We start from the raw sequence: 72,089 nt of genomic DNA on the forward strand, positions 1-72,089 counted from the left end.
TGAGATCTTTCTCCTTTGAAGCTGATGAGAGTTTTGTCACGGACTTCAATCAGGAAGAGATTTCACTCCCAGTAGGAAAGCTGTGATTCCATCACTGCTTCTATTCATAACCATTGTCTCTCAAGATCATGAGGGAACCATCACTTCCTCTCAAACTGCTGAGATAATGACCAGCCTAAACTATGAATGCTACCAACAAAGAGTGCTAAAAGACAGAAAGATGACAAACATTTATTTTGTCACTGTCATCAGTATTTATACAGACAGCATTCGCAATACTGCAGCATAACTGGAATGCATTTACTCCCTTTTGGAAAGATCAGTTTATCACAGAGATGTAGGAAGGACAACTAAACTAGATGTGTGAAACTTCTTTGGCTGACCTGGTCTTGAATCTGAGGCTGATTCAGATTACAGCTTCACTTCAGTAATCTATCTATATATTTTTTCTTGAAATGCAGTCAATTACATTCAATATGAAATATTTTTTGTCATTTTCAGAACTTTTTTCAGGACAAAAATCTACTTTCTATCCAGCTCCAGTTCTGAATATCTGATGGACAATGTTGTTAATGAACACGAGCTTTCAGTGCAACTTTGAAACTAATATACACTAAAAGAAGTTGTAAATGTGAATTGTATTTATTATGCCTTATTCTTTAAGAAGAATCTCATGCACCTACTTGCTTTCATAGCTTAATCCTAACAACTCCTATAAACCACCAGGGAGGTGACTCGCCACTCGTGCTCTCCTGCTTCATTACAAGCATATGGCTATAAATATCTCTCTATGAAAGCTGCTGCATGCCCAAGGGTTTTGAAGGCAGCTCCCAGACCTGAGTCCTTCCCATTGCTCTCCATCCTAAGGCATTCTGCATCTTCTTCAGCACAGACAGCTTTTTTTACTGGATCACGGAGCATCTGAAGGAAGGAAGGTGCAGGTCATTGGTTTCATGGCACTGCTGCTGCACTACCACTCTGAGATAATTACATGAGGTGAGAACCCTGACAATTTATCCATCATAAAAGTCAAAGTCTCTGTGAGTTTTGTTTGGAACAAGTGGAGAAAGACAGATAGACAAGTTGCAAACTCAAATTATATTCTCTATAACACCTATACATGAGCACATATGTGTGTCTAAACTTCAGTCATTCTCTTCAACCTGCTTTTCCAGCTCCCTTATAGGGATGTTCTGACCTTCTCCAAGTCTCTGGGCTTGGGAATTCAAACATGCAAATGACGTTTTTAAAACTGCTCCTGGATGCTCCATACCACCTTTTCCAGCATCATATTTGCACAAACACAGTAGGATTCAGTCATCTATACTCTCCCTGCTTTTTCAAGGTGCAGTATTGCTCTCATCCTCCCAGCTGGAAGCAAGCAAAGCCTATGCTGTAGTCAGCAAACACAGAGCAGAGGTTATACCTCCAGATACCAGTGATGCTGTGTTTTATATAGCACATGAAATAAGACTGGTACAGACCAAATTCTGTTCAACTCTGCACACACATACAGCTCCTCCTGATGTTAGTGGGATCCAAGAGAATGTTTCCAACAGCATAATCTCACTGTAAGTTATAACCAAACAGATGGACACATGTCCAAAAGCAAACCCTGCAAGATCTTGTCAGACAGGACCCTGTATTTCATGACTTGGCAACTCTGTAAGTTACTGTGAATGCCACTGCTTGCTCAGAAACACTGAATCTGAATTGTCATTGAAGCAGAACATTTTAAATGTATCAGAAGAAGTTGGAAATGATTACTGAGAACCAGTTAAGCCTGGGCCTGGTTATTCACTCCATCACAGAAGTGCACATTAAGTGACATTTATGGTTAAGTCATAGTCTACTGCTTGCTATCAGACAGAGGGTTAGGATGGACTGAGACAGCTCTTTAACATATTCCCTTCACAGAAGGTCAGCATGCTGCTGGCACAGCTCAGCAGCCAGTGGTAAGAAACAGCAAATCTGGCATAGCACAAGCAGCACCAAATTGGTGGGAGGGAAGGGGAGCTACACATAACTTCAGAGTTCCCATGATTTTCCCAACAAACTTGATACTCATGTCAACAACTGCTCGGTCAGAAAGGCTTTTAACTAGGTGCACTTCACACAGTTACTGTATTGCTAATTTGTAGCACATGTGCCACTGAGTCGGCAGAGTGAAGAAGGAGCCAATGATCTTTGTCAAAGTAAATGGCATAGAAGATGAACACAGACTAGAGAAGGAGGTTAGAGAGGACTGCCACAGAGAGCATGAACATGTAAGGAAGGAAGAGTTGCCCGGACAGTTGATTTCTGAACAGCTGGTCAAAAGAAGACTTTGGAATTAGCTTGAAGCTTTGCTTTCTACTCTTCATCCAGTTTGGCACGTGGGTGCTCATTCACATCACCCTTTATGATGTGCTGCCAATCAATGGTCAGCCCAGCCATAAGCCAGGTGATCTCCAAAACACTGGGTCTTGTTCTCCCATATAATGAGCACAGCAACAGCCTGAAGACCTTCATGATCAACAGTGGCTTTCAAGAAACAGGTAACAATGAGGCAAAACTAAACATGATTTGAGCTCTATTCCAATTGAACCCTAGAAACCAGCACCTGTGGGCAGGTGAACAGGGATCAGGTGCCCAAGGCACTGCAGCACCACAAGTTAGGCTGTCTGAAAGCTGGGCACAGATAGCAGGGTGGTGCCTTAAGTAACTTCAAGGAATCATGGAATGGCTTGGGTTGGAAGGGACCTCTAAGATCGTCTAGTTCCAAACTCCCCAGCCATGGACAGGGTTGCCAGCCACTACATCAGTTCTTTAATAATCAGTTAAGTTCTTTAAAAGTCTTACATTCTAATGGCATGGTAGCAGACTACTACACTACATAAACAGAACATAGAAGATATTACGCTGCCATAACTAAAGAACAAAGGCACGATCACTCATTATTACTCTCTAGATAGAAGTCAGAGTGGTTTCTAGGTGACCCACAACAGCATGCCAGGTTGGAAAGCTTAATGTATGATAAGAAAAGGCTACCCCAAGGTTTCTCTATCCATTTCAGTAGAGTCATCTCTCTACTTCAAAAGAAGAAAGATTTATACGTAGTGGTATAAAAGTGTGGACTATGTGTTTGATATGAAAGCCATATTGACTACAAGACATCTGAATTACAGCTGAACTTTTTCAGCAAGTTGGTGTTGGTAGATGGTGAAACAGTTCTGCTCATTTTTAGATGTAGAAGCTTAATGGGATTTTTCATTTCACATCTTAAGCTCTTGCTATTTAAACAGGAGTATTTTCACTCCATCAGTGTTACTGACTTGATTTCTTCGAGGTTTCACACTGCTATAAAAGAGGAGACAGAAAAAAGCTGAGGGAAATTAATACTTTTTTTTTCCTTAGCAAGGAGAAAAATCTTTCTGTTTTATGACAGCCTGTAAAAATTGATTGCCTGCCTTAGTGTAAACAGATGGTAATGGATCCAGGATGACTGACACCTCCTATGTCTGTGCACAGCTCCCAGAGGACTCTGCTTTCCATGTCTTCCTCTGTGTCTCCAGCAGTTTTAGGGATGCACTTCCCACTTTCACAGAACTAACATTTCTGATAGAAAGAAGCTGCCTGCATGACATGCGTGGCCAGTGTTATTTCCAAATGCAAAAGCATAAAAACCGTCTATCTGCAAAAGGTGGATCCTACCTATTCTCCATTTCCTTTTGGAAACCGTAGCTCTTCCCTTTCCTCTCTGATCATTTTAGATCCCATTCTGCTTTGTTCTCATTCTTCTCTTTTAGTCTCCTATTTGATAACGTGCTCTTTTAGTATCCATTTCTGCTAATGATGTATTTTCTCATCCATCTCGTCCCACTCTCAAGTAAGTCTTTACCTATTTCAGTTCCTCCTTACACTTCTTTTCCCTTTGCCAGCTTGTATTAAACACCTTTAGAAATAACAGAAAGCAGCTGGAAGCTTTAATAACAGCTGTCTATACAAAAGCTAAGGCTTTAGGGGAAAAAGACACACAAATAAAAAACCCTATCTTTCAAAAGACACTTCTGATTATGGATGTTTCCTATTGGGAACTGGCAAAAGAAAGTCATGAATATCTGGCTGAGTCCTCCTCGGAGTAAAAACGATAAAAGTAAAATATGTGTTTAGGAAAAGTTAATTTGCTTGTTTTGCTTTTCAATTCCTTGGCTTTGCTCCACTCACCTACATGGTTTTGTATATTAGTTATCATAAAAATTTGCACTGTTGTAAAAACTGTAATGCAGCTCAGAGTCCGGAGGGCATTGGCTGATGTGCTGCCAAGCCACTCTCAAGAAGGTTTGAAAAGTCACAGCAATTGGGTCAAGTTCCCGTTGGCTGAAAAAAGGTGATTTCACATCAATTTTTAAGGTTAGAAAGGACAACCCAGGGTACTACCAACCTGTCAGCCTCACCTCTGTGCTGGGGAAAATCATAGAGCTTCCTCCTCCTGGAAGCTATGCTGCAGCACATAGAAGAGAGGAAGGTGATATGGGATAACTAACATGGCTTCCCAAAGTCCTTCCTGAATGACTGACGTAGAGGCCTTCTACGATGTTGTTACTGTGCCAACGGACAAGGGAAGAGCCACTGATGTAATCTATCTGAACTTCAATAAGGCCTGTATGAAATCTCCCTCAACATCCTTCTCCCCAAACTGGAAAGATATGGATCTGACAGATGGGCTGGTTCCACGGACAAAAAACCTGTTGCCAGAGAGTAGCAGTCAGTGGCACACTGTCCAGATGGAGATCAGTGATGAATGATGTCTTTCAGGGATCAGCACTGGGACTGGCGCTCTTTAAATATCTTCAGTGACATTGACAGTGGGATTGAGTGAACCCTCAGCAAGTTTGTGGATGATACCAAGCTATGTGGGATAGCTGATACGCCTGAGGGACAGGATGCCATTCAGAGACCTAGACAGACTTGAGCAGTGGGTTTGTTTGTTTGTTTGTTTCCAATGAAAATGTCATGATAAAAGCCATCATTAATGAAAGTACAAGCATAGGCAAAGCTCTGAATCTAAAAACTATGAAGGTTACATTGAACACTGCTGCTTAGTGCTGCACTAAATCAAATAAATGCATAATATTTATTGATCCGGCAATTTAGAAGTAATTACATTTTTATACTTCCAGAGGACAGATCATTTCATCGAATCGTAGAATCATGGAATGGTTTGGGTTGCAAGGGACCTTTAAGATCATCAGCTTCCAACATCCCTGCTATAGGCAGGGACACCTCCCTCTAGACCAGGCTGCTCAAAGCCCCATCCAGTCCAGACTTGAAAACCTCCAGGGAACATCAACAACCTCACTGGGCAAACTGTTCCAGTGTCTCACCACCATCACGTTTCCATTAATGGTAAATCACTTTCAATACGGGAAAGGCAAATGGAACCAAAGGCTCTGCTGCTGGAGAATACCTGTCTAGCTCAGAGGAAGGAAGCACCTTAGCCATATTCCCATCATTGGGTTACATCGCCTGTCTGGCTACTGGCAATTTCTATAGCGGAGCAGTTCTGCTAGAAAAAGTATCTTTGATAGTTACTCTAGATAGGAGATCATATTCTAGCTGTCAGTCCCCACAGGACTGCTATGGACAGTGGCAAGGCTCAGACTACTGGGAAACTTAGCAAATAGCTTTGGGGAATAGAGAAGGAAGGGAAGCAGAGACACGGAAAGCATGAGGCAGTGAATGTGACAGTCAGAAGTGCAGTATGAATTAGATATGAACCTTATATCTGGGAAAAGAAACACACAACAGTAGCTGTGTAAGTGTAGGACTACTTTCTTATAATCCATAAATAACCTAAACAAGCAAACAGTACCAAACAACAGCTGGGCAATAGGTATTTTAGTTTGTCAGATGAATTTACTTTAAATTACAACATATTTTTCTTCAGTTAGTTAAGTTTGTTTGACATTAAAAGGTTAATGTGACTTAAAAACAGTATTTCAGACATACAGTAAAGATAAGTCACCAAAGGTCTGAATTAGGGTTCTGTCCAGCACCAAAAATCACAAATTTTAAATACCATTTTCTCTTTCAAGACTGAACAAGCAAGTGGTCTTCTAGTTACTTAGTTCTTCCTCTTAAATATTACTACACGTTCACTGCAAGACTACAGCGCTTTTTGAAGGCTTACCTTCAAAATAAGTTCTTTTAGTATTAAAACCAAACCTAGCAGCTATTGTACTTTCATAATTAGCAGTTCAGTGTACCATCAAAGTTCTTTTAGTCCAAGACAATGCAGAAACCCACTTACAATTTACTAAGAGTAAAGCTCAGTATAGTTTCTACATGCTTAAGTCAGTTCATTCAGCTTTCTGCTGCTTCATTCTGTTCATTTCCTTCCCGCAATACTATTGTGACACTTCCATTATCTATTTCTCTCTGTATCAAAAAGAGTGTGTGTACCAGATGGGTGATCCTGTTCCTTACCTTTAAAGTTTTCCCTTCCATCACTCCTTCAGCCTGGGCAGAAATAACTTCCATTCCCAAGAGTTGAACAAACCCAACTGAATCCATGCCGAGCCGGAATCTGCTGTTTTATTTCCCTGCTAGGTGCCTGCCAGTTGGGAAATGCTGACCATCAAGCATGGGTCTTAATTATCCAAATCCAGATGCTGCTGCCAACCTTTCCCCATGGAGAAGCATTTGCTTTCTGGTGCTCTTGATGAACAGATTATCATTCAGACATAATTCACTGCTGCTTTATAAGTAATTAAATGAAGAAACCTTTTAAACTCAAGGGAATTTTAATAGGTTACTTGCAAAACGTTATTGCAGGCAACAACTTGTACATGATTTTAGTTCCAAACCCTCCAAAAAAATCATACAAATCAGCATTGTAAAAGTGTCAAATTAATGCCTTACAGGCTTTGCTGGCAGAATTCAGTTCTAAATTCTAGATGTGGGGAAATGTTCACTCTTCTCATTTTTTTCCTTTTCCATGTTTTTTCTTAGAAAAATTTACAAGTGAAATATTACTACAAAACTTTTTATAAGGAATTTTTGCAAAACATTTACATTTTTTTTGTTTTGTTTTTGTTTTGTTTTTTAACCATCAACTATTTTTTCTGTTTCAAAATCATTATGTAGATTTAACACCCTATGCTGCACATCAATTCTTGCGGGATGACAATTCAGTGACATGCATTAAAAAAAAAACAAACAAAAAAACACCACAAGGCATTAAAATGAAGACTTAAATACAAATATTGTTGCAGTAAAACAGTTATAAAATTGAAAAATAGGACCTAAACATCATGCTTACCTAACTTTGACAAATTAACTTTTTCTCCTAGATTACACACTTTTATTACTGCTCTCATGAAAGAATGTGATAAATAATGACTTAACACCAATTTCTAATGTAATCGGCAACACATACACAAATCTAACCAAAGAAATCATATTGTAAGAAAAAAACTATTCTAACACTGGAGTTCTACCATGGTAAATACACTTTGCACTGATAATTACAACAAAGCAAAATTTTTAACGGTGGCAAAGGGAATGAACAGTGAAATGCCATTAAACAAGATACAACTGCACATCTGTGCCCTATTACTTACAACAGCTATATCCCACCGAGTCAAATAAGGGACACTGACATTTACGATCCTTTTAAGATAGATAGAAAAGTGGATTCAGAATGCTTTGCAGAACAGACCGTCAAAATGCTTCTAATTCCAGTGGTAAAATGTGCACCTGCTAACACAAGTTAACGTACTTTAGATACTCGGAAGCCAACTAGATTTAGATTTTGATACTTCTAGATTAGGGATTCATTGTCAATTCAAAAGGACTTCAATTTCCTATCAGCATACAGAAGTATGCGTGGAAAAATTATATGTGAAATGGTTGTGCAGAATGGTCGTAACTTCAGTTTACAAAAATCGTCAACCTCTAGGAAACATGGTAATAACATTAGGAAAGCTCTTCTTTGCATAAAGAAATGTATAGCACTGATTGTGAAGCGTAATGATAAAATATATATTTGACATTTCATTTCCTATATCATAAAATTAACAGTTAATACTACCTAATGTTCATCTGTATTAAATGTAACATCTAATTGAGTCTGATGTTTTGAGTCCAGATACATCAGTTAAGAGTACTTTAAATAAAATATACAAAAAAATGTACAAAACCCAACTAAAATTTAAAGACTGTTACAAGTCTACAAAAGCTTTAAGAAACTTGAAATTCATAACCACAGTGTAAAATTGTTTTTCTTTAATCTCAAAGCTTTTTTTTTTTTTTTTTTTTTTTTTTTAATGTAAACTGAAAGTATAAATACCCTCAGTTTAATATTTTGCTACAAAGGGCTGGCCTAAAGTGTACACAGTGTAAACAACGATTGGTACTCCTCTTGCTTCAAAAATACGCAAAACACCACAAGATTGATAAAGTATTCAGATGAGAAGTATAAGCTTTGTGAGAGAATGCAAAGGGTATCTGTTTTGTGTCTCAAACCAGCAGCTACCGAACACATTCTTTCTTCTTCAATTTGCAGGAAAAACAAAGAAAAATCTTTCTTACACTGTACTTCCTTTTGTTATGTTAAAATATTTTGGCATACTTTTTTCTGTTTTTCTTTCTTTCTTTTTTTTTTTTTTTTAAATACTGGTCATGAGTATTATCACCAAATGACTGTATGTGTAAAATGTTACATTTACGACTATGGGAAATAATTCAAAATCCTGAGTATGAAATATTTGGCCATCTTTCCTCCCTTTACATGCGGGGGTTTCCACATACAAATTGCAGATTTCTGTTGCTTTCCATTTCCTCTATATTCCTACCAATCTGATTCATCTGAAAATATGAAGGAACCTTTCACATCAAAAGCCATGTAATACAGTGATAACTGTATTCCCCTTTCTCCATTTTGTTTTATGTTTGGAGTCTCAACATAAGACGTGATAGGTAACAGGTATGTATTACCAGCCCAAGAAAGAAGAGAAAATAAAGACAGTAGCATTTAGGGAACTGGAGAGAAAATGTTTACTTGTGCCTTTTTTTTTGGTTAAAATGTGGTAATTAATTCTTCTCTTTGGCTATTAAGTCAAAGCGTAAAGAACTCAGCACATTAACCACAAGAAAATAGCTAGTATCGCAGAAAGGAGATACTGGAGAGTGATCCACAACACTCATGGAGACAATTCTCTGATTATTTCCATGAACTGTAACAAAATTAAAACATTTAAATATTGAGTTTTCATTATTTGTTACCTATGAGTTAGAAACAAGACCACTGATACTTCAAAATATGAAATACTCAAAAATTGACCCAAAAGTTGCCATATTCATTCTTCCTCCTACATAAAGACACAATTAGTTTTGTAAAATCTTATGTTAATCTCTTTCTATGGTTTCGTTTTTTCCTACTGTATACACTAATTCTACATAATCTTAGCTCTCCAAAGAAAGAGAGGAATTAGAACTCACTGATTGTCATTTATACGCACTACTACAATGTAGTGGTCAAAATAAATCTGAGGTCCACCTCAGATCCACTTTGCAGCACGTATCATCCAGCTGCTAGTTGAGTAATTCCAAAACTTGAGAAAAGACGGCCAAAATAAACTAACACATACTGTGGACTCAGCAAAAACCTAAGCTATTTCCCCTTCCGTTCAGTCTATATTCAGTTTTGCTGTGCTTTATGGGAAAAGGATGTTATGAAAATATTACAAATTCTTATTAAAAACAAAGTACCTTCATAAAATGATATTAATCCTAGTCACGGTCCACCCTGTTTTACATTGATATTATCTGATTTTACAAACACATCAACATACAATGCCAAAATAGAAGGGAAAAGTTCATTTAAAATCATTACATGATATACAGACATATAACTAAAAAAAGTACAGTATGGAAATAATATTTCCCCATCCGTTTATCCAGTACATCAATTTGCGCTGTTTGTATTTTTGAAATTTTGCCTTGTTTCACCAATGTACACTTTCCATGCTGACCCTCCAACCTGGAACACTTACAGAAGTCAAGACTGAAAACACAATTTCCTTCTCTGTAATCCACTTTACTAGCCCATTTCCATTTCCTGAAAGGCATGTAAACTTAAGTGCAGCACTAGGCGTCCATATAAATTATCCTTTCAGAATTCCTCCATGTTTGTTGAAACATTAGGGGTTGCTGGGTTTGAATCTTGAGAAATGGCAGCAACAGTGACAATTCTTGGAGAACCAAGCACCTCAGTAACTGAAGAGTCCAGTTCTCCTGAGGTAACAATAGCAAGGGCTGTTCCACCACCTTTCTTGTTCTGATGAGTTTTGACATGTTTCGATAGATGGTCACTTCGCATAAACCTTTTAGAGCATTCTGGGCACTCAAATCTCTTTTCACCTTTTTTAAAGAAGAACAAAACCAAAATGTTAGCGAAAGAGAGCACAGAATAATTTCTGTTTGACCATTTCAATCAGACCCTTCTCTATTGAACATCTGAAATATCTTTCAAAGGATACAACATCATCTTCTCTACTTACTTGATTCTCAGATCTATTCAGATTTTGGCAAGAGATTCTTCACTATTAAAACATTCTTGCTATGCTCTGATTATCTAGTGAGTAGTTTGAAATTCAGGTCACATGAGAATTTGCCTCACCTTCCATAAATCTGACAGACTAAGTAATGCTACTTGATAGCAGTAAAAAATATATATACATACTTCTATTTAGATTATAATGACATGAATGTAATTTGGACACAAATTTGAATCCCAGAGTTCCATGACTCTGCCTTATAAAAATGTATAAAATCAAACTTGAGAGAAAAATTCACCATACGAACAAGTGCTGACAGTGTTTGAATATCATCAGGTTTCCTCTGGGCGTGATTTTCTGCAGCTGCAAGTTTGAGTGGATTAAAAAAAAAACAAACCCACCAAAAGAACCTTTATTGAGGGCTTAAAAATATGAATGCTAATAACATCCTTAATTTCTAAAAGGTCTGCCTTTCTAATATGAACTGTTAGGAGAGCTTCCTTTACCATCATCTGAAATATCAAGGAAACTTCTCAAAAACATCAAATCTGATACATGAACTAGATTAACAAGTTTTTAAGGATTGATCTAATCCAAATGAAGAAAACAAGACGCAGGTCCATATCTAATGCAACACACTAAAGAAAATATATCAAATTTTAATTGGGTGCTAACCAACATATATCAGCTATCTGCACTGAAAAGATAATCTTTTTTTCTAGACTAGGTAGTTTCAGAAGATCATTTTACATATTTGATTTCTTGGTCAGTTTGCACTGGTGAAAACTGAAGCCTACCATTTTGAACTGCTTTATTTATATTTTAAAGTATTTTTCAGAGACCCTAATGAGGTCTTTGATATTGCTGTTTAACCACGGCCACTACGATCCAGACATAAGGTATTACGTACATAGAGAAGGCTGACCAACCTGTGTGGGTTCTTCTATGCCTTTGCAACTCATCACTCCTTGTAAATCGCTTGCCACAAAAAACCCAGTTGCATATAAATGGTCTTTCACCAGTATGCCAGCGCAGATGTGCCCGAAGGTGAGATGTCTTGCCATAAACTTTACCACATCCTTCAATATGGCAGATATGTTGTTTCTTTTTTCCTGGCTCATTGCTGCTTCTAAAAAGATAAAATATAAACAGGTAAGTAATTTTATTCCAAAACACAACTAACTATTGTAGAAAATTACTTCATGATGATAGTTATAATCCCTTGTCTAAAAAGGAATACATAAACATACTTCGCAGTAGATAGCACTAAAAAAGTATACGATATAAGCAAATTAAAAGCCAAAATGACTTAAAGTGTAACAAGATACATTAATAACATTTATACGTACCTTCCTTCGCCCTCTCTGCAATTAGGACACGAGCAGGCAACTCTTCTTGTTCTCTTGCCAGGTTGCGCTTCCTGGTCAGAAGCTTGTTGAGCTTGTTGCAGCTGCACTTGTGTTATCTGATCAGGACTAACAGCACCAATTCCTGCATTAGCAATGCCACCTACCGCTACAGTAACAGGTGCTATGGTAGCCTGCTGCACTTTCACTCCATCCTGTCCTTGCTGTTGACCTGTAAAATGAAAAAGATTCTGCATTTTCTCAGCCATTTCAGTAAGTGCACAAATTAACCTCATACATCTTACAGAAAAGAAAATCCACTTATAGCTAAGGGAAGCCACAAAACAAAAAAAAAAAAAAAAAAAAAGGCTGGATTTAATATAAGTACTACAGGAAGGTGTACCTGCTAGCTTAGACGGTCCTGTTTCACATAATTTGTTATAAGAACAGTACAAGGCTACAAAACACTGAATAATATTAAGAAATGTAAACAAGTTTAACAAGTACTCTTTTTCTCCCCTCAAAAGCTCAGATGAGAAAACAAAATCTTAGAAGCACTGTTAAATCCATTTGCCTCGGAAAACTCATATACATTCAGAAAACCAAAAGTAGCTCAATCCGAATGTAGCTTTATGACATATATAGAACTGTCTCTTCTCCTACAAACTGTAGGAGAATCACTACTGTGAAAGTTCCTATTTGGTTCAGAGAAAAAGAAATGTTATAGGACTAGACTTGAACAAGCTAACATAGCAGAGCTTATTTCATTTTGCAGAAGGAAGTACATTTTAAAGAAGCCTGCTGAATGAGCTTGAATGAATTAAATGAAGTTAAGACTGACTTGATGAATTAACAGTTCAGTTTCACTGCAGAAGCTTATTGATCTCATCAGCTTTCTCAGTCAAAGACATGCAGGTTGACTGTCTTGATCTACAAGCAAAATAAAGAAGACTCTAACATAGCCAAGAAATGAAGTTTCTCGAGCAGCAGGTTACTGTATATTTTCTTAAGAAGTTAGCGTGATAGGATCTAGGAAAATAATTTGACAAATAATCTGACACAGAGATACAACTTCCAGTTGCAGTACTACAACACCAAATGCCAGTTCTGCCAGTAAGAGGAATGGGACAAAAGCCCATTATTACACTGCTATTTTCAAAATTTCATTGTCTTCATACAAATGGGAAATAAGAAGAAACAATTTATTGATAGAGTGTAAAAAGCCAGAATTCTTAAAATAACAGCATTCCAAGACCTGAAAGTCTGCAGTGTTGAAGCACTAACTTAAAACTCTGAAATCCTTTAGAGGCAATGGGACTCAGTGAATTAATTTGGGTAACCCAACTTACTTCTCGAGAATCTGTAACAGAAGTCATCCATGAGGACAATACTGAGAAGAATTTTATAAATTGTCTACCTACCAAGTCAGTCCATATACAATGCAGAGCAGAATAACAGCTACTTAAGTCATGTAACTGCTAAGATAACAGCCATAAATTAAAGCTAAATAAACACCAACATACACATACAGACAAGTTAGGAAAAAAGACAATACACAGAGAAACTCCCAGATTGACTTCGCTGTCATTCAACAGCTTCATTTCACTATAAGAAACAATAAATCTGTGGGGTGATACCTTGTCATGCTGTTAAGTTGCTGCAGTGCTGACTAAGTGCTATGAACAGCTGAAATCAAAGAAAGCTGACTGTTTTTGTTGTATCTAAACACTTACCTTAATGTGTTCGTGTGATTGCTTGCGTTAGAAATCAGCTGTAGTTCTCAGTTAGTCAAAGGTAAATAAATTAAGAGAGTACTGGCTTCACTTGAAGTCTTTTGCAGAGCATGAACTGCTCTTGGTGTGCTGAAGAGACCCAAGTTGCAAACTTTAATCCACAGGGCCAACGCTACAGTAGATGTCAGTCTAGTGATGGTCACCACAAAAGCTGAAGATATGTATTGTGGCCTCTGTTACTGTTCTCACTAAGAGGTGTGCTTTCAAGCACATTAAGTTATTCTTTGTCATCAGATTCTGTTAAAGGGATGACTCCACCCACATCAAAAAGTCCTACTTGACAAAAGGAGGCCTGCAACCTAACCATTTTCTCTCAATTTTCTTTTTCCCTCTGAGTGTTTTAAATTGATACTGAAGTTTCAGTGCAACTTTTCCCAGGCTGCCAGGCTTTTTCAATACAAAATTTGAACCATGCACGGGGTTTCTTTAAAAAAAAAAAACTTTTTAGCTTCACGGCTAGTTCTTAAATGAAGAGAGTCTAACACACAATTTTTTCTGGATCTGAGAAACCTGCGTTTATGAGAAAGCCTGCCTGGTATTTCTAAAAATCTCATATGTTCTACTGATTTGCTATGAATCAACTTTCAGCCTAAACCAAAAGACAAGCATCCACACAAGGGTCTTCTGATATATCTTCATAACATTCAGCACAACAGCTGGCATACTTTCCTGATCTTGAATCTTTGTCGTTTACTCTCCAATGAATACTTGCGCGGTCCGTGGGAGGACTACCTTGAACAACTTTATATACCCTACAGCCTTAATCTATTCATTAAGCATGATTTAGAAATACATCTCAGAAGCAGCTGTTCACAATAACTGTAAAGGCAGCAGTAGAAACACAAAACAGAAAATGACAAAAATAAGGTTGCTTGGGCAAACAATTACATTCTCCATATGGTTTCAGTTAAAGAATAATTGAGTTCTCTTTAGATTGTCTTAATAAGGTTGCTATATTTTCTAATGTAGATGTTGATTTTCTTCTCTAGATTAAGCTCTTGGAGTTACCTTAAACTTCTGTCTCCTGAACTCCACTTACTAAGATCAGTATAGAAGTTTCTGAAACACTCAAAATACCACACAGTCATATTTGAAGAACCAGACCACAGTACTCAATGAACAAACCTCCACTTTATGAGACAAAAGAATAACTGGACAGAGCACAGTTACACAATAATTATATGGATCCCTGCAAAAAAAAAAAAACACACCAAGAAGTTCAATATTGTAATTCCTGGACTTTTATTTTTTTTAATTTTTATCTTTTTTGGAACTCCTGAAAAAGCACCCAAAAACTAGAAAAAAAATGCATCTGTTTTTCTTCTGTATTTCAAAATTCCAACAGTAAAATAAGTAGACTATTGGTGAACTGAAATGGTTTTCTCTTTTGAAGAAATATTAGAAATCTTCCCCCCCTCCAAGAAAAAAAACAACACCACCAAGAAAGCCCACCAAAAGCAATAAGAACATGCTCTTGTCTAGATCTCAAAGTGAAATCACTGTAGTCTTAAGAGGTAGAGGGTTTTGATTTTTCTAAACTACATTCCATGATCCACTAATGAACAATGAGTTCTGGAACTCCCGGAAACAAGAAATTTTCAAGAACTTAAACCAAAAGAACAGAAGACAAATATTAGCACTGCTTTGCTAGAGAAGAATAACAAAGTTTTTGCAGTAATGAGCTACAGTAAAAGCTACAGCAATCATTAAACATGGAGTAGGTTTACTAGGCCCCAACACTGCAATCTACTCTAGGGAATCTGCCATAACAGGGGGATTGGACTATACATATGCTCTCCAGAGGTCCCTCCCAATGCCCACAACTCTGTGATTCTGTATAAGCAAAGCTTCTACTGTCCCTCGAGACAGAACAGAACTTATACACACCACAGTACAAACTATGGAATGGTAACAGAGTTTATCAGTACAGGTAGCCAGATGAAGTGAACTAAAACTTGATTAATATACTGTCGCAATTTATCTTCTCATCCCAATGAAAAAAGGCTTTACAACTTGGAAAAGAATGGTAAATGTAGATGAGAAATTTGTTGTTTTTTTAAAAAGATCAAGCTTATTGAAAAAAACTGTTGATACAAATTGGTTACTAGCCTACAAAAATGAAATCGAGGCACCTTCCAGGGAAAAAAAAAAAATATATAAATATATATATACATATATATATATATATATATATATATATATATATGTAAGGAGCTTTGAATAGATGACTTGGTTATAAATTAGCTTTTTAAAAAGTAAATAAATAAAACCCTGCTCATTTTAAAAAACAGGTAGTTGAGATAATTATACACATGGGAACAGAAACAACGCAGTCATTCTATATGACTTGCTACTAGGCAGAAAAATATCACTTAAAACCTTTTAAAAATTCAGCTAAAATGTTGAAATCTCTTAACATTATTTCCTTCTGACTTACTCCAAACCACAAGGCTCAGTATCACTGTACTTCACCATTCATAATCAAGCCTTGCAGTAAAAAAGCTCTCGTGTTTCAACACAGACTTCAGAAAGAAGTCTAAACAAATTGTTACATAAAGGAACAAAGTCACACTTCACTTCATCTGTGTTATCACAGATGAGTTGTCAAAGTAGTCACTGCACATTTATACGCACTTGTAGAAGAACGTTTTTCATAAAATTCCTGTGACTTTTTTTAATGGTGATTTTTCTGAAACTGTGAAACGCTCCTGATCAACAAAATCACCAAACCTGTATAAGGTTGAATTTTATTGTACATGTTGTTAGGTCACAACTTGAGGTTGCTATAATATGCTACCATCCATTATAACACTGACATCAGTTGCTTCATTTTATTCTATTTCTTTTGGATAGTAATCACTGTATTCTGTCCTGTGGTCAAACAAAACAAGGCAACCTGATACAGTATTTATTTTGAAAATCAGGCGCAGTTGATATTCAAATTCTCATTAGAATTTTTCCCATTAGAACATTGCACATATGATTATGACTGAAAGTAATTAAGAACATTATAGACTTTTTTTTTTTTTTGACTTCACAAATAGAAAAACCTACATGATTTTAGTCACTAGCCTTGAACACTCATGCAGTTAATACCCAATATCTCAAAACACAGGGTCACATTTTCTTCAGCATCACTTCTTCAGCTTTCAAAGCTGACTTGCAAAACAAGAGCTCACATAACACAACTTGGGTGACAAGGAAATCTAATGCATTCTATCTAAGAAATGATTTCTAAAGGGTGATTTACAACTGAAGATCATTGTCACTAGGCTTGGTCATCCATCACAAGTCAAAAGAAATTTCCTTTTATTACACATTGCACACGCATTCCTATTACTGTTCTTGTTCACTTGTAGTAGTAAGTGCAAAAGCCTTTTCTTTGAGACAAGTAGGATAGAAGGGGAAAACTTCAACTTTGATGATCAGCAGAAACCTTAGAAAACAGATCTTGGAAGGAAGAGAAATTTAAGACTAAGGGGACTTCTAGTTTCTGGTACTCAGTTCCGCATAACAATTTGCATAGAGTTCCTGTTGCTGCTGTGCAGCCAGTTATTATTCTACATTTAAAGTGATGGCAGTATTAATGACAGCAGTGTGAACCTTACAGCACAGTCTGAGAGACACTTAGCAAAATGCAACAAGAGTCAGACTGATTACTGTTACAAAAGCAAACAACAACAACAAAAAAAGCCACAACTCAAAACACTGTTTAACTGCATAGCTTAGAAATGAAGAAGATAGCAAGTGATTTTTATAACTCAATGCATATTACTACAGAACAACTAAAATAAAGTTAATGACAGGCTGCTTTGGAGCTGACACATCAACTCATCCAGTAAAAAATTTGCCAAGACAAAGCACTAGGAGAAAGAGGGCTCATTTCCTCTTCTCCCCGGCACATCCCAACTGCAGTCTGTGCAATGTTTCACAGTTAATCTTTCCCCCCTCCCCCAACGTTGCCTACTAGAAAGGTTTTGAGTTGAAGAATGAAATGAAAATCAGTGACTTTCAGTATTGACACAGAAGACAATGTTATTTGGTATTACTAAAACAGTCTGCAGATAATGCTGCCTCATCTTTTGCCTTGAAGAACTGACTTATAAAGTTTTGATAAAGAAATGATGCACGATGGGTAATATTTCCCAGGTGAGAAACTGGACAAGTGTTGATGCAAAGGACCCACGTGATCTTCAGTGTAGAGCAATATGGAGAAAAAGGAATTGAATTCAACCAACTACTTTAAGAAATGTGGGCCATCACGGCACGATGTGTCAGATGTTACAGGAGCACGTGAAAATTCCAATACAAACTGAAGCACTGCACAGACATCTTTCTTTTCTGCTTCCCTACAGAGACAGTACAACAAGTTTCTATCTTTTGCCTGTTTTCAGGTCGGACAATATTCATACCAACTTGGCATCTTCTCTATACAACCTTTTCATCCTATATCAAATGGAATAGTGTACTCAAATTAATGATGAGCATCAGATTAAGTTTAGCTTCTATTAAAAATACCACTTAAAAGTATGAGGATTGAGACAGAAGATAGAAGTCTGTAAGTTTTCAGTACTTTAAAGAATATTAAGTGTTTTTCTTTTTGTACAAGAATCATATTCATAGAATCATAGAATCACCCAGGTTGGAAAAGACCTCCATGATCATCTGGCCTGACCATCCACCTACCACTGACATTTCCTCACAATACTGGCAACACAAAGACAACACAATGCTTAAGAAATTTCACCAAGGTACTTTAATAACTGAAAAAACTGTTAGGCTTCTCACAAGTGCATTAGCACAGCCTGAAGTCACCTCAGCATTCTCAAACAGAAGAAAAAGTTTCACTAGTATTACTTTTAATTTAACAGAAAACCTATTTCATCTTTATTACCCTTAAACAGCAAAGAGCTATGTCAAATACAACACAGAAAGACCTACACAGGAATCATGTAAGAAAATAAACATGGAGCTGCATTAGCACAAAACTTGGTATTGTACAACCAAGTAGAGTTTTCAGTAAAAGCAAGGTAAGAATTCTGGCTGTTCCGGATTGCTGCTGTGATTTTAATAGGCCTCAACTGGAAAGAAAACATGCTTTATTTACAATAAGGGAGCTGGAATCAGAAAAAAATATCTTCTTATCTTACTACTAAGGCTTGAGAAAAACTTATTTTCCTTTCTATTGAAAAAAGCACCAACAGTCAAATAAAAAAGCGTATTTAAAATAAGTGCTCAAAAACATTTCTCTGCAGATGGAAACTAGTAACCTCCAACTACCAACAGTGCTGCGCAATGTCAGGTGAGATGCATGGTAACTAATAATAGATACAAGAAACACAGCCCTTAAAGTTTACTTTTAGTGAAAATCTCTCTATTCCACCTCTGCATTCCAGTTCCCAGATTATCCTACAACTCATGGCCACAAAAGAACTTAGCTTAATCCTTTCTTGCATCTCTTCCCCCTTACTCTGAAATGAACAAACGGCAAGAGGACAAAAGAGAAGTTTGCTGTCAGTCTCCACAATCTGACTAAAAGAACTCAACAACTGACTAACTGTAACAATAAAGAAGCTACATACCCATCCTACACAGTTCTGCCATATGGAAATCAAAATACTGTTTTCTGGAATTTCTCAGAAGTCTGTTTTTAGCACCTTGATTCCACTTCTGCATATTACGATGCAAATAGCAACAGTCTAATCTTAAAAGGGCAGAAGGAGGCTGACGAGGAAAAAAACAAAAGCAAAACAAAAAAACAAGTTAAAGTTTTGGTATCCCGTCCTTTCTGTTTCTTTGTTGTTGCTTTTCTTTTAACCATAGTTAAGCTAGTTAACATTTTATGCTTTCATGTCCATGCCAGACTAGAAGATTCATAAATTTCCATGAAATAAACATTTTGGTCACATGTAATGCTATCTTTATATTGATCAAGATAAAAATATTTGTGCCTCTATGCACAACAGGCATTAGTAAACAGGTACATATGTAGAAAGTGGAAAATTCTTTCAACAGAAACGAAGTGAGCTGACTTTAAAGCTAGGGTAGCTCAGACAGTATTTGATAATCTGTTCAGAATAAAAAGAAACATTGGCATTGAAGACCAATTTGTTTTTTTATACTGTCACCTTACACCTCTATCAGGCAAGGACCAAGAGAGCTACATATTAAGAGCCACGTAAATCTCTATGACAGAGGCCTCTGAAAGTTCTGCCAGTACTTCTGTAACATTGTTACCCTGTAAAAGTGAATCATACTAGCTCGCTCTTTCTGATACAGAACAAATTGAAGTGCTTGATGTTATACACAGTTTCTTCCACCAATCACAAAAACAAGTCAACCAAGGCCCCATACCTTCCTGGGTTCAGTATTTTGTTCAAGGGAAAATTGGTCACATCAACACCTGAAAAAATTCAATTAATTAAAGAAAGTCAGACTAGTCCCTAACACGTATGCCAAGCTGTTTCCCACTAGAAGATATTAAGCAGTCATTTTCTTTTTTATAAGAGAATGACACTTAGTCTCCCAATCTATCAAGATGAACAATGTGTGCTGGGAATGGCTTACCAATGACCAGCTGATCAAGGTACGATGCTGCGAGCCACCATCAGCAGTAATAAACACACCTAACTCCAGTCTTAAGAAAAAAACATTAAATCATACTCCATACAGTCCTAAGCAGATGCTGCAATGCTGTTTCAGCAAAAGATTATGGATGTCCAGAGCTTCTGTTCTGGTGAAAGTTTCATCAGAAGAGCAAAACAACCCCAAAAATGACATTTCATATGTAGTTCCGACTACTGTGCTATAGTATATTAATAACTTTAACTAAATTAAAATTAGTGGCCATTGAAAAGTTTAGTTGTTTTTCCACAGTAAAACAGTTTATACTTGAAATTAACACTGCCTCGAAACATGCTGTCCCGTTACATAATCCAGTTAGATGTTAAGTAATCTTCACTAACATCCAACATTGTTAATATACTGAAATAATATGAACCAATTTCTCACATCTACCACAATGAGAATCTTGTGAAGCTACGTACTTCTCAACTTTGTAACAATGCACATTGCAGTGAGGAAGATATTAAAATCAGTTTTTGAATATATATATATTTTCTCCTCTCCTGTCTTCTTTCTCTGTCCTTTACATGGCTGTAACAGATGAACAAGTAGGTTGGCTTAGTATGGGTTCAAGAGTATCTTAAAACAAAATGGATTAAATACTAACGATCTGAACTTGTGAAGTACTCACATAATTGTGTACTTGCTTGATAGTCTTGAATAAGAAAATTCAGCTACTTATTTTCTTGCTGTATATATCCTTGTTTCTGACAACAGGGTACAAGAGAGGTAAGGCAAGAAATGATAACTAGTATTGTTGTAACATTTTTGTAGGAACATAAAATAGGGAAATAGTTTCAATAACTTTTCTTTGAAAAGCTTAAGAACCAGAACCTAATTCTAGAAGATGACCGCACAGAAATAGCTCTTTAGAAACTTATTTCACCCTGCAGTTATGAGCAAAGCAAGTATTTTAAATACCTCCCCTTCCTGCTTTCCCTGGAAGCAGCAATGAAGTTACACCTTGCTACTCACAGATAAGGCAAAAGCGTTCTTCTATAGAGGCATTTTTACTATACTATTCTCCATTTAGCTGAACAGGAAGATTGTGTACTCACGCATAAAGTTCACAACAGCATATCAATACTTTATTTTTAAAGTACCATTGCCTACTCGAACATTTGCTGTCACTAGCAAAGTTTATGGTAAAACTCCTTCTACCACTATTTTCAACTTCAGTTTAAGAAAATCCAACAAAGCAATTTAGTCATTAGAAGACTAAATGTTTCTAATTACCCTGAAGCATTTGAAAAGAACACCAGTACTAGAACATTTAGAACACTGTGGTTCCGCAACATTCTCAGCTGAAGGCAACCTGAGAACAGATGCAAGTGACCTTTCATGTCTTTGGAAGAAGTACAGTAAGTTTTGATACTCTTCCCAACTATATCCCCAGAGCCAAGAAACATTAAAAAATTGCAAAAGCTAAGCAGAACTCCTGCATTTCTTCTGCCTTTATAGAAAACGGATCAGTTCTTTTTGCTTATCTTTCTTACTGCAGATTCCATAGCTTTGCAGCCCGCTTTCAAGGTGATTGCGACAGTGAGCATCCAGAGAAACACTGGATGTTGTTCTAAAAAACCTCATGCAATCACCATCCATTAGCTCCTTTGATTTTCACACTGGGTAATTACATATGCCAGTTTGCTTCTATATAACATGGCTATTTTAAACCCTTTTCATGTTGTCACTGCCTATGGCTACCCCTCCTTGCTTAGCAACTCACTATGTTATGACTCTATACATACTCACTGTCACACTAATATGAGCAAGGAGATCCACTGATTACATTTTCATTAAATGAAAGTACATTTTCAGAACATAGATTTAATGCTCTAGGACTTTAGGCTAAACCGCTTCCCTTCCTTGGTAACTAACATAAATGAATGAGATACAGAAGACTGAGTAGTATAAAGGATCATTTAATTCCTTGTAATAGAAGAGTTTGAGAACACAAAATAAAAGGTGTTTTACACAGTAATTAAGTCAGCGTATTTATTGTAGAAAAGAAGTGAACGTGTAAAAAAAATTATATGGACTCAAAAAAAAAATTGTAAGTTTATGGAAGAAGAATAATACATCAAAGATCAAGTATAACAAGTAGCACTTTTGGCTCATGAAGATGTGAGAATAAAATCACTTGTGAGTGGGAAGGATATATGGAAAAAGTGATTACTTTTGTATGTAATCAACATCAGACATGATGAGAAACTAAATACTTAATTAGAAACACCTTTGACTCACAGTCATTAAGTTACATGCATTTACTCTTACATAGTTTCTTCCTATTTGAAACACTTTACTACACTCCTTAAACTCTCTTGCAAAGTCTGAACCAGAATGATGATAATATGTAAACAATCTCTTCTGTTTCTGAACAGCAAGTCAGAATTAGTGACTCACACAAGAAGAGTCAATAAAGAAGGGAAGTTAAGACAAAGCACAAGATGGATGCAGACAAATCTGAGAAATACAAGACAGGATGAGAACAGAGATGCTGGTAAATTGTGTAACTACTAAAGTTGGTCAAGAAGAAAGGAAAAGAAGCCTTAGAAATTCACATTATTAAACAGCGTGAAAGCAAAGGATGAGGCTCATGACATTTTTTTCCAGTGTCCTAATGAGAACACTTGGTATTGACCACACATTGTCATTAACAACTGCTTTACAACCCATGGCACATTCCCACAAAAGCCTCTTAAAACTGCCCAGTTGCAGTACTGCAAGGCAGCAAACCCTTCCACTGAACACAAGTCATTCCTCCATTATTTGTTCTGATGAATGAACTACCAATTCCCCATAATTCAGGCCACACCACCACTCATCTTAAAATGACTTGGGCTTAAGGTGCAAGGTGGTGGGATCCGGTGACTCTTCTTTAAAGCGACTAACTAAGCTGTAACTGTAATGTTTTTAAAACAAAAACAACTTAGTAAGGAAAGCTGAAATAATTTTGTTACATGATATTTAAGAAACGTAATTAAGATAAATGCAATTTTGATCTATTATTTTTTCTTCCCCTAAGAAACTTAGCTATTCTCTAAAGCTATTGTTTACACCAGTAAGAAAGGATCCATATATTCCTACTGCCAGCAAAAAAAATGAACAAGTTCAAAAGTAGCTTGAGACCTTTTCTGAAGGCCCTAGTATAAGAACAGGCAGAACATAAAATCCTTACAGACAAAACATGAATTGTCACCATTTCCTTACAGAAAAACTCGTCTTAATAAAACTGGATGTTTTATTTCACCCCGTATTAATCAGCATCCACAAATATAACACTCCATGTTATTGTTAGTATAAATATACTCCAAGATCAACGTGTTGAGGGATAAAGTAAATTAGCTCATCAAAAGGAAATGGCTTTATGAACTACTCTTCTTAGAACCATTTAGTACTAAAACAAATCAGTTTCATCAATGAACATATTTGACAAATAGAAGGAACTGAAAATGAGCTTTAAAAAGGCAAAGGCTACTTTATTTTACAAGGCGGGGAGAATCTTTTAAACTTGCATCTACACTTATCATAAGCTTTGAAAAAAGGCAGGAGAATTGTCTATTACCTGCACGAACCCAAGCTCATCCGGGTCAAATTCAGGAAGTCACCAGCTATTTTACTTCTGACTAACACCACAGACTTCCCATTCCACAGGGAATCATGTATAGCATAACATGAACTTATACAGAACAGAAAAATACGGTTTACTTTGTACAGAACTAATACTAATCTCATAGCAAGGCAGGTGTTTATAGATCCCTGCATGTTCAAGTGATCACAGCTGCACTTGGGTTTGATTAACTCTTAAGTAAGTCATTGATCACAGATCTTGTTTTAAAGCTCAAATATTTAGTTTCTGTATCTTCCTCATCCAGCTTCATCTCCCTGCTGTCCTCTGTTTTTAATTCTTCTTTTGACTGACATTTTCTACATTTTTTTTCCCTGTAAAACATCACAGAATCCTTGGGTGGTGTAGACAGGAAGTTACATCTGAATGTCACTTGGTTCAGTGTCACTGCTCGCTCAAGCAAGGCCACTCTACAGCTTTATTGTTTCATTTATTACTGAACCAAATACGGAAAGGTACCTAAATTACCATTTTGTAAAATTAATTTGGAAAACCAATGTTCATAGAACAGAAATACGGCACAAATAAGAGAATAATTATTTCAGACATGTACTTATTGTTGTTTTACTATTATTTTTATCTCCTGAAACTCAGCTGGTTGGATCAATTTGGTTTGCTCAGAGGGCAGAGAACCATCTTCTTTTTTTTTCTCCTAATAAAGCTAAAGCACCTGAATCAATGGATGGATTGAATTCTTCACAATCTCTTCCCTGATACTTTCTGGACATCCTCCGTGCCGCTCATTTCTAACACCTACTTTCTCTGCTCCTTTGTAGCAAATGATCCACTTCTGGAAAGTTCAATTAACGTACAAAAAAGTTGACATTGACAAGCTCAGGTGCTGCAGAAAAGAGAATGGAAATATCAATCCATAGATGATAACTGAGCAGTTTATTTTTTAGACGACTTTCTGCAATAACAATAGAATAAACTTCAAATTAAAAATACAAAACAACTACAAAAAAAATGAATCTGAGGAAGCTAATAGCCCTGAATGAGATGGCTTATTCTTTACAATTGGCAAGAAGTTTAGACTTCAGCATGTTTAAAGAATCACAGAATCATTTGAGTTGGAAGGGAACTTTAAAGGTCATCTGGTCCAATGAACAGAGACACCCAGAGACAGATCATATTGCTCAGTACCTCGTCCAGCCTGACCTTGAATGTCTCAAAGGATGGGGCATCCACCACCACCTCCCTGGGCAACCTGTTCCACTGCTTTAATACCCTTATTGTATAAAGCTTTTTTTACTTAGAACCAATCAAAATCTCCACTCTTTAGTTTGAAACCATTTCCCCCTGTAATATCACAACAGACCATACTAAAAGACCTTTCCCCATTCAGATACTGACAGGCTGCACTCAGGTCTCCCCAGAGCCTTCTCCAGGCTGAAGAGTCCCAGCTCTCTAAGCTTGTCCTCAAAGGGGAGGTGTTCCATCCCTTGCATCATTTTTGTAGCTCTTCTTTGGATGCACTTCAACAGGTTTATGTCTCTCCTGTACTGATGACTCCACATCTGGACACAGTTCTCCAGGTGAGGTCTCACCACTGCAGAACAGAGGGTCCTGTATTCATTGGCTTGCATAAAATCTGCCAGCAAAACAGTCATAAGCAATTCAGATGGCAATTCAGAAGCAGGTAATGCCTCTAGCACTTTAAAGAATTGAGAATCTGGCTACTAAAATAAGGAGCCAGGCAAAAGAAATTTCGAGAGTACTTTTTCTTTCTCTGCTGAAAAGTACTTGGTAGTGGCTGGAGATCTGCTTGGATAACTGCAGCCTCTTTCTTTTGCCCAGATACAGCTCTACTTAGAGAAAGACTAAGGCTTTGACAGCCTTCGTTCACCAGTTTGGACAGTTTCTAGCTCCAGTTCTCTCTTCCTTCCTTCCTCAGAGACAGCCAACAACCTCTCTTTTCTTCAGAAAGCAAGGAAACCTTTTTGTCCTTAGTTCTAACTGCAAAGCCTTAGTACCAAGCTTGATATTAAGATGATGTTAACTGGAGTTAATTGATCTGAGTGGACTTATCTCTGCTAAACGTTTGTTTTACGGTTACTTGACAAACACAGGCACACAATACCTAATTTTCTATTTCATAACCATTCCCTTCTTCAATACTTGATATAGCAGTAAAACAGATCATGCTCTTCACTCTCCTTTCCATGTTGCATTGCTCCAGAAATGGTAAACAGGAAGTTTCACAGGTGAGCAGAGATAAATAAAGAAGGAAATTATAACTTAACTCAAAGTTCTTTATTAGAACCTCAGTTCTTGGGATGGAAGAATAGAACCTCAGATAAAGAGGAAGGACTGGCAGATTCACAGCTGCTGGCATAAAAGTGCTACAGACGTAGCTAACCTGGGTTGGTAAGGAATTCAGCGGTCATACAGTTTAAGTTCAGTTGACACACAAACCATGTATGACTAAGGCTTCACTTCTCCAGGATTACACTTCTGATTCATTCTCCTTCCTTCATTCTCAGTAACAAATCTAAATCATCACAAAATAAAACGAATAATAAAATGTCTTGGGTAAGGAGGGACTTTGGAGATCATCTAGCTCTAATCCCCCTGCTGTGGGCAGGGTTGCCGCTATCTAAAATCAGGCTGTCCAGGGCACATCCAACCTGGCTTTGAACATCTCCAGAGATGGAGCACTCAACGTTTCTCTGGGCAGCCTGTTATGATGCTGAGTAAAGAATGACTCTTAATGTCTAACCTAAACCTGCCTTCTTTAACACTGTTCCCCCTTGTCAATCTCAGACCACGTACAAGGGCTACTCCAAAAACAACACCTCCTATTTTTTATGTTGGCCCATGACATCAGAGGTGGATACTGGTAGTATGAGACTGAGCCTTCTCCTCAATATTCCATTACATTTCGTTGATGTGCAACAGATGGCAGCAGAAGGACAGTCTGACAGAATGGCATCTGACATGGAAATGCACATTAAGCAAAAGCACAGAATTGAATTCCTCCACGGAAAAAAAAAAAATGGTACCCACTGACACTCACTGATGCTTCCTTGAACAATTATAGCCACCAAACAGTGAAAGCGAGCACAGTGAGGTGGTGGGTGCTTTTTTTCAGCAGTGGTGACAGCACCAGAGGGCCATTTCCATTGGCACACGTTGTTTCTATGAGTGGTATGCAAGCTCCTGTTCATCACCGGCCGAAACGTGGAGCTAATGGTGATTATTTTGAGAAATAATGTTATGTAGATCAGAATTTTCTCTATCAAATTATATTATTGTACCTTATCTGTTAGTTTCCATTGACATAAATAGGAGGCATTACTTTCAGAGCAACGAATGTAAAAAGTTGCTCTTCAAATCCATTCTCCAGAAGATATCACACACAATCAGAGGTGCAGTCAAGGTAACTGAGTAAGATGCCACCTAGAATACCTTGTATGAATAGCTACAGTTGTAACCAAATAGTAAGCAAAGAAGAAAAAAACCAAAACAACTAAGAGCATATAAGATTTCTTCCGTGCCACCACCCTAATCTGATTCCAAAGCTGGCCTTCCATTTCTCTAAACCCTTCTTACTTTCTGCCAACCAGCACTCTCCCATCAAGAACAATTTTCCAAGGCAAAGTGTTCTGCAGGATTTTGTACAAGCTGGTCAGCTCTTGTGAGCTGAAATTTCTTCTTGAAGCATTACAGCCAAACACAAGGTCAAGCTTTTAATCCTCATACCCCAGATTAATGTTTCTCAAACATTCCTTAAGTCAACCAAGTTTAATGCACCCAACCCATCTCTCAGGATTTCAGCACGCCATTAAGTGTTAAAGAGCACCATAACTGACAAAATTCTTCCAAAATCAAATTTCTTTTTATCAATGTATGTTTAGTGTCCTCAGAAGTACTTCAACCAAAGGGCACAATCATTTCCTTTGCTCATATCATAGCATACGATTATGAAAAAAAGAATAGATTAAGAGTCAATACGATACCATTATTCACATGGATAGGACACTAGAAGCTTTTCCTTACGGTTTCATAATATAACTGATTGTAGTTGGGTTGCTGACAGACAAAAAATAAGATTATTAAAGCTAATAAAATAGAAGACTTCTGCTTATACGAAGTAAAATCAGGTTCCTGTAAGGAGTGTACAAACTGACAGAGTGCCCCTAAATTGAAAGTCTTCCAATTTTACATATAGAGTTGTTCTCAGGGGTCACTAAAGTGACTTTGGGTAGAACTTTATAACTAAATTCTCCATTCCAGCCCAGAAATTTTTCATAGTTCCTTACCCCCCAACATTAGGCCAGCATAACCAAATAGGTATTTCAGAATACTTATCAGAAGTTCATCATCAGCCATCAATATACAGTTACAAGGTCTTTGTTTCCTTTCTTAAGACAAAGATTAAGTCACTGAAACTGCATGTAAGCAAACTTCATTCCACTCAATCTCTTTATAAAACTCAAACTTTCAAGAGAACAACTTTAGGAATTAGTAGAGAATACAATGAAGTCTATAAATGCACACCATGACACATGATTTCCCTTACTGTCATTCTCCTCATCCTATATCCCCCACGCACAGAAAATAGTATTGCTGGAAGAACTTTGCATTGCTAGTTTTTGATCATTTTTTTTAATCACACAATATCTCTCAAGTCTCACGTTCCCTCCCAAAGACAATAAGTTCATTTGTAAATTATCCTTAAATGATCCTTTTCTCTGTCTTAGCAAGACAGTTGATAGAAGTAGAATATTAGTTCAATGCTTAGGAGAAGTGCAAGCTATTTTAAAATCTGAATCTCAGTGATAAAGTTAGAGATTTCAAGTCTATTACCACCACCACTGCAACTTACTACTACAAAAAAGCCATAGAAAGTATTACAAACTGTCTAGTATTCTCACCACAGTAAAAGAACCAACCCAAACACTTCAAAAACACACCAACCCAACACTTTGTCAGACCACTTACCTGCAACACTGGTAATGGTAACTGGAACTCCTTGTACTTGAACACCTGCAGCACCCAGGTTGGCAACACTTACTGTTTGAAGATTAGGTACTGAAGCAAGCTGGGCAGCATTTAGAGTGATTGGGGTACCGGCAACAGCCACTGGAGCAATTTGGGCAATGGTTGTACCACCACTTGAAGACACAGGGGTAATGGTGAGTTGCTGGGGTAACCCAGCGTTCTGAACTTGAAGGTTTGAAAGGCTCTGCAGATTCTGAACCTGTACAGTCTGCCAACTGATCTGCCCTGATGGTGTTAAAGTTGGAGCCCGGATGAGCACCTGAGTTGGACTTACTGCCTGCAGCTGAACATTCTGCAAAGACTGCTGCTGAATGGTCTGTATAGTTTGCCCTGACTGGAGCTGAAATGACTGCGGAGGAATGGCCTGTATAATTTGCTGCTGTGGCTGCTGAATCTGTATCTGCTGTAGAATAGGCTGACCTACAATCTGTACCTGCTGAAGGGAACCTGACTGATCCTGAACATTCTGTAATCCATTTGACTGAAGCTGACTGGAGCTTTGGGCTTCAGAGTCTGTCGCAGTTGTTTGAGATTCTTCCGTTGGCTGCTCTGAACTGCCGCCTGCTGTGCTTGTGTACTGGCCCGTTTCTGCAGAGCTTACTAAAGTGTCACTGCTAGTCAGAGATGTTGAAGCAGTAGTTGTAGAAGTGGATGATGAAGGAGAGTCTGGCATTGAGCTAACAGAGGCAGAAGTAACCGGTGTAGATGCGAGCTGACTTCCATTGGAAACTCCACCCTCTGTAGACTGGCCAACTTGACCTGACCCTCCTCCAGCTGCCATGTTGTTTATCACAGGCAACGCCAGGGTTACTCCACCAATGTTTATAGGTAAAGTCGTCACAACCTGCGCCTGAGCACCAGGAATGGTTTGCAATTGCAGTGGTATGGAGACACCAGGCCTGATTTGGACTGGGACTGTCTGATTTGCTAGGTTTTGAGCAATAATATTCCCCGAAGCTGTCCTATTTGAAGCCGTGAGGATAGCTTGATTATTTCCTGCAGGAATAAGCTGAATTTGACCCTGTATATCTTGTAGACCAGTAGCATTTGCAGGATTAATTTGAATTTGTTGACCTTCTGTTGTCTGAATCTGTGGTATCACTTGATATTGGACACTACCACTTGGATTTTGTACTTGAATGACCTGAAATTGTCCAGGGGTTGTTGCAGAAGAATTGCCCGATTTGGTTTTTGTAGGAGATGAGCTTCCATTGTTACTGCTGGAGGGACTTGGTGCGCTCGAGGCAGCGGAAGATCCCTGTTGAGCAACATTATTGTCCTTTGAAGCAGAAGGAGATGCAGCAACAAGCTGCCAAGAGTTTCCAGCAAGCTGAGTTGTTACTAATTCTAACTGTTGTGGCTGATTTTGAAGCTGCACCAAACCTTGATTTGGATCTATAATAATCTGCTGCTGTCCAGTTGCTTGATTCTCACCAGGAGTTCCTATTTTGCTGCAAGTGGCTGCTAGCAAAGCGAGAGGTGAAGGCTGAGAATCCTATCCAGAGAGAGAGAAAAAAATTTTCAGGATTCAGGAGAAGAGCATGAGCGTTAACCATCAGAAGTAAGCATCAAGATTTACACAGGAAGCAGACAAAAAACATGCTTCTGCATAGAGACCAACGATACAGCTCTGAATAGGGAAGTATATGTTTCTGTAGATAATCGTACAAGCCAGTGGTGATCAATGAGTATGTGACAACCAGGACCTCAACCACTTGCTCAATCCAGACTTTTTTCCTAAAATAAAGGCAAATTTTGCAAGGACCTCTATTACATGGAAAGCAGCCGATCACCATATAACACAGTCAAAAAGCATGTCCCGACAGTAAAAATACTGCACTCCAACGACTAGGTTTCACCCAATCCAAAGAAAGATGCCCTCAGCAGGGAATGCTGTTAGCTGAACACTTCATTTTTAATGCTAATAGTTTGCGCACTTCCCAATTTGGGAGTGCGTGCTTTACCTGTGAGCCTCCAGTTTTCCCTTTTTTATTATTATTGTTGTTATTCTCTGCCTCGGGAGATTTCTCTCCCTCTGTGGGCATAGTTTCCTCCTTCTTTTGATCTGCAAAAATATCAAGTGTAACAGGTTAATTATTCACCTTCATTTATACAATAACAAAACCTACAAGCGTATCCTTTTTGGTTCCCAGCTTCTCGCCCGTATCTCTCTGTAAAAACAACGGCGCAAACCATTATTACAAAAGAACCGGAGTCCTAAGAAACGTGGTTTGAAACCCAACCCATGGGGGCTGGAGAGTTAACACCCAGAAAGGGGAGGTTTGGTTTCCTCTCCCGGAGACAGCAGGAGAAAACCACCCACAACCCTCCTCCTCCTCCTGCCCCCTGAAGCATCGGCCACTGAGTGGCCGTCGATGCTTCAGGGGGCAGGAGGAGGGTTGTGCATGGGAAGGAAGGAGGGAGGCAAAGAGAAATGAAGGAGGGAGGGATGCGCACGGGAGGGAGGGCTGCGAAGAAAGGGGGGAACGGAGGAGGGCGGCACGGCGGGAGGAGGAGAAGAAAGGGGGCGCGGGAGGAAGGGCGGGGTGAGAGGGGGGGGACCCGGGGAAGAAACGGGGGGACGCGGGAGGGCGGGATGGAGGGGACGGAGGGTGGAGGGAGGAGCGGAGGGAGGGCGGGAGGGGTGTGCTCGGGAGGGAGGAGGGAGGGGGTTACATACCGCTCATCCCGCATTAATGCCCCGCTGAGGCGCCGCTCTAGGGGGGAGGAGAAGGAGGAGGAGGAGGCGGAGGGTGGGGTGGGGGTAGCGGGGAGAAGGCCGGTCGCAGCCGGAGCGGGGAGGAGCGGGACGGCCTATTTTTCCACGAATGGCCGCCGCTGGGCTGTGGCGTAGCTCCTCTCTCTCCGCCCGCCGCCGCCGCCGGCCTCAGCCCCGCCGCTTTGAGTGACAGCCGCGGGCCGGCGGCCGCCGCCGGGGGGAGGGAGCGCGGCGGCGGGGCGGGGCCCACTGAGGAGGAAACCGAGCCCCGCCGCCAGCCCACGGCCGCCCCTCGCGCTCTCTCTCTCCGCCTCAGCGCGGCTCCCCACGCCGGAGGCTGAGGAGGCGGGGCGGGGGCGGGACGCGAGCCGGGCCCGGCGGGCGGCAGGACGGCACAAGGGCGGCCTCGGCCTCCTCCTCCTCCTCCCGCTCGTCCCCGAGCCGCGCGTTGTGGGGCGGAGCTGCGCGGTGCAGCGCTTGACAGCGAGAATGGAGGGGGGGTAGGGGGTAGGGAGGCGGGAGGGAGGCGGGGCTGCGGCACCGGGGGGCGGGGCCACACACGGAGCTCGCTGCCGGGCCGCTCCAGCCATCAAGGAAGGGGGAGCCGGGGATATTGCCCGCAGCCGGTGGAGAGGGGGCGGGAACGAGCCGCCTCCACGTTGGTTCGGCTGCGGCGGGGGGCGCAGGGATATGTAGTCCGGGGCGAGGGGCTGAGGGGCCGCAGGGTGGTGGGGGCGCATGCGCAGAGCGGCAGGTGTTCCTGGGCTGATGGCTGCGATGGGGGACTAGGCCGGGCGGTGGGTTGGGCTGATCGGAGTCACAATAAAAAGCTTAATGATGGTTGTGTTTTTGTTTTCCTCGGTAGGGTTATCCCCAGTTCACCATGGCATTCCCCGCTTTCCCATGGTTGGGAAACAACGGGCTGTGTTGTGATGTGGTGGAAGAAATGATGGGTGCCCAGGAATTGATGGCCCCACTTCAGTCTGTGAGCCGAGCTGATAACTGGGTGCAGTAACATCACACACTGATACATCAGGAAATGACCTTACCAACACTGAATGATTTGCACCCAGATGAGCTAATAGCAATACCTCACAGTGTGCCACTGTGCCTCCTGAAATGGAGGCTGAGTGAGGAATGGGCAGAGAATTTAACTCGTCTTTGTTTCAGTGAGAGATGGGTCTCTCTGAATCTGGAGTCCTTTTGGAAATGTGGCCTTAGGGTGTAAAAGCGCTGTTTCAGCTCAGTATGAGATTGAAGAGAAGGATAAAAGAGGTTAGTCCCTGGAACAGGTTGCCCAGGGAGGTTGTGGATGCCCCGTCCTTGGAGGTGTTCAAGACCAGGCTGGACGGGGCCCTGGGCAACCTGATCTAGTAAAGGTGTATGTTTGGTGGCCCTGCCAGGCAGGGGGGTTGGAACTACATGATCCTTGAGGTCCCTTCCAACCAATCATTCTGTGATTCTGTGATAAAAGATGGTGGTGGTGGTGTAGGTGGTTTCACTTGGGGCATCGTGATTTTTAAGTCTTTATCATCCACAGTTACACTCCTATACCACCTACTCTTCCCCAAAATCCAAATGTCACACTTGTTCAAATTCCTCCTTCCAAACCTAAGCCTCCTGAGGATGCCTCTATTGGCATTAATCCCACATGAACCAGTGCTCACCCTGCACGCCCCTCATACCTGTTTCTCCCTGCGGATTCTCACATAAGTCAGCAGACGTTACCAGTTGATTTAAAGAGATTAGGACTCATGATGTGTGTTTGTTGATACAGGAGTCCCATCTGCTGTTGGGACAGATGAAGGAAAAGTGTCAGAAATAGGGAAAAAATAAGCAAAAATTTTCATCACAATTTCCTTTCAGGCTCAAACTATACTGATAACTGCAAACAGAGCACAACCTGAGTTAGCAGAGACCCACTGAAGGGTAAGGATCCTGAAAAGGTATAGCTCAGGCACCGCATCAGGAGGGAGTGCATAGTTTGAACTGGGGCCTAAACTAATAAAATTGACTTTCAGCTTGGCACCTCACTCAGTGTTCTGTTTAACCAATGGGGATTTAGCTCCTTGCTTTTATTTTTTTTTTAGTTCTCCCATCTCTGTATCTATATGCAGAATTTTCTCTCTTATCATTCCTAAATTTTCTGCCTTTCTCTCTTTTGGTGAGTTTCCATAATACCCTGATTTTGCTCCCTCCCTTTTTTCCCCAGGTTTTTCCTCTTGTGTTTCTCATTATTTTCTGCTCCTTCATTTCTTTTGCATTTCGTTCTTCTTTTTAATCTCAAATTATATCCCTTTTTTCCTTTTTTAATTATTATTTTATTATTTTTTAAAAATTATTATTATTATTTGGTCACTTCTGGCTTATTCTCTAAGATATACCTTAGTGCCTACATTGATTTTGTGCCTACTGCACAGAGTTACATTTCCAAACACTTGTAGGAATTTCTTTGCTGAGCACGGAGACTCGTCGTGCTGAACAGAGTAACACCTAAATAGATTTACAAAGAAAAAAAAAAAAAAAAAGAAGATGGGGGCGTGAACGGGGAGGGAGAGACAGCTGGCTGCATACTCCAGTTTCATTGGCTATCCTCTCCACTATCTGCCAGAACTTACATAGGTTGCATTTGGACAGAAAGGTCTGGGAGGCCAGCAGCTGTAAACAGCAGAGACAGGAATGAGACGGTGGCTTCAGAAAACCATAAATCTGGTTGTAGGGCAGCTGGTATTGGATTAATAATGCTGCAGCCCTTAAACACAGGTTGCTGGGTTGGTAGAAAACCATTCTGATGTAAGGTAGGTGTTGGTGGTGAGAATGCATAAATAAATGAGGGAATAATTTTGATCTGGTAGGATTATGCAAGAGCAGGTGTCAGATATCTGCCTTTCTGAAGTAACTTCTTTGGCCAGCCCAAAGGTTCTTTTTCCAGTCTTTTTGTTCTCCCCTAATGCTCTTGGTACTGTTTTGACATAGAAACTGAATGTTTCCAGGAAGTTGCTTTCCTTGTGTATATGCAGGTTTGGGTGCATATTTTTCCTCTTATTTGGTCCCTTCCTGGAATCCAGCATTCTGTTGTAAACTGTCTTGGCTCCAAAAACAGCAGCTTCGAAGAATTCAGTGACGGCATAGCATTACCAATCAGACAGAGCCTGGATCAGAGCCATAGAGGAAATCATGTGTTTGGCAAGCTCACTCCCTAGGCTTTGTTCCACATGATTCCAAGTGGACCAACTCAGAGGTATTTGACCTGCTGGAAGCCTGTGGAAAACATTATCAAAGCCACCATGGGAATTCGAGGAATGAATTTGTCTGTTGTGTCATTTCTTTGCAGATGCATCAGACTATGGGACACCAAATTGCACAGAACTGGGTCAAGAATGCTCCCTCCAGGAAAGCCAATGGTAAAAATGAATATTCCAGTTCTGACTGTCATGACCTTAACTTGTCCAAGCCTATTTATTTATTTTCTGAACAGAATTAATGCAATAATTTCAGTCTAGACAAGGCTCACTCACTCCCCACTCCTTTGCCATATCAACCCTGACCATTAATGAACTTCACTTAATGTAAAAGTGAACTTTAACTTAGGATATAGAAATGTCATCCATGTGACATTACTCAGGGCATCAGGTCGCAGCTACTATCTGCAGCAAATCCAAGGACACAACATGCTTATTGATTTCAGGACAGCCTTTAACAGATTTGTCCTGGTTTGGTCAAATATGCCTATTTTCAACACCCAGAATCACATTATTCAGTATGGAATTAACATGCATACCTCAAGAGGATTGCTATTCTCTACTGTGTGCTTTCCTATGCTCAATCTTTTGAGTGCTTGGAAACTGAAACAAAGTCTTACCCAAAGCCTTTTTGAACTTGAGGAGCTACGCATCCCACTTCCTGCCAAATCACCTGAGGCTGGTTTTGTGATCCACAGTCTAAGACAGCTTGCAACACAGTTATACTTTCCTTTTGACATAGAGCTTGGAGAATGTTCAGATTAACTTTTTTTTTTTTTTTTCTTTTTTTCTTTTTTTTTCCATTTAATGACACTGGTGCAGTTCAGAAAGTACCTGAGAAAAGTCTTCTACCACTAACCAAAATGATTGCTTTCATTTCCAAAAATGTTCTGCTTACTGATGTGTTTCCAATCCTGACATGCTGTGAGAACATTAATATTGTGGAAGTATGCTTTGGGTCTATAGAAGACTAAGTTGTCCTCTCCTGTAAAGTTGATCAAGATGTACTAGTTATTACCTTACCAAATAAAGGCTGAATTTATCACAAATTCACCATTAATATTGTACTTCTATCTGCTAAAAATCTCATTTCAGTGCTCAACTGCTTCATCTGTGTTGGCAGAACTCTTTTCACAGAGCCAGATATGACACTCAAAGGGATACTGTCTTCATCAGTGACAATATCTGACTACACTGAAAGCTGAACCTGGTGTAACTCCAGCTTCGATGTTTCACTTTATGCGGCCTGTTGTTTGCAGGAAATGACACCTCTGGGTCAGGAAGTCTGCATGCATCTGTGCTGAAAGCACAACAGTTGTGCCCAGACACATACTTCTTGCTTAGTTCATCTTGCGAAGACTTTGCAAGAATGCAGAGGCTGTGGTGATAGGTGTGGTAATAGTTCTTAGTACTTTGTATGAGCTTTTGAAATCTGCTGAGTGCTTCAGTAACAGTGGGATGCTTCTTATCCACCGTTACCTGCAGTGAAACAGGGAAAGCAGCTTACAGAGTAACAGAAGATCAGAAACTGGGATTCAGTTTAACCTAGGATGACTAACTATATGCCTGTAGTACACAGTAAGAGTAAAGAGGATATCCTACGTTCTGTGTAATTTGCAGATTATGCTCACATGCAATGCAAACATTATACATGCTACCAGTGGCTGAGTTCTGCACAAATCTGGTATTAATAAATGCAGAACATACTTCATGAGGGATGTGCCTATGGATACACTGCTTCTTGTTTGACAGAATCAATTAATATACCTATAAATTCAAGTTCACAAATACAGTAGGTATAGGAGAGGAATGTGAGGTGAAACTTCTGCCAATGACCTCTAGAAAAGAAAATGAAGAAATCAAGCAAATTTTATATTCTTAAATATGCTTTCTAATCTTCACTATGATACCATTTTGCCTTAATGAAATTTCTCAGGTGTTAAAATTGAGAGTGAGCCAGTCTCCATTTCTGTCTGAATTCAAGTGTCAGTGCATTCAATGGAGGAAGACTTGCCACTGTAAAAGAAAAAGCACACAAAGATGCAAGTGGAAGTAATCTAGTAGTAACAGATTATTTCAGTTACCCAAGATTAGTGGCTCATATGTCACAGAAGGATATAGCTAAGAGTAGCAAATTCATGTTACCACAAACGGCTGCTTTAGGTAGTAGGTAGCTTTGCTTGTGTGCTAGAGATTTAGTTTTAAGTAACAAATGGGATCTGATTTAAGAAGCAACTACAGCTGAATCCCGCTGTTACAGTAGCTGCAAGATAGTGAAAATCAGCGTATTGATCCCAACTGCCCTGTGTCCAAAGACATAAAAACACAAAACTAAAGTATTTAAGAAAATAAGATCTTTAAAATGGGCATGGTATATATTTATGTATGCCACAGTAGAATGACAGAAACTTAAAACGTTTCATTAGGTAATTTACTCGAGTAACAGATAAGTCTACCTGGAGGTAATAACAGTGCCAGTGGTGCCAGCAGGAAGTGTCGTGAACTGAATTCTGGATCTGATGTGCATCAGAGAGGCTGAGCGAGGAATCTTTAGTTGCAAGTGTCCAGAAATAAATCCAAGTAAAGATAAATATGTGGAATCAAAGACATGCAGGCATCAGGAGACATGTTAAGCTACACTGAGAGACTGGCTCAAAGTCAGCAGATCTAACCCTTCTGTAGATGTTAGTATTTACAAGGAGCAGGCCACCAAGGCATGCATGATGCAACAGGATAAGGGGTAATGGTTTTAAATTGGAAGAGGGTAGATTTAGGCTAGATATCAGGAAGAAATTATTTACTGTGAGAATGGTGAGACGTTGGAACAATTTGCCCAGTGAGGCTGTTGATGCCCACTCCCTGCTAGCATTCAAGGCCAGGCTGGATGGGGCTTTGAGCAACCTGGTCTAGAGGGAGATCCCAGGCTATAGCAGATGACTGGAACTCAGTGATCTTAAAGATCCCTTTCAATCCAAACCATTCTTTGATTCTATGATTATTTTTGTAGATAAGAAAGTGAAGTCACCGTCAGAAATCGATATGAAAACGTAAGGTATAAAAACAAAAGAGGTCATTTAAGTTACAAGATTTCTGTTTCTTTGATGCTATTAACAACAATAGCTAGAATGAAAAAACTGCAGAGCTCATATTGCCTTTCTCTGTTTCCAAGGAATGGAGAAACTCTAATGCTTGTTCTTCTGTCTTTTTCTTGAAACCTGAATGGTGGAGGTTACACTGTGTCTTTATGATCTATTTCTATTTATAGAAGTTTTTTCTATTTTAACCTAAACCTTTCCTTCTACAACTAAAATCAGTTTGTTTTCATCTTGCTCTTAATGTCATGAAGAACAGTCAGCAGCATCCCAGCTTACTGGAACCTTCTACATGTTGGAGGGTTGTTATCATACACTGCCACAGCTGCCAGTTGCCACCAGGCTTTAGTTTTTAAAGCAAGTTTATCCTTTTCCTTTCTTAGTTATTCTCCATCTTTTAAATATCTTTAAGTATCTTTCTTGTTTTTAAAAAACCTCTTTTTGTATTAACCTATCAAATTACACCAAATTATGTGTTCTGAGAGGTGAGTTAAGAAAAACAATTAGTACCTCTATCTCGTATTTGTCACATCTATTAAAATGTCCAAGGATGAGTTTTTCTATCTTTGCATCAGCATCATAGCATTGACTCATATTCAATATGTGGTTTACTGTAACACCCAGGTCTCTTTCTACAGTGCTGTTTCTACTGTCAACTTTGCATTTATGCATTTGCTTATCTCTTTCCTCAATAGAGTGCTTTGTACTTGTCTTCACCGAGTCTCATCTTATTGATTATTGACCAGTTCTCCCATTTATCAAAATCATTTTGAATTCTAATCCTTCAGCTCCCACACAGTCCCATCTACTTCAGTATTATGTGCAAATTTTCTAGGAGTACTCTCCATTACATCACCAAAGTAATAAATTAAAAGGTTGTGTCACATAGTCTAACACAGAATAGTTCTGACTTAGACAAGTATCTGGATACACACACAGAATATACATATACAGTTGGAAACTTTCAAATGCAATTGCTTTTTTTAAAATGAAATTTAAACCTCACTGGAAAGCACCCCTTGTTCTTGTAAGCACAGCTATCCCCGTCTGATTTTAGGTGTTGTGGAAGGTCCAACTAATGCTTGAATTACAGAAAAACAGAATCGTAAGGGATTGGAAGGGACCTCTAGAGATCATTGAGTACAACCCCCCTGCCAAAGCAGGTTCCCTACACCAGGTCACACAGGTAGGCATCCAAGCGGGACTTGAATATCTCCAGAGAAGGAGACTCCACAACCCCTATGTTTGTTTTCTTTAAAAGAAACATTGTCAACAAATTGGGGAAGAAAATAACAGTGCCACATTGCACAGGTGATATTTTGCTTTGGTATTTTTTATCTTTTTGACTTGAACATAAAAAGCGCTTTCTGCTTTATAGAGCTTCATGCACATTACTGAGATTAACCTCCAAAATGTTACAAGTTGCGTTCTAAATCATAACAAAAGTCTTCTCTTTTTGTCAAGTTTTAGTTATTATGTGATAGAGAAAAGTATATTGCTTTCAGATACTCCTTGGAATTATGTGATGCTATAAGATGTTGTTGCTAAGAAATAAGGGAGTTCAACCTCTTCTGCTTGGCAAAAGAGTGTGGCCATGAGCAGCTCTCCATCTGACTCAGAAAAGCACCTTAATTTATAGTTGTATGTTTAAATTTTTATTTTAGAGTTCAGATATAGTTGCCTGCCATTAAAGTCAGCTTCCAAGGCTGTAAATTTATGGCACTTTGCTAGTCTTGGTAGATATGTTTCGCAACAAGCAGTTTCCAGAAGTGGACAGCACACATTTGACATCATTCAATCCATTCATGTTCGTTTCCAGACAGAGAACTGCTGGAGAATTTAATGTTAGGGTTGTGTCTCCTGTAAGGGTAGGTAAGAACTCTGAACTAGCTAGACACATCAAGAGCCTTCTGCTTCTCCATGAACAGAACAGGAAATCTAATTCATCTCATGCGGTTTCCTGCTGAAATACACATTTGCAATGAAAAATGTATGAGCACTGCAAAATTCACTTACCAGATAGAGAAATATACCCTTTGTATTCTGACATTGTTTTTTTTTCCTGTGGTGAAACATTAAACTTGCTAGAAAGTGACTAAGAAAATATAACATGGAAATTATTTCTCTTTTTGCCTACTTCGATCAGAATAATTTATAGACGATGAAGAGAAAGATATATAAGACCTTTATTTTAATGTATCTATTTTAGATATTAAAAAATGTAAGAGGTTCTCTCTGGGGTGAGCTCTGCCCAAGGCTTCAATCAGGGCACTTCAGAGGTTTTGGGTAAGCACTGCTCTGCTGCATAGCTGAGATGACGGACAAGCTTTCATGGAGATCTAAGCTCTTTTGGGTACCATCAAATCTCACTCTGTGGGAATGCACATTTTTAATAGTAGGCAGAGGTGAGGGTAGCAAACAGCTGGGCAGCAGCTGCTGAAATCACACTGGGGTGCAGATGGAAGGTTTGGCACCGAGTGCCAAACGACAAAATTTGGCAAACAACTTTGTCAGCTTGACAGCAAATAATACCACAGTAAGTATTCCCATCCCCACTCTTCTTGCTTCAAACAGACTGGGAAGGGGAATGTTACAGAGAGCCAGAGGGAATTCTTGGGATTTCTTAGTTTCAGTTCTTATTTTAAAATTATTCTTGTTCTGCCAAAGTTATAATTATTATATGGAGCAACAAAGATTCCAGAAACGTGTACCATTATGCTTCATCTCAGGCTGCTTGTACTTGTGGGCGTTCTTCTCAGTTAGAAAAAAGTCATCTTGCTCATTGCAATGTTGTGCGCTGGTCTCATTGGTCATTGCACTGCAGGTCATTAGCAGCTGCAGCACTACTTAACAACAGTCTAATTAGTATCTTGAGAGTTTGTCACTTCCTTTTACGTGCTGATTCACCTACTGTCACATAACTACCTGTGATGGGCTGGCATGCAGCTGTGTGGTTTCACAGCCACCTCCAGGTACTTCAGGATGGGTAGGTCTTCCTCACTCCAGTGTTTGTGGCCACAGACTCCTTCATGGCTGTACTGGTACTTGTGTTGTTGTTCAGAGACTCAGAAAAAACTCTAGTAACTCACCTGGAAAAAAAAACAGTCACAAAAAAAAAGGTGTTATTCTCCATTTTTTCAGCTTTTACATCAGTCTGCGCTGACCAAGCAGAAAAGATCCAACACAAAGGAGGGGTGAGAAGAGTTGGCCACATAGAGAGGACTTGCCCCTTTTAGCAGCAGTGGAGGTCACGTGTCAGAAGACTGAAACCAGTCTCTTTGGGCTTTGCAGAACACAACATCACTGATTTTCCTTGCGGTTGTGAGGTCTTTTCTTCTCTCTGTCCTTAATAACACTTATTTATGGTGTGAAGCTGCTCATAGTACAGCCACAAAGACATACACACTGTGCTCAGAGCCTTCAGCTGCCTGTCCTGGTGGCATGTCCCACCAGTATCTCATAGTTTTGCCTTCAGATCAGTCATCAAGCCCAAAATCTACATTTATCCACGTAATTTTTTTTTTCTTCAGCTTGTTTATAAACACAAATTGACAAGCTGTAAGGCCATAAAGATGACTAGGGCCCTGGAGCATCTCCTGTACCAGGAAAGGCTGAGTGACCTGGGACTGCTCAGCCTGGATATGAGAAAACTGGGTGGGGAATCTCATCCCTGTTTATGAATATCTAACATGTGGGAGTCAAGTGGGTGGGACAAGACTTTGTTTGGAGTTGTGCAGTGTTAAGACAGGTGGCATCAGGCAGAAACTAAAACACAGTAAGTTCCATACAAACATGAGGAAGAACTTCTTTACTGTGAGGATGACAGAGCACTGGAACAGGCAGAGAGGACACACAGTCTCCTTCACTGGAGATATTCAAAACCTGCCTGGAGACTTTCCTGTGTAACCTGCTGTAGGCAGCCTGCCTTAGCAGGTGGTGGGACTAGATGATATCCAGGGGTCCTTTCCAACCCCTGTGTTCCTGTAATTTTTTGATTCTGTGGCTGTGTGCTAGAAGGGGGAACTCAAGCAGGAGGTGAGGACAAGAGATATTGGTCTGTCTCTTCACAGGCTGCATGGGGCAGAGCTGGCCCAAGTTGTGCATAAGAGGGAATTAAGCCCAGAATTCAAGATATGGAAAAACAGAAGTATCAGGATATGAGATGGCTTCACATCTATTTTAAAGGGTATAATTTGAATTTCATACCACATATGGATTAGCCTAAAAACAAGCAATAGAAATGAAAAAAACACAAACATCTTTCTACTTCTGAAAACATTTTGGAAAATTTTTCACCTGTCTACCATCACTGATACAGATGTTTACAAGGAGATGTCAGTGCTGCTGAAACTAATATAACACAGTAACATTCTCTGGAGATCTATCACAGTGTGTGAGCATGGCTGGTCCAGTAGCTTCTTGGCCTTGCTCCCAGCAGCTTTTTTATGCTAGAAGCTGAGCAGAGTGAACCAGCTATTCCACTGGTTTTACAGAAGAACCTGCTTGGCTGAACATTTTCTATTATTTGTGACTTTTAAATATGAAATCTGCCAGCTTCATTTATTTACTTGCTTATTTTTTATTACTACAGACATTTTGTTACCTCTTTTCAAGGAAAAAGAATTCCTGTCCAGCCCACTACTTCCCATCAAGTTAAGGACTGTCGCTGCTACATGCTTGTGGTTGGCTCCTGGGTGCAGGATACACGTGCTCTTAGCTGTACCTGCAGTTGGAGGACAACCTGTCAAGGCTGCTGTTAGCCCAAGTGTTTGGTCATAGGCTGCACTAAAAGAAGACCCTGAAATTGAAGACTGTGGATAGGATGTGATTCATCAACAGACACCAAGTACATGTCAGATAAAAACCACTAAATGAAACATGCCTGTACTTCTCTATGATCTTTTTAGCTTGTATTTACGTTACAGAAGTAACACATGGAAGGTAAGAGTTAACAGTGAGTAACAGTGACCTCACTTACCAAGAAAGGATTACTCCCCAGCTTCTTGCTCCTGCTTTTCCTCATCTATATGTTCCTGTTATCTCAAGTCCCCTTCCTTTCTTGTTCGATCTCTAATTTTCAGCAGGCTTTTCTATTAATTGGTCTAACTCACCCAGCAACAAAAAAACATTCATTTTTTTATTGCTTAATGGAAGGATCTGGCTCACAGAAACACTTTATTAGCTCAGTGCTGTAGGCTGGAGTGAACCGTTAGTGCTGGGGCAGAAAAGGGGAAACCACGTGGGTGTCAGCTGTGATAGGCTGCTAATTCACCTCAGCAGAGGTGTGAAACCATCACTTGGTGCTCAACAGCCTGTCTTGCAAGCAAAGGCAGTGAGAATACCTGCCAAGAAGGTTCTATAAGCTATGGTTAAACAGCAGCTAATGTGGGCAAAAGCTAGAAGTGGAATGCCCCAGATTTTTATTAGCTGCAGATACAGCACCGATAATAAAATAATGCACAATCAAAGCATAAGTGGTACACTGAGGATATCTTAAGTGATTTGCAGCACTGAAAGTGAATTTAAGAGTAAAAAGTGCACAGCTTGTAGCATTCAATTTCTAATTTATTATAATTATTACTTATATTAATTGTTATAATATATCTAAACATATATATATTTATATTTATATATACAATATATAAATTGTTAATTAATTGTTAATATAAAGCATACTTTGCATAATTCCCTTTTTGCATCAGAATTTAGTGAGGATCTTTCTGTTGTTCATAAAATTATGTGCATATGTACACACAGATTCTGAACTTCTGCTTGAGGCTATAATGATCTCAACTATAATGATCTCAACTATCAGAACACCATGAGACTCTGAAATGGGATTTTACCACCAAAACCTTATTGCACATCTAATTTTTAGCATTTGCATGCTAACAACACTCTAGTAAAATCAGGAAGTTTCACTACCTCCAGTAAAGTTAGGATATCAAAAAACAGAGATGCTAACGTCCGTATTCACAGAACATACTTAGTTGCATAGATGTCATTAGATGACTTGCCTAAGGCAGTTGGAAAAGCCCCTGTGGAACAGGCACTGCATCTAAGCCATGAAATCTAAGAGTACTTTTGTTACTACTGAACTTGTCTTTGTTGTCTTCTTGTGCTTGCAACAAATAGTTCATTTAAAGCTGAGTTAAACTACTTTGGGAGTTTTGAATGTAGATCCTGGTTGTGGGGGAAGAATATAAAACTACTGCTGGTGCATAGAATTGTGTCCATTACATCAAAAACAAGCTTATATTAAGGAATACTGAGTCCTGTTGAAGCCCTGAGGAGTTGAAGTCAGAAGAGTGAAGGAATATCTCTGAAGAATAAAACCAATACTTTGGTGTTGCTAAGAAAGCTGGTCTGGTGACATTCTGTGCACCTGCTTCGAACACACAACATGTAAAAGAAGAGGAAACAATTTTAAGATTAAGTCTAAGCCATGAGTACAATATAATCATGAGTCTAAATTTTGAAGCATTTGTTTATATAAAATCATTTTGTTGAGATATTTAGATGGGTTTTACAAGTATTAACTATGATTAAAAGAAGAATTTTTAAATGGAAGTGCATGAAGCATGAAACAAGTATTCTCCAATGGAGTTTTCTCTGATATGAAGGGAATTCTTGGTAGCGCCTCTCCTTTCCTATGCTGGCGGTAGGACACCAGTCTGTAGGAACCAAAAAGTTGAAATTCTAACTAGTGACACTTAAAAACTAGAATACACTTTATTCTGACATGCCTCATTATATGAGTTTAAATTATCACTGAGAACAGAATAGGACTTACGACCTTCCCCAGCATAGATGTGATGTGCAGATACATGCATGGATACATCTACATTGCCCCTTAAAAGTTGTTCCTATGTTACCTAAGGTTCATTTACTCAGGGTGCTCAGAGATGATGACGGATGTTACCAGGCTTCACATGAACCACCTCCATCCACAAAAAGGTAGCAGAAGGTGAAGTGTACCACATTCAGGGCTGCTGGAAGCCACTTTCAAAGTTTTAGGTAGGTGTTTGCCCTGTGGCTCTTCATAATCATGTAATTATTTGTTGCTATTTTTATCTCACTGTGAAGGTATTAGTCAGACAAATTAGAGAGCACATGCAGTCTGCAGAATAAGTTTTAGTTCAATACACCTGCTTATGTTGTCATAACATAATTATTAGCTTTCTATTTGCATGAGTTTTTTTGTTTTCTTCTTTTTTTTTTTTTTAATAATAAAACCATTTAAATGAAATGCAGACTGTATTGAAAATTAGTATATAAATGTCATTTTAGTGATTTTATGGATAATGTATTTTCTATTCCTGACATTCTTCTCTTCAGGACATTAACAGTATTTGATTTAATAAGCGAAAATTGGATAAAATGCAAGAATGTAAGACAGATGCTATTAGGTAGCCTTGAAACAGCAACAAAAGAAGTTTGAACATGTGAGGCATGAAAGCAGCCATACACTTTAAAATAAAGAAAATGAATAAAGAAAAATGCATGCTGAACACATGCAGTGTTCGTTTTGTTCTTCGATATGTCTACTTTAATAATTTTCTAGCAATGTTACAAATCTGTTTTCCCTGTATTTTTTCTTCCTTTTCATTAGTTTCACTTCTGGCAAGATTCACACAAATAAACATTGACACATAAAAAAAAAAAATAAAGAAAGAAAGGATGAATTTTTTCACTGTGTTTCCATAAGCCCCTGGGCTTTTCTAGCAGCTCACTGCCACCCGAGGAGGACAGCTATTGCTCTTGCTGTGCCCCAGGTACCTCCTTGCAAGTGTCTTTTCTGCAAGCACTTCTGTGACCATACAGCTCTGTCTTCCCTCTTGCTCTAGTACTGCTGCTCAGAGCAACCAGGGAAGAGAAATCAGAAGGCAGCCAGCCGTCTTCTCTTGATCTGAAGGCCTCTATGACTGTAGGCAGGGCTGAAGGTTGGGCATAGGCCAGCAAAAGCATAGCATTGGTTTGGAGTGGTTGGTCATCCCTGGCAACACCCTTGCACAGGTGTACAGTGTGCCTGCTGAGGTCAACCCAACTAGCTCCCCTGTCTCCAGACTCCTAAAAGGTTGCAAGAAGGAGCTAGGTTTATAGAGAGACAACACCTGCAGACCCCAAAATGTTCATTTAGTAATACTGAAGCTCTGTTAACAAATGGGTGGCTTTGTTTTTTAGGAACAGTTAGTTAAAAGGATGTAAAAGCTATCAAGAAGTGAGAGCTTCAAGAGGGTGTAAGTAATGTCACTTCTGGCTGTCAGATGTTGTAAGTGTGTGTGAAAAGAGCCAAAGGGGAAGAATAACAAGCAGTGCTTTTTGAATTATAAAAGCCCATACCTTTTCTTTTCAGCACTGAAAAGAGAACCCAGGACTTTTGCATTTAAGAGGAGTTATTTTTCTGTGTGCCTGTGGTTGAAAGGAAGAGTGAATGAGAACGATGAGCTTCTGTTAGCTTAATGAGGGGGAGAACAATTGCAAAGAAGGGGAAAGTTGCAAGTATATGAGATTGCAAACAATACAGAAGATGATTTCTCTAATGAGAGATAGCAAAGCCAACTCAACAATGTTTTCTAGAAATATTAGTTTCATTTTTGAGGCAATTTTTTTTTCAGTAAATATTGAAAACTCTTTCAGTTATTCCTTTAGTTGCTGTAATTCTTTGATCTCCATTCAGTTTCACATTGCAGTGCTTTCACAAGTTAAATGTGAAGTCTTATCAATTATTTTAAAGTAATTCTTAACATTACATTTTTGTCAGGGCTTCTTTGCTTTACTCAAGCTCAAACATACTCCCCAAAGTAGCCCAGGCTTAGAATAGCAATGAGGTGTGATTAACGGGAATTAATACACATTGTGGTCCCAAGCTGTGATTGCAGTACAGATAGTGACATAGGCTCTGATTTGCCTCAGAAGTAAAAATTCTGTTCAGTCAGAAGGAGTGTAAAACTTCCTTGTGGCTTCTTTTTGCAACCTGTCTATACCGGTTAGGCAAAATGCACAGCAATAATGAAAGTCATAGTCATTTACAGTAATTGTAGGCTTGAATGAGGACATGGGGCTGATGGATGCTAAAGGATGAGGAAGTGCTCAGGGGGGAACGAGACACAGAACTGATCGTTTTACCCTGGGAAAATCCCTTTGATGTGAACTTGGCTGGGGATTCTTTAATAACCACAATTTACCCTTATGCTCTCCATCTTCTCCTCAGCAAGGTGGTCTGTCCAGTCTTCATAGCCACAGCTCTGGTTACAGCTTGGTTACATCTGAAAGGAAAGGAAATGTAAACCTGCCACTTGAAAATGCAGGACAGACACCTTGAGAGGATATGCTCTAACATTTCTTCCTATTTCCAAGTGACAATGTTTATCTCTTGCAGTTCTGGAGCTTTCAAGGAAGATGAGAAAAAGAGACTGAAGACAGTGAGATGAAGGAGGAATTATTCTCCTTTACCCAGGTTGTAGCACAAAAATTCAGAAACTATCTGATATTTCCACTGTTACAGGAACCACACGACCACAGATGAAAATAACTTATTTCCAACCAAATTTTGTAACAACATTGTCTCAACTGACAGAAGAGTAATAAGCTGATGGCAAAATATGAGTCATTTAGTCTATATAAATACATGATTCTAACATGGGTTCATTGTGGAAAACTATGTCACAAGCAGATGATGTATACATGAAAGATGACTGATAATTTCACTATAAATATTTGTTTTTTTGCAAAAGCCATCTTCTCATTTTCTGTATTTTTCATGATTCTCAGCAGTGTAAGTATTATAAGAGGTTGTTCCAAAACTATCTGATAATCAGTGTCATTAAATATCTCCCTTTGAATGCTATGTTACATTTGACAGTCCACCACAGACAACTGACAGTCTATGTCTGCATAACCTTCACTATGTTTTATCATAATTTTTTAAAACATTTTTATCCTTCATGATTTTTATTTTTTTTTTTCAATTTGCTCAGGTGAGAAAAAGATAGCTTTTCTGTTTTAAGGAGTGTGGCAGTTGTCTCTGTTTCTATCTGAGCAAAGCTTTAACTCAGTTAACAAAAGATGTCAAGATAATGCTTTCTATCAGCCTCAGGTCTCGTACCTGCACTTTACACAACACAATATATAAATCAAATAAATTTAGATACTTAAACCTTTTACTGTCATTATTTAATATGTGACAAATACTTAGTGTAGGATCCTAAGTAATGAGTAGGAAGGTTAATATACAAAGAGGTTGGCTATGCAGCTGTGATGGATTTAAATTACAAACTTGCTTTTAAAATTCTTAGTAGCAATTGGATTCATTTATATAGGAATGCAAAGGGATGAAGTTGTTGCATAAATGTTATGTGTTGTGTGAGATAATTTGTAAGTTTATTAGTTTATTATGTCATCTTCAAAGATCCATTGCTTTCTAGTAGCCTGGATTCAGGATTCTACACTTCAAAATTTTGGCAGTCACCGAAAGTCATGTGTGTGTCCTTTTCTTTGCTGAAAAATACTCTACTCAGTTTTGCTGACAGACTGAATTGCATTTGGAAGTTAATTTACTTTAAAATAGATTCATCAATACATTCCCAAAATAAAACATGTTTTTAGATTCAGTTCTCCTTCCCAATTTATATTATCCTTTATTCTTATTACTAGTGGTTTTAAATAGGTTGAGTGTGTAGCAAAATCCCATATACATGTGACTTCTAGCAAAAAATATCTCTTGGCAATAAAAATGCAAAAAGGAAGAGCAGCCTAAAGCAATAGTGAAAATATCCTCTGTGTACAGATGCTAAGCAGAAAGAGTGAGTCAGTCTGGAAAGGGAAATTTAGACAGGGAGAAAGGAAGGCAGTTTTGCAAAAAGATTACATTGTTATGTCCAGAAATCATTTTCTTGTGCATCTGTGACAGTTTCTCAGTGGAAGAGAATAAGTGGTAACCATCACTTACAGCTTCTGGACTTTTCTCTGAACTTCTGAACATCTACAAATAGATTACACTTGCTCTAGCACATACCCAACAACATCCATCCCATCTACTTCAGACAGACAAAGCAGATCATCTTGTCAACACAAATACCAAGAAGAATATACCATACCCTTTGGGGCAAAATCCCCCACTTGTATATTAAATGCATTTATTTTCATTCACCAGTTCCCTATGCTTGAATACTACTCTTGTTAGAAAACTGAAAGTATGTGAAGTTATTACGACGTGCCTGTAGTGAAAATTTGAATATTTTTAACATTTTATTTTCTTAAATATTGTTGTTTGGCCTTTACAGAAACTTAATTAGGAAAATCAGCCAATTCTGGATTCAATTCAATTGTTGTAGCAAGGTCATGAAGCAGTTCAATGGCACATACAAAAAAGCTGTTAATCTTGGAATGTTAGTATATGGTATTCAGTTCAGTGCTACATATTGTAGGAAGTAAATAGAAACTATTGGTTTAGTAATGGATTCACACACTCTTTCCTTTCTCTACAGCTTACCAGTCATTATCAAGCTCTGATGGCAGATGAAGGAGCCAGATTCTTCCAGTTTCCAGCAAGAAAGAATGAAAGCTCTTTCCAGTAGTCAGCCCTCAATAGTCACATTACTGATTAATCCCTACGTATTAGCTTTTGTCAAGCCCGTGTGTATTAGCTTTAGCCATCTGAATTATTCTTAGTCTGTGCTGTATATCTTAGACTTCAATTTTATCATCTAATTTAACATTATCAAAGCTTTAGCTCGCAGTATCAATACATCTTGCTGAATAAATGTTAACTATTTCCAATGAGACTTGTGATCCTGGGACCAAACAGGGCAACAGAAAAGAGGTAGGAAAATGTGTTATGGCTGAGAAAATGACAAGTTCTTACAAAGTTGAAGATGTGAAATGGATATGATACATGCCTGTCATTTTATTCTGGTCAGAAAACTTGGGTGGATGAGAAATAGGTCATGTTTGAGCACTGGAACCTTTTTAAACAACCTATGAGATGAATTTTGTGAAGAAACAAGTAGTTAGTCAGTATTAACTCATTTGTCATTCCCACGGAGCAAAAAAGCATGTGTTACTTCAGCTTTTCTGAAACCAAGCTGCAGCATGAAATTCAAACAGGTCCTTGGAAGATCTATGTCTCCACCTATGGACAGGTGTATCAACAAGCACTTATCTTACCTGTACAACTGTCTGGTCTTCAGCACTGTTTGGTGTCTGTATGCATTAGAAAAAATACAGCCATAGACCTGTACAGAGTAATTTGACAGCTCTATCTGGGGATTTTGTAACCCATAAAATTATGCAGGAATGGGAAAATACTGAAAAATTACAGGAACCGCCGAAATATAAAGCAACTCATTTTAACAACCAAGGCTGCTGTGAAACACGGCTTTTTCTTGTGCGTTTGTTTGAAAACCATTTTTCTAAAGGAAATAGAGAGATTTTCTGCCTCACTGTGGAGAGGATCAAAAACCAAGCCAGGTTACAGAGCTTATGGTGAAATGAGGAGTTTTGTTCACTTCAATCCCAGAACGATCAGATTTCAAAGTTACTATCACCACAGTGATGATGGAGAACACTTAGTTGAGGATTGTGTCCCTTAAAGTCAACAACTTGTAGCATAATACTAATATAATCTTTAACACTTGTTAAAATGAAAAATATGGCCTTTTGAAATTATACTGTCTTTTTTCCTGAAATGGCTATAGTCCTGGAAGCATTATTTGACAGTAGCAAAATGTCTTATTAATGTGCCTTTAAAATAAAGTTATACAGAAAGCATTTTAATGCGCTTTGCCACTGGAAAATTTACTTGCTGTGTAGTTTTGTGAATTACATATAATAAATACAGTATTTATGATGAGATTTAGAGCCAGAATGTGTTAGTATGTAGATGAAAATTACTTATGCTGTGTTTTTGCAATTATTCTCTGGCGTAAATCTGGAATTAAATCCCTTCCACATAAAAATCTGAAATGTAAGATTAATAACCTGAAATTGTGTAGTGCTCTTCAACTGTAGCAGAAATCTTGTGTTCTTAATTGTAATTAATTTCATTCAAATTTAGTATATTCAAGAGATGAATGTGATGAAAGACAGTATCAATAAGTAATAAATGGAATGACAGATACTGCAGATCTTTGCAGATGGTGTTAACCTTGTTGCAACTACCTTAAACATAGAAAGATTCTAACTAATGACTAATTTTGAGGATTTTCTTTAAGAAGAAATCATCCTAATATAAAACTTTTCACTTTTAAAGTAAAATCTTTTTAAATAATTAAATCTCTACTTTGAATTTCCACTAATTAATTCACATCCTTAGCTATATTTTATTATTTGCTTTCTGAAAAACAAAAACATTCAATTGTGAACATAGTTGTAAGAAGCAAGAAGAATTATTTCAGAAAAAGAAAGGTTATTCATAAGTATATATATTAAATCAATATATTTCCTAATTATATACACTCCTAAAGTGAGGTTGTGTTCTCTCTTCTATGTAAACTGCTTTTATAGGGGAAAAATTATATCTGTGCCTTCTCTTTGAAGTCAGTAATATCCTCTGGGTCAGTTATCACAGGGGGAAAGGGCTTCTTCACAGTCAGTCATCTTACTAAAGGAATTACAGAGCTCTTCAAATAGGTGACATGCTTTTGGGCACTGTAACGCCCAAATCAATAATATTAAATTGTGTAAACTGTAAAAGGGAATCCTGTTACAAATGGATTTCTGGCCTAAAACTCAGATTACATCTAATCTTTTAGCAAGTTTCATCCCTTTGAGACTGCCTTTTATAGAGGGATTAGGCTTCCTCAAGCTCTATAGCATTTCCTTAATGCCAGCAACTATGAAGTGTTTTTTTGCTCAAGATTTTAGAAATGGATCTGGACCTTCTGGTATTCTTTTGGAGTTTTTTCATATTTGCTGTCTTTTAGTGTTCTCTTTTTTAATTATTTTTTTTCTCCTCAAAAATGTTTTCTGCAGCCACCGTTAGAGTCCAGTGTTACACCTTACCTTTCAAATCACTAATAACCTGTAACTAATATCTGTGATTTTCTATCCTTATTACAAAAGAATATTTTATGCATGGATGCATCCACTCTTATACATACAGAGGAAGAATGCTAGGACAGTTGTAAAGTGGTTCTTTCATTCAACCTTCATACGCATTCTAATCAATTTATATATAATACATGTTTTTCAATGCACTGCATTTTGCTATGTTACACACAAACAATGAAGATTTTTTTCAGACTTGCTATTTTTTTATTTTTTTTAAACTGTTCTTCTTTTGACAGTGGCATTTTTTTCCCAGAATTAGCATTTGTGTGTGCGTGTTTCTCAATAATCAGCCATTTGACACCTAACTAGTAAATCAATTATATTCTGCTCAGAGTGCTTTCTCTTAAGGAATAATATCTGCTGAAATATATATTGTCTGGAACATATGAGATAAAAATGACATCGAGGAATTAAAAAAAAGCCTTGTATTTCTCTTTATGAGTATAATCACATTTATGAGAATGCCAAAAGCAATTTCAACACTGCATGACAGTGTGGACCAACACTTCTTGTAAGATTTTGTCTGGGTTTATTTTCTGATTAGGTATTGAGAGGAATTCCATTGGCTTTGACTAATTTGTTTTCATAAAACATTGAAAAGCAGGGGCCATTTCAGCACTGAAAATAATCATCACAGTGGAACAGCAAGAAGAAAAGTGATATGAACTATATGACTTAAAACTCATTGTACTTTGTTGAACACACCTCCTAACACACACACATATTTTCATGTTTTTAGGGCTATATTATCATTGCAGTACAGAGTATTTAAAACTACCTAAAAGAACTTCATTAGGAAAATTGTTTGGGAAATGTATCCACAAAAATGAAACAGATTCCAGAGCCCATTTTTATTTTACTCATAAAATTTTCAAACAAACATTTTCATGCTGGGATCTACAGCGTTGTTAGTGATATTAAAAGAGGTCTGTCCAGTATAGTGAAGTAAAAACATAATACTTCCTGTAAAATTCTGTCCATGTGGCCAATTGCTGCTGTTGCCACAAGAAAGTTGCATAACCATGAATGAAAGATGTAAACAATACAAATAATACAAACAAAGGTATGTGGCAGGCAAAGTGTCTCTATGCAGTCATCAGCGCAAGGAAAGGATGACTTGGAGAAATTTTTCTGTTATAAAAGCGTTTATATTTCTATTTCAGGGTATTATTTCAAAAAAATCCATAAAACTGGTGTGTCTATTCTTAAGTAAATGTAATGGTTTTATAATTTTGCTAGTAGTATTCCACATCATAACATCATATAAAGCATGAATAATTTTAGCGAATGTGCAACTTACAGAAGAAACTTACAGAAGAAGACTACATATCCCACAGAACATCACGGTCAGAGATAAGTCACGGGACCTGGACACTATATTATCCCACTCCCAGGCTGGACTGATGTTCTTTTCAGTTCTGGCATCCAGAAGAGCCTGTGGGAACATTCTGCCGTTTCACCTAGAATTACAGTAGGCTTCTCGGTTTTGGGACTCATTCTCTCTCCTATTTTGCCTGATTCATTAGCTTAATTTCAATTATATTATATCATATTGTGTTATGCTGTATTTTGACATAGTATTTAGTAAATAAGCATGCCTCCTTAGATTGTTGTTGCTGTTTTCTTTTCCTAATTAACTTTTCACATTGGCCTAGGGCCCTGCGGGGCCCACTTTGGAGCTGGACTCACCCCCCCCTTTGCCACAGATGCAGGTAGATTTTCAGTTAACCCATGACAGTAAACCATTCTTTCCATTGCAGACAAAGAGTAACAACAATGAAGTGTATGCAGAAATTCAGAAAAATAAAACATTTCCCTGAGGGAAATTTCACTCATAAATCATTAGCACACTCACCTATCTTGTCTTCAGCTTAAGAAGATGAATAAACATACACATACATACACGTTTGTACATCTAATTTTATTCCTTGTAAATACTTTTTTACTTAAAATATATTCCTTCATGCATAGGAATTGGAGGGATGCCCCTCAGGGCTAATGGAAGCACTCTCCATGGTGCTGGAAAGAAATCCACTGCTACACTGATGACAGAGTTGGGATGACAGGAAAAGAGCATTTCTTTGACTTCAAGTAAACTAAAGCAGAGAAGAATTCACTTTCATATAAAAAAAGAAAAAGACTTCAAGAAGATTTTTGTTTTTGTTTTGTTTTTCTAATTAATAAGCAGAATTATTAATTTAGGGAAGCATTTACCACTTTTTATTGATTGTGCTTAGGCTGTGCTGTTAACAGTTTCTACCTCTTGGGAAATGCTTTATAGGATATGAATTGCATGTAAGGAAAAATAACCAAAGAGACAGTAGCAAATGAAAACAGATAAGATGTGGGTCTGTTCTGCCAGTTTATGAAGTGAGAGTCAAAAGTATAATTGGAAAATTTAACAAAGAAAGCAGTCACCCTCTTCCTCTGATTTAGGAACAGAGATTTGTGAAGTAGTGCAATAATTTTCCTCCTCCTTCTCTACCCCTTGTTAGTGATGATTACCGGGTTCATTTTCAAATCAGCAAACAAGATACCTAGAAGTACTGATACTTGGCACATCCCAAAACAGAGGAGTTCTTTCTCACATGACTGGTAGACATGCGTGTAAAATTGAGCTGCATCAGTGCTGACCACATGAGTAATCCTTGGCTGCTGCTTTGAGAATGAACTGAAATTTGCAAAGATGGATCATTCTAGGAAAATATCTAGCAAAAGATACCAGGAAGAAAGGTGAATAGGCAAAATAATCTCTTTCTTAAGCAATTTGGCTGTTTCATATTAATTCTCCAAAGGCAAGCTGTTCATTTTCTAAACATAAATTCTGTGTCCTGAATTCTGTGTCCATTATCTTTTGCTGCTTGAGTTGACCTTTCTTCTCATGGTAAGGAAATAGAAAATTTGAAAAGGAAGATTGTTACAGGCTCACGATGGAAAGTGAGCTAGACTGATATTTGGGATTAGTAATTACATATGTAATTCTTTTTATATATACTTCATTAAAGTATATTTTACAGCTTATTTCAGGGTAGTGTTTGTATGAGCAGAGGTACAAAGACAAGATGAAGTACCAGAAAGCCCTTTCTAACTTTGGACATGTAAAAATCTGCTATCCTATTTTTATTGAACACTATATCAGTTTTTCCCAAAGACATTCTCCTCCCTCCTCTCCCAATAGCTGTTCTTTGGTATTTCCACCTCAGTGTTTGTGCAGGCCCTGGAAATGGAAGTTTAGAAAATAAAGCACAAATTAACCCTTTATTTCCATGGTCATAAGTGTGATCTCTGACCTTCAGCAGATTAACATACATTACTTACTTAAGCTCATTGACTGACAATCAGTAGAGCCTTTATTCTTTGGGCCCTAAAGTCCCCAATAAATCATCAGGTTCAACAGATAGACGGCTCAGATGACAATTATTAAGCATTATGAAAGATTCATTTGCAATTTCTGTCTATACAAAGTATTTCATAACCAGAAAAGAATGCACAGTAACAATGCCTAACACCTAAACTGTCATAAATTATAAGTACCAATGTACCTTGTGTTGATTATTGAATTTAATTCATTTGATGTCATTAATTGCTTAGGAAATAAAAATTAAGCAATTAGTATTTCTAAAAAGGCTAATTACATTTAAAAGTTACTTGTCAGCACACTTGGAAAGCTAGAAAATAAGGTACGAAATAATTCACATCTGTGCATCTTTTACATCATGTACTACACCTCTAGCCAATCATGATGTTTGACAACATGATTAATAAATAATATCTACCATAATCTGTCACATGTGCCAGATTAAAGTCTTGTTTTTATTCCAATTGTACCTTAAAATGATTATTACCAGCTATTATCCATTACTGGGAAACTACTGTCAAGTACTATTAAATTGGCGAGGTAGAAACATTCATTATTTTGCATGGACATGACATTTTTTGTAAATGTTTTGGGTTTTTTTTTGTTTTGTTTTGTTTTTTTTTACTTGAAGCTAGAGGCAGATGGGTCTTTGCATGGAGCTCACTGCCAAGTAGCTTCCTCTTCTCAAGTCTTATATCATAAAATTATTTTAGCTTTTGGCCTCCTTTCAAAATAAGATACTGATTGCCAAGCAGAGATTATATTCCATGCCCTGCCTTAGAAAGTTGATTAAGAAAAAGTTCTTTTTGGCAGTACAATACCTGGCAGTAGGACCACAGCCCTGAGTGATCTAGAACCTTCTCCAAAAACACAGCTGGACATAATGACTCTAGGCAAAAATGAGGAAATTTTAAATGAAGTATGTCATGATTTGATCAGGAAACGTTGATTCTGCATTTTCTTAATATGATTCTTTCAAATGTGACAAAACTCACAAAAAATTACACTTGATCTTTCCACACAGCATACCTATTGCTTTCCTCTACATACAAAACTAGAATTATGCCTTAGATAGAGAAAACCACTCCTGTGGTTTGTAAGCACTTCATCCAAAGGGCACAACAAGAATACATAAGAATCTCACTCACTTGACTATAGGCTCTATGCAGTTTCAGTATAATTCAGTTCTATCTCTCCAGTCAGGGAAGGAAACTTGTCCTCTTGCATTCAACCTGCACCTGCTTCCCTTGGTAAGCTGTCAACAAGTACCATGTGCTTAAAAGAGAAGAAGGAAGAGTTTGTGGTATTGGAATTTAGGTCACATACAGATAAATGAACCTCTGTACCTTAAAACAAAACAACAACAATAAACAGATTAAAGGAGAGAGTCTGCAGAGGAAAACCAAACCAAATTAAAATACATACTTGTACAGTGACAATAATGGAAAGATGGTAATTGTAAATACCCAAAATGTTATTTACAGGAAAAATTCACCCAATGGAAGCCTTCAGTCTGCAGGGAACCACTGAGACAATCTCCAAGAGAAGCTGCCTTAGTGGTGGTCAGCCCTTAAATGAGGTCTAGAGGAGATGGAGTCAAGCTCCACCCCTTCTGGGAGCACAACTAAATTACTCTCACCTGCGCTCCCCCAGCTGACCCAACACTTGCCTCAGCTGATTAATCAAAGGTTCAGGCTGTGATTATCAATTTCCCATACACTACTGCATATGCATTATGGTAAACATAGCCACCTAATGAGTTTCTCTGTTCTTGCAAGGCTTCATGTGAACAAAAAAAAGTGTGGCCCTATATGAAAGTCAGGGACTTCTTTTCAGTTCACAAGATGTGAATAAGTATGTTGGGCAAGATTCACAACATAGCCTCTGTCAACTGGTCTCTTCACCTGGCAGTATGGACTGAAAAGTTTAAATTCTCATTTATTCTCAGAACTTGTTCACAGCTTCAGAATGCCCTCCAAATAAATAATTACCAATAGCTGAGAATGGGAAGGAGAAGAGATTCATTTACCTTTAATCTTAAAAAAAGTTAAAATAGGCATAACTATACGACTGTATCTGATGGTTTTTATTTTAATTGTTTCTTGTAATGTGAAGTTTCTATATCACATGATGAAAAAAATTCTGTATGGAGTCTTTTAAAAGTTCTCTTTAATCTTATACAAATCATAAAGTTAACGCTCAGAAAAGTTTAGAAATAAAAATGGAGTCTGTACTGGATGGGAAGGGTGGGATCATGTATTTTCGCTTTTCTGAGGTATTTGTATTTATCCTCATAGATTGCAGTACAGAAACATTGAGAAATAATTACACTGGGTCATTCTTATAACATTCCACATTCTGTTATGGTCATTTATTTTTCCCTTAAAGGTCTCTACTGCTGAGTTTATGATAGTATCAGACAGGTGGAAGAAAGAATGTGAAAAAAAGAACCACATCATTTTTTTTAGATATTTACTAACATTACTTATTAAGAAATGTAAGCTAAGCATAATTTGTGATGATGTGCTCTGGGATTAAGAATGTTTTTGTTCTATATTTTACTAATCTGAAACTCATTTGTAAAATCTCAGTTTATATGTACTGCAGCTATTCATGACTACATATGTATACCTATATAAAATATCTTTTAAAATAAATTGAATGCAGCTCTTAAGAAAACAACAGCATAACTGAATTCTTTTTCCTGGGTAGACATACCCTTCAGTGAAAAGGTGTGATAGTAGTGACACTGTGGGTCAGGTTATGTAAAGTAATGCTCATTATTCTACCTTTTTTTCCCCAAAGACTATGACCTTCAGTGAAAATAAATAACATTTTGAAAGCAAAAGTAATGTAATTATTCATAGACTGTTTTGGATTAGTTGGCAGAAAAGCAAATATTTCAGTTCCAGCTTGAAAATCAAGCCATTATTTAACTTTCAATGTGCAGTTCCCATAGTAAATTCATTTTTAATGGGATGGTGTACCTGGTTTGTGCTTGGTAATTCAGCTATAAAAAATCTGAGCTGTGCCCCATAAATCAATCTGAATGGTATGCCATAAGACTGCAATAAATTTATGAGCTGCCTTAAAAAAACAGAGCATATATTAAGTATTTTATGTGTTGTACAGATCACAAGTCAAATATTTGACTCCAGAAATATAACTGTGGGTGGCTTCAAAATGATGAAATCTCTGTTGGATCACCTGGAATCCTTTCCATTTCATATATTCACAGCCCAAAATTGAACTTTGGAATCTCTTTCAGACTCACTGGAAGATTTTGCTGTGAGCCTTGCTGTGCTGCTTAGAGATTAAATAAATTCATCCTACTGAAGTTGCTTTACTAATGGAGAAGAAAGCGTAGCTGTGTATGTGACATACCAGTTGATCTCTGCAGGTCATCCATTTTACGGATGACAATGGGGTCCCAGAGTTTCATGACACTAACCCCACATAGAGGCTTTTTTTTTTCTTTTTTTTTTTTCTGCACCTTAATTGTAGCCAGAAGGGCAAGAGAGGTGTGAAAGCTTAATTACACAGAAACTTTTTGCTATCTCTTACAGAAAGTGACAATGTAAAAATATAGAAAATAGGAATTTAACTTAAATTTAAAAGTATGGAGACGTTAGTACTGTTTATAGATATAATCTGAATTCAATTTGAAGGGCAGTAAAACTGGATTTCTAACCTGTAAGCTACACATTGTGGTTAGGAGACTCTAAATAGCCATAGGTCATTATCATAGGTCAGATGTATTTAAGTAAATACTCATGCATACACGTTACCCAATACTGTTGTACATGAAAGAAACAGTCTGTAAGGAAATTATCGTTTCTACAAATTGAAATCCTCTGTTGAATTTCCACATTCTTGACAGCTGTTCATGAAAATACTGGTGATGTAGATGATTTTTATCAGGTTATTGAGTTCATGACATATTGGAGCTAGACCTGAGGGGGAAAAGTCTGAACTGAATTCATGGATATAAGACTGAATGATTCAAAACCCATCATTTGTATTTCCAAGGAGTGAGTAATGAGTAAATGCTTCCATTTTCAGGATGCAACTGGAAGATTCATTTTTTTTCAGTGTCTGGATGGCAAACTTAATCAGTTTCAAGGTTACTTAGGATTGGTCAGCCTGTTTTACTCTTTATATGTAACTAACTTCCCGGTATTTTGAATGTGTTTCTCTCCAGTAAGAAATAATTTAGAGGACATTAGAATCCTTCAAGCTTAACTTTTCATGCAAGTTACTGAAAATTTGGTTTAAATCTTGTTGAATATGTTGACAGGAATTTCAGTGATATGAAATATTGCTGTTAAATGCTGTGGTCCATTTGGTTAGCACACTGACTAAAATAATGAAATGCAAAAATCTGAAATTGCACCACTGGGCCTGTTGTACACATCTGCCTGCATCATCATTCTCTGCAAATTACTTTACACACACACATACACGCACATATATGTAAGAAGAGCTAACAAATATTATGAAAAAGCTCTTCCTTTTAGGAATGAATAATCTGCAAATAGAGAGGAATCTACTGTATGGTGTACGCTGTAAATACATTACTGAGAAAACCTAAAGCAGTGTAACTTCATCTGCAAACTACAGAGGCTAAATATAAAATCCTATAGGAATTCAGCAACAGAATAAAATCATTTTGATTTGGTTTCATTTTGACAAAGTGTGATTTTTGGTCAAGAAAGAGAGTAAACAGAGAGATTTTTGTGTCTCACATTCAATGAAATGTAGAGATATCCTCACTGATTTTTTAAATGTTAGCGTCATCTAGTTTCAAAAATAATAATATCAAGTGGAGGTTGATGTTTTCCATTAGAAACCCAAAGCCTTGTGTATTTCATTCCAACTTTCTGGTGCAGACAGATCTTAAGCAAGACTGATTAAAACAGCAGTAGTAAAAAAGGAATGTGATTTAAATGTTGTGAGACTCTAATGTTAGCTGCAGTAACAGTGAGGCACTCAAGAGTTAGCTGTTTAAATGAGTATAAACCAGTCACGTTCTCAGATATATCTCTTCCAGCCTCCACACATTCCTTGTGAGGTTGACAAAACTTTGTCTTTTGTGTGTCCTACCAGAACTTTTAGTACCTTAGAAATGTAGACAATCAGCTACACCTCCGGAAGTTCTTCAAGGTGATAAAAACTGCTATTAATTAAAAAACAAACAAATAATATATATAAAAAAATGTTTGACAGAAGGCAGCAATATTTCCTTTCATTATCTTCATGTCTTTGAAATGGAGTGTTGACAATATCTGTAGATTTCCTCTCCGCTTCCTCTTGCTTCAAAAACATTTTTAAGTAAGTATGGGAATACTTTCTTAAGAAAGAAATCACTGAAAATAGATTACTTTCCTCAGATGATTTGTAAAGTAGCCAAAGAAATGCCTCTAGAAGAAACCAGTTTTTAATATCTTTAAATTTTGCTTTCCTCAGTTAATCAATGCTTTTATTGTAGATTGTTGGCCACAAACCTCCAGTTCTTCTGAAAAGATGCCTCTGCTCCTGTGAATGCTAATGGAAAAAGCAGTGAAGTAATCTGTTTGAAGAAAAAATATATAAAATTTTTATTCTCTTTTTTTTTTTTTTCCACAGGGAATATGACCAAGTTTCATTGCAAATGGCATAGGAAATACATCATTCAGAAGAACAATTAGCATATAAATATTAAGGCCAACCCACATTTTAATACTGTTAAATGGTGAAATGCATTATGGAATCACAGAATGGCCTGGGTTGAAAAGGACTTCAAAGATCATCTAGTTTCAACCCCCCTGCTATGTGCAGGGTTGCCAGCCGCCAGACCAGGCTGCCTAGAGCCACATCCAGCCTGGCCTTGAATGCCTCCAGGGATGAGGCATCCACAGCCTCCTTGGGCAGCCTGTTCACATGCATCACCACCCTCTGAATGAAAAACTTCCTCCTATATCTAACCTAAACCTCCCCTGTCTCAGTTTAAAACCATACCCCCTTTAGAATGAAACTCTTTTGGTACCTTAACCTTTGATATAGACTTACGTGATTTCCACTCAATTAAATTTGTATGTTATTGAAACTCAGTTGCCATGGGTTGATTACGGTGGCTTCCTAACCACATGGATCTACAAGAGTTTATTCTGAAATACTATCATATTCCTTTTCTCATCTCTGTCAAAGAAGAAAATATTTTGTAGTGTGTAGGTTAAATCTGATACAGCACAAAGTTAATTTTGACTCAGTATTCTATATCACTGTGATTTTCAGCTCTTTTCAATTTGTCTCCTCATATCTTCCATTGAAGATGTCAGTGTCTGCAAAATAGATTTTAATCTCATGACAATGTTATTTAGCTTTTCTCGAAGTCTCAGAAACAGTCCATCCTTGCTTAGACATCAGATCATAAACTGAAAACAGAAGCTTAAGTCAGCTGAAGCCAGCAGTTAATGAAGTTACAGTGGAATTCACTACCTGAAAATGAGGTCAGTGCAGTGCAGTGAAGTCATACCTGTAATATCAGACTTAAAACTGTCTCAAAATTTTATGAATGTACAAAAGAGCTGTTAATATTTCAGTTCTGTAACTTTGTCAAAACAAAGCACCTCAACAGGGAAGAACTATCTTGGCATTACTTGAAAAATAAGATAGCACTGGCTAAAAGTACATGCAACTTCTATTGCCACAGTAAGTGTTCTGATGAACATATCTAACCTTGCAGCTAAATCAGACCTATTCTGCTTAATAAGAAGGTTGGGAAAAAAAAACCAAAACACCACAGATCTTGAGATAATAGAAATGTAGATAATTTAGTTTGTTTTTTTCTTTCACTACAGTAAATATAGGCATGAGATGTTATTGCATACAACTGACAGAAGTGTTTTAAATGAGTAACAATAACCATGTGAAAGATAAGTGATTTCTCATTTCATAACTGTCATAGATTTGACAAATGATTTTTGTATGTGTGAGGATTGATTGCTGGGATTTTGGCAAACAGAAAGTGATATTAATTGCAAAATATTCAATTATTTTCCTTATTTTTAGTGAATGTAAATTATTTGTATTAAAGCACTGTGATTAACAGGCAAAATAACGATAGAAAGAGAGGAAAAAACTCTTCTATTTTACTGACACCATCAATATTCTCAGAGAATTTCATGAAGCTGAGTAAAAGAAATCAGACCTATGTGCAAGGCTTCTGAAATTATCACCCCCATATTACTCTGCAGGAACTATAGAACAGAGCTACCAAGTGGAACATGTAAGAGCCAGAAGAACTAACATGTATTTCAAAATCCTTGTGCCTTTTGCCAAGACTTTTTCAAATAGCCCTCTCTCCCTCCAGAAAGTGAAGAAACAACTTGTGGTTGCATCAAGGTCATCTGCTCTTCTACTAAATCTGGAAGGAAGAAACCTGACCTGTCCAGCATATAGCCTATATTAGCAATCTAGGTGAAGATTCTCATGTAAAAAGAAAATGGTGATATATACAGTAATGTGCAAATTATATACAACTTTTCTGATATAAAACTGGAAAATACAGAGACACTGGAATATGCCTTCCTAAGCTGTATTGTTCCTTATAAGCCTGTAAGACTTCTCTTGTCAAACAGCTTGACACTCATTATGCAGCCGCACAGGGTACACTTTGACAGCTTTGAAAGCAAGCACAAGACAAGAGGGTATGGGTTAGACAATGGTGTAAAACTAAATGGAAAGTTATACAGATATTACCAATTGAAGGAAATAAAGACAAAAATACTTGCATAAAACTTTTTCTCAACTATATATATATTCACAGTATTTTGCGTGTAATGTAAGTTATTGCAACATGAATTAGATTGACTCTAAGTTCTGCATGACCCCCTTTCTCTAAAGGAGAAAATAAACAGTATAACAGGGGATACAGACATTGTCTGGGGTAGTCTGCAACTCCCCAGGGTATCTGTGAATTACTTCTGAAAGGTCTGCTAGACACAGTTTTAAAATGCAATTATACAATGCGTAATCTGAAATTTAGCATGCAAATGTGGCCAGTGAACATGATTTAAATGCCTGAAATTTAAAGTACTTAAATACGTTACAGAAGACCAAAGCATAAAATGGATACCAGAAGTGACAAAAAAAAAGAACTTTTTTCTCCAAGAAGTAATGCATGTAGACCATAAGCACACCTACATTTCAAGGCTGGCATGTCAGTACCTCTGAAGAGAGGCATAATGAGCTGCCTACTGGGAAAGACTACCTAGAACTTGTAGGGTTGGTCCCTTTGCATGTAGCTATGTGATAACGCCTTTCCCTCCTCACTCCAAAAAAAAAAAAAAAAAGCCACTATTCTTTCCTGAATCAAGTGAAAACCTTTCAGAAAGACAGGAGAGGAGCAGGGGGCTTATAGCAGAGGAAGCGGTATCTGACACATCCCACCTGTGTCCAGCTGCACTGTTGAGTTCCTGAACATAACACGTCGTCCAGATTTGCTGTGTTTACAGGAAAACATTGACAGAAAGTATCTTCCCTTCTTTCCTATTTAGCCACTTTAGGGCTGATTAACAGAGCCTGTACTTTCACTGCTGCACCTGCAGATAGAGAAGAGATGTATTCACAACAGCAAGCAATTTCACAGTGTGAGCACTCAGAAGGATTATTTATTACTAACATTCTTGCTAAAGAGTCTGAGGCTGCAAAACAGTAACACATTCAAGATATCATCACTCAACTGTAATTTGCATTTTTCATGAATACAGCCCTGGCTGGCTAATTGGGAAGTCGCTTGACTTGAGACTTAATACACTTTTACCCTTTGATGGATTCAGCATGAATAGAATATTCTGTGTTTTCATTACTTAGAGTCAGGAGCAATTTTCAACTTTGTAGTTTCTAGTTTCAAACAAGAGACTGGATTGTCTAAGTAACAATCTGGTCCATCAGACTAAGCATACACCTTCCAACAGTAACCACTCACCATGCAGTTATTGCTGAAGGCCTTCCCTTTCCAGATAATTTAGTTAGCAAAGAATACAAAGTCATACCTAAACAGAAGTGGTAATAGCTCAGTGGAAATTCCTCCCCACCCAGTGCAGGTGATGAGCTTTACAATGAAGGAAATCAAGCCTCCAGTTGTGTGTTCTATGAGCAAGGTAAAGGAAAAGGCACTTAGGCTTCAGTGTGACCTTTCAGAAGATCAAATCATACTCTATTCCCTCTGCAAGCACTGGCTGCCTTTAGTTCCATAGCTGCTCCTATTTAATTACACATATGCAGGTTACTTGTTGTCTGTTATCTATAATTCAGAGAAAGGTCACTTTTAAAATTAGAGGAACACAGATACCAGGCTGGGACAGCAGCTGGCTGACAACGCATTGCCAACATGTGATAACATCCAGCACACAGCTGCTGATTTGCGTGGGCAGTTGGAGAGACTTCATCTCCACAGCTACCACTACCAGTGGAAGCACTGGGCTCGTGTCACCTCCTGCCATGGTTGACTTGCTGGGTAGTGAGTGATCACATGTAATTACAGAGAGGCAGAGAGGAACATCTGGATGAGTCTAGCTTATACACAGCAACCATTGTCATGTTTTGACCTTCTAACTGCTTTGATGCTAAAACTATACTTAATGCTCTAAATCTGCCCCAAACCAAATCAAAACCATAATTTATTTTCTCCAGGGAAAATATCCTACTTTACTTTACTAGTTATGTGAAATGCTTTACAGGAATATTAGCCTAATGCACATCTGCAATGACTGTGGTAGAGTCAGGGGATGGATACCTCTTTGCATTCCATTTTTTGAATGAGTGTGCTTTTAATTCTTTCTCTTACAATTGATTTGATCACAGGTATAAAACTAACACGACAGTGAAAATTGTGGTACATTTTTCTCTTTTCATACAGTGAACAGGAGGGTACAATCATTGTGGGAGTTATGCAAAGGAATCATACTTTACTTTCAATAGTCTGTAAACACTTGAGGTCTCAAATAACATTCTTAAATAACAATCACTGATGTGCTGCTGTCACGTGGAAAACACTGGTTATGTTATCAAATCCATTATTCTTGGTTGGTTGTCGCTGTTTTATAAAATCCCTTCCTACACCTTCTGATCTCCATAGGGTGCTGTTCTAACAGTTTGTGCCAGAAATTCTTGCATGCAGAACCTAGTCTGCCTTGTTGAGGAATGTAACTCGAGATTGAACTTTATGCAATTTAAGGTTGAAAAAGGAGATCCACTAACACCAGAGCCTTAGTTGGTGTGGAAAGCATCTTGGAGGGGGGAGTGACTCTGTGGGGAGAACCTACTCGCTGTCTTGAATCTTCAAACTGAATTTTGGTTCAAAGGTGGTAAACATCTAAAATATGCCACAGATAAACCATAAACACGGAGTGAACACTATTCAACTTCATGTTGTACACTGCATGCCAGGACTTAGTATGGAGCAGAGCTTGCTTGATAAGAGCATGATAAAGCATGGATAAAGGCCATTCAGATGGAGACTGGCTGGCAAAAAGGATGAAGGCTGGAGACTTGGAAGATGCCAGCATCCATTTGCTCTCTGGGATGTGGCTCCCAGGTAAAAGCATTCCATGCTTCTGAAAAGTGGTAATGCTTTCTAGTGCATTGGCACAAAAACACTGTGACTCATGCTTTTCCTGGACAGCTCTTTTATTCTTCTTCCTGGAAATTGTACTTGGAAACCTAGGTAGATTTGTCTTGTGTAGTATAAAGATATGTATAGTCTTCAGTATTGGATAACAAAGTAGTCTTCTTGTCTAGCTTAGAGTTATACCTATTAACTTTTGTTAACAGTCCTTACTAATTATGTATGGCAGAAAACCTATATTAAAAATGTGTCATGTTTGGTTAGCTACATATCATATCTGAAATGACTAATAGAACAGATGCAGAGCTGCAGAAGGCAATATAAGTAATATAAGTAATGCATGTAATACAATACAGTAATATTTCATTTCAGCGAGACTCAGAAGAGTGAATCTCCTGTTTAATGCTGACCCAGAGTTCAATCTCTCTCTAAATAAATAAATAACTAAATAACCCTCCTCAATTGTCTTTTTAGATGTATCATATGCAACTCTGTGTTTGTGACTGCGGCAGTAGTGCTATGACAATGGAGATACATTGATTGACGTTAATTGAGTGAGGAAAGTTGTGAAAGTAGAGACACACATTAAGGATTTTGGTTCAGTAACTTCATAATTTCATTATAATCAGTGATTAAAATTATTTTCCTTTCTTGGAAATGGGAAAATAGTTTAATATTACTTGTAAAGTCGCGCCGCTATAAACTGTAGGTAAGAGTTGCACAGAGTTATAACAGCAGAGTGCCCTCTTGTGGCTGTTGGAAAGGATAGAAAACACAGGATATAACATTTGGGGTTGTCATGGGAATATTCTGCAATTAGAATCTTCAGTCTTGAAAGTGATTTCTACACATTAATTCCATTATTTTTGAGGTAGATTTTAAAGATTATTTTAGTAAGCCAATGGAGACTTATTTACATATACACACTCCAGAGCATTTCTTTCTTCCACCCAGGTGATGTAATAGTGTATTATTTTTCATGAAATAGAGACTTCTCTTCTAAAAAAATGCTATAAATATTAATATATTAACCTTTTAATGTATGTTCTAAATATTATTTTTAACATTTAGCTTATTTTTCAATGATACTTACCAAAGTGTATATGAGACTGTAGAATCATTAAGATTTCAAAGAAAATAAATGAAAATGTCTGTGAGTGCTTACAGAACACTAGTATTAAAATCTCATGTTTTTCTTTTGACATTTGTTCTGTTTTCTTCCTCTTTTCATTTTTTTTTTTTTTTTTCCCTCCACAAAAATGTATTTTAGATGTTGAGATGTTTCTGTTCACAGCTAAAACAGATTTAATCTACGGGCCTGACAAAAACAAGATTATATGCAAAAACGGTATGATGAATGTACTTTAAAAGATTGTGTATTACCATATTCTCAATTTAATAAAACCTCAGTTTCATGAATATATGTTTTAATTATAACATTAGAAAAAAATCACACTAGGTGAATAAAAATAATGAAAGCAGGAGGCCATATTATTGAAGAATGCAATTTCTGTATTTTTCCTCTTTAATTTACAGACTTTTGAATGATGTTTAGATATTTGATATTAGGAAATAAATGTTAGTGCAACATTTTCTGTTCACATCTGCCAGAAATTTATTCTACTTCAAAGGTATGTTTCTTTTGTGTGTGTTTTTATATGTACCCCCCATATTGCTGAATACACAGATGTTCAGCATTAGAAAAGTATTGGAGTCATAATACAGTAAAAGAAATTAGGTTACACAATTATTCTTTTTTTTTTACTATGTCTTCAAATGGTTGCAGAAGAATCAAAAATGTTCCTCCTTCGTTACAAAATAGCACAGACCAACTACTTCTTCAAGTGAATAGTTATTTGTACAATCATAGAGGCACAAGATAAATTGAGCTATTTAATTAAGTAACATATTAAATATCTGCTATTATTTAACTCAACATTCATGATGGAGTGTGATTCTATTTTGGGCATTTGAATAATATATATGAGAATTCATTATTTTATAATTTTTTTTTAATGCAAATCTCTCTTTCAGTATCAACATCCTCAACCAAAGAACATATGAAACAGTCCTTGTGAAAGTGCTTTCACTCAGCCAATAAATTAACAAATGAAAAAGGAAATAAGATGAAATAAATCCCCTATACTCACCCTTCTAAGAATTCTTGCTCAGAAAACAAACAAACAACAACAATGACAAACCTGATAATATACTGTTTTACCTGGACTTGCTGGGAGTTAGTTCCAGAGATTCATCAGCAAATATCAGTTTTTCTGTGTCAAGCAGAGACAAGACAAAAACAAAAATCTATACTCAGCTGTTTTGACTTTTGGGAGAGCATGAGAGGACTGAGTAACTGCCATCTATAAAGCAATTCTTGCTGCTCTCTGTGTTCTCTGGCATTTTGCACCACTATTTGCATCAAATCTTGAAAAAACAAAATGTTATTTTCAATAATATTTATAGAAATGTTTTGGACCATAAGAAACAATGAACACATATGTACATACACATATGCATAGAGAGTAATTTCTTTCCACTAGCATTGCCTGGTATTTATCTTTCATTTTATCATAGGGATTATGGGTAGATATACAGTAATACAGTAGATCACTTTCTGTTTTACAATTGTTCTTTATACCTTGTTATATTAATGTCAGTCTTTATAAATGAATACCTTCTCTTTTTCAGAATTTGCATTATTTTTCTTACTGAAGCTCTGGAAAAGATTAATCTATGAGATTTTCTGTGGAAGAGCTTTAATCTGTTAAAGGAATGTGTTTTGATCAACAGAGGGCACTCTCTGGTTTTCAAAGGAACTTAATAGAAACCTAAAAGTTTGAATAGGAGATAACTGAATACAGGTTTTCGAAGAGTCTTTTGTACTGGTCAATCTATAATTTATTGGAAATTTTACCCATTTCTACAATAACACAGAGTACAAGAATGAAAGAGAACCCCATCATCTGGTAACGTCAGATACTAGGATTAAACCTGTGTCAGCTCTTAGTTACATCTTCAAAATTGTAAATTAAGTGTAAAAGTTGTAACACACACACCCTGATAAAAGTGCTCTGACTCGGTGATGGTGAGTTTTATCCTTGTTGGTTGTTTAAAAAGGATGACTCCAAATATCTTGAGGTCAGACAGGTCAGACACCACTCTTTTTCCATACAGGATATTTCTTCCAGGTCATAAGTAGGTTAGTTTCCTGGCACCAGACTGTGTCATGGTATTGATTTTACAGATCACTTTGGTTTCTATTATTCAGTAATTTTCAAGTCAAAATTATTGCATTTAAATTAAAAACTGGAAAGGGATTTATTTTTATTTTTATTTTTATTTTTATTTTTATTTTTATTTTTATTTTTATTTTTATTTTTATTTTTATTTTTATTTTTATTTTTATTTTTATTTTTATTTTTATTTTTATTTTTATTTTTATTTTTATTTTTTAATAGCAACTTAGATACATTTGTTATCTGTCTAGAATGCACTGAAATAGCATGCAGTAATCTAATAAAAATTTAACACCAAAAAAAATGCAAAATTATTTAGTTTGTCAGTCCAAAGTAAATTGAGACACTGAAATCCAAGGAGAACTATGAGAACTTGACAGGAATACTGCATGTAGACTTAACATACATTGATGTAGCATGCAAATGTTAGTAGAAAGTAGAATCATCCTTCTAAGAACCCAGAAAATCAATTTGGGAAAGCAGTGATGTGTTCCAGCCCTGGAAAACACAGAATCTAGTCACTGACACAGGTTTAAGCCTGTGCTTAATGCTGTCCAACAAAGAGCAACAACAAAACTTTGAGTGTGTGATGCATGTATAAAGATGGGCGCACTTTCATTATGCTGTATAGGCATTTTTGGCTAGAGATAAGCTACTGAGGAGTAAGGTGTAGTAAATCCTCGTTTTATCCATTAATCTGTATTAATCACCCAGAGAATTACTGTATAATATGCATGTAGTTGCAGACAATAAAAGAGACAGTGAAGAACTAGGCAAAGACTAGAGGGCAAATTCTTATTTCTTTTCCCTGAATGTGGAATGAATTGAGTGATTTCAGTGGAGCTGCTGGAAATGTGCATGGATCACAACCTGGAATAATAATTCCTGCTTGCAAACCAGATGAGTAGCAGAGAGAAGCTGTTTTCTTGCTTTAACTTTCACATTTGCTGACAGTTGTTTCAACATTTGTAAACACAATTCGCACAGACCACAAAATAACTATAAATTAATCTCCGTGTTTGTTTTTTTTTCAAGTCATAGGCATAAAAATAATTACATCAAATTAAAACTATGTACGCTTTCGCATCTTACTAAATCTGTAATAGATATGAACTATTGAATTGTTGCAGCATATTTTGTCTGAACAAAAAGCTCTCAGTAAGGCAGAGGCAAGCTATCTTTGGAAGGTTATGAAGCAGTAAGTTATTAGCTACAGGCAGGTTGCTGCATTTCACAGTTTCATTCCAGCTAGAGACCACAGTGTCTGGTGCATGGCAGTGTCACTCAGGGTAGCATACACTAGGAGATTTGGGAGCTTTTTCCATTTCCAGTCTCCTGTCAGTGACCTGTTTTAACATTATAAGAACCCAGAAAGGCTCACTCCGTAGATGGAGACCTTCCGATTGTTATCACAAAATATTGCTCCTTCATACAGAATATGTTTCTCCACCTGGAGAGTTAAACTATAGTTAGTGCTCCTGAAGACTTGCATCTGCAAGAACATGTGCATTTGACTTGTTCAAATATGAAACCTGTGTGGTGATAACCAACGCTGTACTTACAAGCATGGAGCTACAGAGACTGAATTTTGCTTCTTCCTGCTGAGCACGAAATGCCTTTCATCACACAGTATTCAATCTTACATGTTCTGCTGCTGTCCTTACTAACACTTCTTTATAAGTGTGCCTGCATTATTAGTTCATTTGGTTTTCACTGTAATAACACTGATTTCAATTAACTCATTCTGCAGACCAGTGAATGTCGGAAGTGCTTACGTGGAATTCCACTGCAATTTGGCATTAATTAAGGTACCACCTAATTTTTGTTGAGAAGCAACAGTGTGTGATCTGTTTCAAGAAGCAGCTCCCTTAACGTCTCATAGCAGTCCATGTATTTGGAGCATAGGTGTGTTCTGAATACACTGGATATATTCTCTTTTCAAGGAATACTGTATATAATGTGCGGAGAAATCATGCAAGAGGAGCTCTATTTAAAATACAAGATACACACATAATTATGTAAAATATATTAGACTGTATTTAATACCGGTGAGCATATTTCTTTCTACTTTACAATACATGCAAATAACCTGACTTTTTTCTAGAGATTAAGAGCAAATTTATACAAGAAATGTCTTCAGGTTTTAAAATTTACCATTTAGTTTTCTAAACCTATATAGATAATAACATACAGCAGCTGAAGTAATCTTGACATACCAAATGCCGTGTAGCAGCTTAGCCAACCTGTTTGATGCAGTGCTGTTGTGAACTGGATAATCTCCTGTAAACTAAAAGCAGGCATAACAATGTTATGCTTTTTTTGAAGTATTTCGTAAATCTGAAAATTAGTGCACTGTAAAATAAAAATGCATGTTTGATTTCACAGCAACTTAGTGAAGTACTTATTCAGCTGCTTGATGTCAGTATGTCCCTTAAGCAAATATTTTCAAGGATTTTTATGTTTGTTCGGGAAATTGATCCTGGGCACTAACCAGTCAGGCAGCATCTCAGCCTTTAGGCTGATTTTCTGATTTTCTGTACTGTAGTTTCTTGAATGTTCTTTCAAAACAACCCACTTTTATCATTTCCTAATATAGAGAGGGAATACATATATAAAGTGTATTTATATATTGTGTATTCACAAAGAAAAAACAGACAACACCCCTGTCCCACCAAAAAAAAAAAAAAAAAAAAAAAAAAAAAAAAAAAAGAATGTAAAAACAACAAGAAACAATCCTATTATCAAAATATTTGGCATGTCTGTTTCATTTTGTTTGATATTCCAGGGCTTGTATGATATTGCATGTGACTATTCTTTTTGCTGTGCTAAAATTCAGCTTGGT

At 37.6% G+C, this 72,089-nt stretch overlaps 1 protein-coding gene across 5 annotated transcripts; it reads right to left on the reverse strand.

Annotated features, from left to right (window-relative positions):
- Positions 1–6,766: 6,766 nt before the first annotated feature.
- SP4 (Sp4 transcription factor) lies at positions 6,767–32,482 on the reverse strand. 5 transcript variants are annotated; one of them, XM_015853830.3, is made up of 6 exons: positions 31,617–32,482; positions 30,901–31,001; positions 28,877–30,431; positions 11,891–12,119; positions 11,471–11,670; positions 6,767–10,404 (listed from the first exon to the last, which is right to left on the reverse strand). In XM_015853830.3, the coding sequence occupies exons 1-6, from the start codon at positions 31,621–31,623 to the stop codon at positions 10,157–10,159; spliced, it is 2,340 nt and encodes a 779-aa protein (XP_015709316.2). In that variant the 5' UTR covers positions 31,624–32,482; the 3' UTR covers positions 6,767–10,156. The 5 variants fall into 5 exon arrangements, with proteins under 5 accessions (XP_015709316.2, XP_085394629.1, XP_085394627.1 ...); XM_085538503.1 differs by lacking the exons at positions 30,901–31,001; positions 31,617–32,482 and adding an exon at positions 31,066–31,510; XM_085538501.1 differs by lacking the exons at positions 6,767–10,404; positions 11,471–11,670; positions 11,891–12,119 and adding exons at positions 14,111–24,773; positions 25,286–25,523.
- Positions 32,483–72,089: the final 39,607 nt, after the last annotated feature.

The sequence above is a fragment of the Coturnix japonica genome, chromosome 2, assembly GCF_054131305.1.
Source record: "Coturnix japonica strain WE chromosome 2, WE-NBRP24, whole genome shotgun sequence".
In the NCBI taxonomy this organism is placed as follows: Eukaryota; Metazoa; Chordata; class Aves; order Galliformes; family Phasianidae; genus Coturnix; species Coturnix japonica.

Coding starts and splice junctions, on each gene's coding strand:
- SP4 (XM_015853830.3), bottom strand. Junction 30,432..30,900: donor GGAAAACTGGAGGCTCACAG/GTAAAGCACGCA, acceptor CTCTCTGGATAG/GATTCTCAGCCTTCACCTCT. Junction 10,405..11,470: donor GCATAGAAGAACCCACACAG/GTTGGTCAGCCT, acceptor TCTTTAAAAAAG/GTGAAAAGAGATTTGAGTGC.